At 33.1% G+C, this 70,556-nt stretch overlaps 9 protein-coding genes across 12 annotated transcripts in view; 4 read left to right on the plus strand and 5 right to left on the minus strand.

Moving 5' to 3' along the window:
• Positions 1-3,433: 3,433 nt before the first annotated feature.
• Positions 3,434-5,634, minus strand: LOC115875551 (bax inhibitor 1). The gene is made up of 3 exons (XM_030891043.1): positions 5,173-5,634; positions 4,321-4,951; positions 3,434-3,831 (listed from the first exon to the last, which is right to left on the minus strand). The coding sequence occupies exons 1-3, from the start codon at positions 5,220-5,222 to the stop codon at positions 3,799-3,801; spliced, it is 714 nt and encodes a 237-aa protein (XP_030746903.1). The 5' UTR covers positions 5,223-5,634; the 3' UTR covers positions 3,434-3,798.
• A 1,557-nt stretch (positions 5,635-7,191) lies between these two features.
• On the minus strand, positions 7,192-8,297 carry LOC115875552 (mitochondrial import receptor subunit TOM22 homolog). Of its 3 annotated transcripts, none has more exons than XM_030891046.1 (4): positions 8,157-8,297; positions 7,804-7,955; positions 7,504-7,737; positions 7,192-7,443 (listed from the first exon to the last, which is right to left on the minus strand). In XM_030891046.1, the coding sequence occupies exons 2-4, from the start codon at positions 7,936-7,938 to the stop codon at positions 7,369-7,371; spliced, it is 444 nt and encodes a 147-aa protein (XP_030746906.1). In that variant the 5' UTR covers positions 7,939-7,955; positions 8,157-8,297; the 3' UTR covers positions 7,192-7,368. The 3 variants fall into 3 exon arrangements, with proteins under 3 accessions (XP_030746906.1, XP_030746905.1, XP_030746904.1); XM_030891045.1 differs by having other exon boundaries at positions 7,804-7,958; positions 8,157-8,281; XM_030891044.1 differs by lacking the exon at positions 8,157-8,297 and having other exon boundaries at positions 7,804-8,097.
• Positions 8,298-9,828: 1,531 nt separating this feature from the next.
• On the plus strand, positions 9,829-10,837 carry LOC115875556 (RWD domain-containing protein 4). 2 transcript variants are annotated; one of them, XM_030891051.1, is made up of 5 exons: positions 9,829-9,933; positions 9,993-10,138; positions 10,201-10,310; positions 10,363-10,617; positions 10,678-10,837. In XM_030891051.1, the coding sequence occupies exons 2-5, from the start codon at positions 10,031-10,033 to the stop codon at positions 10,778-10,780; spliced, it is 576 nt and encodes a 191-aa protein (XP_030746911.1). In that variant the 5' UTR covers positions 9,829-9,933; positions 9,993-10,030; the 3' UTR covers positions 10,781-10,837. The 2 variants fall into 2 exon arrangements, with proteins under 2 accessions (XP_030746911.1, XP_030746910.1); XM_030891050.1 differs by having other exon boundaries at positions 9,922-10,138.
• LOC115875555 (probable DNA replication complex GINS protein PSF2) lies at positions 10,768-11,774 on the minus strand. Its single transcript, XM_030891049.1, has 3 exons — positions 11,300-11,774; positions 10,978-11,248; positions 10,768-10,923 (listed from the first exon to the last, which is right to left on the minus strand). Exons 1-3 carry the CDS (start codon positions 11,542-11,544, stop codon positions 10,846-10,848), a joined length of 594 nt encoding a protein of 197 aa, XP_030746909.1. The 5' UTR covers positions 11,545-11,774; the 3' UTR covers positions 10,768-10,845.
• A 1,099-nt stretch (positions 11,775-12,873) lies between these two features.
• Positions 12,874-18,379, plus strand: LOC115875553 (DNA primase small subunit). Its single transcript, XM_030891047.1, is given in 7 exon segments — positions 12,874-13,088; positions 13,142-13,183; positions 13,186-13,521; positions 13,573-13,717; positions 13,776-13,983; positions 17,841-18,046; positions 18,102-18,379. Coding segments are annotated over 7 exon segments (1,251 nt in total). The 5' UTR covers positions 12,874-12,988; the 3' UTR covers positions 18,316-18,379.
• A 4,143-nt stretch (positions 18,380-22,522) lies between these two features.
• LOC115875557 (glyoxalase domain-containing protein 4) lies at positions 22,523-27,232 on the minus strand. The gene is made up of 5 exons (XM_030891052.1): positions 26,965-27,232; positions 26,744-26,896; positions 25,516-25,772; positions 25,304-25,459; positions 22,523-22,940 (listed from the first exon to the last, which is right to left on the minus strand). Exons 2-5 carry the CDS (start codon positions 26,887-26,889, stop codon positions 22,654-22,656), a joined length of 846 nt encoding a protein of 281 aa, XP_030746912.1. The 5' UTR covers positions 26,890-26,896; positions 26,965-27,232; the 3' UTR covers positions 22,523-22,653.
• Positions 27,233-42,245: 15,013 nt separating this feature from the next.
• Positions 42,246-56,291, plus strand: LOC115875558 (sodium- and chloride-dependent GABA transporter ine-like). The gene is made up of 12 exons (XM_030891053.1): positions 42,246-42,396; positions 45,471-45,661; positions 48,561-48,695; positions 48,782-49,004; positions 50,526-50,793; positions 50,863-51,091; positions 53,811-53,923; positions 53,986-54,126; positions 54,233-54,409; positions 54,483-54,683; positions 55,434-55,577; positions 55,951-56,291. Exons 1-12 carry the CDS (start codon positions 42,317-42,319, stop codon positions 56,080-56,082), a joined length of 2,034 nt encoding a protein of 677 aa, XP_030746913.1. The 5' UTR covers positions 42,246-42,316; the 3' UTR covers positions 56,083-56,291.
• Positions 56,292-57,641: 1,350 nt separating this feature from the next.
• On the minus strand, positions 57,642-59,826 carry LOC115875559 (tRNA-splicing ligase RtcB homolog). Its single transcript, XM_030891054.1, has 8 exons — positions 59,508-59,826; positions 59,278-59,447; positions 59,123-59,223; positions 58,878-59,056; positions 58,484-58,819; positions 58,291-58,425; positions 58,073-58,237; positions 57,642-58,015 (listed from the first exon to the last, which is right to left on the minus strand). Exons 1-8 carry the CDS (start codon positions 59,712-59,714, stop codon positions 57,788-57,790), a joined length of 1,521 nt encoding a protein of 506 aa, XP_030746914.1. The 5' UTR covers positions 59,715-59,826; the 3' UTR covers positions 57,642-57,787.
• A 284-nt stretch (positions 59,827-60,110) lies between these two features.
• Positions 60,111-70,556, plus strand: part of LOC115875560 (kinesin heavy chain) — a 22,943-nt gene continuing 12,497 nt past the window's right edge. Inside the window, exons 1-9 of the mRNA XM_030891055.1 lie at positions 60,111-60,442; positions 63,698-63,869; positions 63,939-64,082; positions 64,142-64,285; positions 65,358-65,504; positions 66,852-67,159; positions 68,506-68,759; positions 70,024-70,219; positions 70,278-70,388. Of these exons, the coding sequence (XP_030746915.1) occupies positions 60,296-60,442; positions 63,698-63,869; positions 63,939-64,082; positions 64,142-64,285; positions 65,358-65,504; positions 66,852-67,159; positions 68,506-68,759; positions 70,024-70,219; positions 70,278-70,388 (1,623 nt within the window). The 5' untranslated portion in view covers positions 60,111-60,295. The remainder of the gene's footprint in view (positions 60,443-63,697; positions 63,870-63,938; positions 64,083-64,141; positions 64,286-65,357; positions 65,505-66,851; positions 67,160-68,505; positions 68,760-70,023; positions 70,220-70,277; positions 70,389-70,556) is intronic.

Raw genomic sequence — 70,556 nt, forward strand, 5'->3', positions numbered from 1 at the left:
TTGATTTTCCATAGTGTATTATGTTTTTATTGTTAATAGATTTAAATATAATATTAAAATTGTTGACCAAGCGTTAGCCTACTAGTCCGTCACTAATATTTACACATATTAAATGCCACTTTGTAATAAGGGTAAAGCTATTTCATGTTAGTTTTCTTTTTGATCCGAAATGCATAAATTATTCCATAATTCCCCCTTTTAAAGCACGATGTAGCTCAGCTGACGTGTCCTTAACCTTTCGTAATACACGTACTCTAATATTACTTAGCTACCAAATAAAATCAATTTTTTAGATACCTGGAAATACCTATGTGTAATTTGTATAAATACCTTTTTAGCTAATAATTTAAATGTTTTTACCAAACCAAACAAATTATTAGTACACTGCATGCATATTTGAGTTAAAATATTTAAACTTGTTTATGATATTATACTACAGGGTTTTTTACGAATTTAAAGATCCTATGTAAATTTTCTTTAAACTGCACTCAGTAGAAGAAATATACAAAGACAAAAATGTTGTTTTAATGACTATTTTAAGCTAGATTGTTTTATTTCAAAATTACTTGATGGATATAATGTATTAAAAATGGAATAGCTGTTTGAATATTCTGTTTTTGATTTGGGTATCAGCGTTTTACAATCCCTTACAAGGCGATTAATATCCACACACCACATTTGAAATCTTGCTGTAAACAATTTTTGAAAAAAGTGGACGATATTTTGTAGATGCCAACAAAAATACTTGATTTTTCAAAACTTCTTTTCAAACGTTTTCGAGAAAGTATTTTAAGACGTCTGGCTGCCGATACCCGTTGCGTTCACTACTGCGCATCGGAAGAAGATCCTATATTTTTTATTAATTTAGTCCTATAAATTCTAGTATTGAATATAAATCATAGAGATAAATCGAACATGTCTCCATAGCGCAGTGCGTAGAGTTTCCGACCACGAACCGATGATTCAGAGTTCGAATCCGGGTCAGGTCAAAGACTTTTTAATTTTATTTTTTCATTTATATTCTGATAGTAAAGTATTAAATAATTCTGGTAATTAAAAAAAAACAAATATTTAATACTTTACTATCAGAATATAAACGAAAATAAAGTTAAAAAGTCTGCCCTGACCCGGATTCGAACTCTGAATCATCGGTTTGTGGTCGGAAACTCTACGCACTGCGCTATGGAGACATGTTCGATATACCGTATGATCGAATAAAAGCGGCGTCAACGATGGCTATAAAATGAAGATCGCTGTCATTTTATATGGAAAATGTCATCGATCGTCATTTCCAAGCCAGCTGGACGCCGTTTTTTTTCGATCATACGGTATATTCAATACTAGAATTTAAAGGACTAATAAAAATATCTATAGAATCTTCTTTCAATGCGCAGTAGGGAACGCAACGTTTACCGGCAGCCAGACGGGCCGCATGCTGTTCTAGAGAGCATAGTAAAAGATATCAAAGAGCCAGACGTCTTAAAATACTTGTTTTTGCGACGTTGCTAGCTCTCGTACTATTATTGGTCTGATGGTTTTTCAGGATAGGTATATAGCACAAATTATCTGGATAGCATTTTTGAGCCAAGTTATATTGAGATATATACTATACATATATATATATATATATATATATATATATATATATATACAATACATATAGGGTGATTCACTAATTCACGGCGATGGTACATTAGACGTTTATGAAGAACCGGTGATAGGATTCTTCCGAAAATTTGGATTTTTACATAGACCCCACACCATTTATTTAAAATATTATATGCGATACAGGGTTGCCGGATCATTTTAAAAGTGGTAGTATCTCTGTTATTTTACAAAACACCCAGTATATTATTACATTTTTTGAAACTACGTTATCATAGCTTATCCAGCTTATACCAGAGCCTTACTTATCTCTTATGGTTTTCGAGATAAAAAATAAAATATGTGTGAAATTGACATAAACATAACTTCAATAACAATAATTGGTAAGATCATGAATTGAACAATTATTGAAAATTTAGGTTTTAAGATAACGGAAGTTAACTTAAAACCCGATGATATATTTCAATCTCTCTAAATCAACCGATTGAATTGAACAGGAAGAGCAAAAAAATATTTATTTCCATATTTGTTATAAAATTGCACAAGTCCTTGTTATTATATTATATTAAATTCGACCCTATGTATATTTTTTAAACAATTAAAGGACATCATGTTTATACCGTATGATCGAAAAAAAAATGGCGTCAGCGATGGCTATGAAATGAAGATCGCTGTCATTTTATATGTAAAATTATATAGGAAATGTCATCGATCGTCATTTCCCAGCCAACTGGACGCCGATTTTTTTTCGATCATACGGTGTATCTAAACCTGCCAGTTTTTTTAAGTAGAGCTATTTAACTAATAATTCTATTATTATAGTTTATTCATTTTAAGAATTTCTTTACCCTGACGATTTTAGAAATGTAGTAAGTAATACGGGTAATATACATGATACAAAGAATAAGTACAGTATCAGTTAATAATTATTATATTTAAAATGACTTAGTTAGTATAATAGAAAAATTATGAGATATGAAAGTAGTTTCAAAAAATGTAACAATATACCAGGTGTTATACTATTTAAAATAACAAAGATGCTACCATTTATAATATGAAGCGGCAACACTGCAACGCAAAAATCCAAGTTTTTGAAAAAATGCTATCACCGGTTTTCCATAAACGTCTAATGTACTATGGCCGGGAATCACCCTGTATATTTGTAGTTTGGGTTTACTCTATATAAGCAAGTAACTTTTTAAGGAAAGGCTAAACCTAAGTATATGTAAATCAAAAAGATTGAAAAAACAATATTTATTATCATTTTATACAAATCATTTACTATTTTTTTTCTCGTATATGGCCTCTTGCTTCTCAGCATTTAGCCAGCCTAGTGGCCTACAATTACTATTTTGATCCTTTGAACATTGAACCTATTTTCTTATTGATAAACGACAGCGAAAAAATATATTTTACCTACTATATTATACCTAATTACTTATTACTAATAATACGTTTACAATTATTATTGTGTGTGTAATAAAATATTCAATTAAATTATATATTTTCAATTGAACACTGCATAGTTTTATTAAACATTATCAATAATAAAATGCCTTAACAAGATTAGATAAGAACGTTCCATAGTAAACAAGGTAGAGGGAAAAATAACAAATAACCATATTTATTTGGTAGGTAATGCGCATGTACGTTTAAACTTTTTTTTGTACTTAGTTATTCTATACTCAACAATTCTAGTCTATGTGATAAGATAAAGATGCAATTAGTGAAATACCTAGTTAGCTACAAAAAACCTGCTAATAAAATGCAGACATATTAAAAAACAGGCTTTTATTTAACAATGGATGTTAGAAATAAAACTACTTTTTATAAAATTATAATATATTAGTTTAAATAATTAAACCTTTTACTACTACAAATTAAACAAAAATACCTATACCTATAATTTAAAGATATTAATATACACAAAATTCCAATACATATTCGAAGCATACCTCCGAATTATTTTCTAAACCTTCTCACAACCAAAAAATATATGTGTTTATATATGATATAATAGATTCGTTCATAAAGTCTCTAGACTAAGATTATAAATAAAAACATTCAAAAATAGTAAAATTTAAATTAAATATATTCCAAAATGATATTTTACAAGAATTTAGTAACAAAACGAGTTTTTTTCTGATAATTTAGATTTTCCAGTAAATCTCTCGATGTTCGCGATATTTCTAATTAATTCCTTCTCTTCTTTCTCGATTCCTGTTCCTGAAATAAATAAAAAATATATTTTCAAATACTATGTATGTATATGGTGCTTGTTAGGATTTTTTTCTTAAGAAATTTAAAGGATGTTATAAATAGATTTGTTTAGGAGAAAAAAAAAACTAAATTGGAAAATGTATGTTGCAAGCAGTTATACTTTCTAAATAAAAAAAAATGTGATTTGTAATAATATACAATATATATTAGATTAAAAAAATATTTTTTTTTTCAAATAAATTAAATTTAATTGTTCCAAATCCAAAAAAAACTACTATAGTTGGTTAGACTAGATTAATAAAAAATATGAAAATAAAAAAAAAACAAATTGAGAATATTTGAACTGTGTATTGATTCTAGAATAATTTATAAATTAAAATATTAGTGGTTTCGACTTGCTAATATCAATACACAATTTAATTTCTATAAGCAAAGCATATAGGCATGTAAGTAATTTTATGTACAATCAACTGATATTAACCTATCTCTAATTACCTTCTGGGTCAGTATGATGAGCAGTCTCTTGAAAATGCCAATAAAATCAACAAACAAATCTAAAGAGTGGGCAACAAAGTCCTTACTTCCCATTCTTCTTTTTTCTATAATTGCTTGGGTATCATAAAGTACAAAACCACACATAGCGACAAGTCCAATATAGATTTGTGCGTTCCACAACAGAGTCGAGCCGAATAACAAGTTTGCAAGACTCATAAGCATCAAACTATTCAGAAGTGTAAATAGAATGCCCCCTAAGTACAACCATTTTCCTCTTTCGGAAAGTAAGGAGCATAATGTAAAGGAAACAAACACCACAAAGGTACCAATAAAAGCTGTTACAATAATACTTGGATCAATTAAAATTACATGTTCCAAAAGCGGTCCTGTTCCAACACCTGTTAAAGTAGAAAAGCCTAGCAGGTATCCAACTCTTTTAGTCATTCCTTTGCCATTATCATCAGGAGTTGATATAAGTAAAAAGAAAAATACTAGTGCGCCAATAGCTGATAGAAATCCAGCTTGTAATATGTTTGTGTAGAGATGTAATGAAGCCCCAAGTCCTGCAGCCAATGTTGACATTGCCAAACATGCATAAACATTTTTAAGATGTTGTTTGACTGGAGCTTCCCTGAAATAAAAACAATATTGTTTTATTATCATGTTTTGTAGTGTTAATAATTACGTTATATACGTCACAAATACGTTTCGTTTATAATCACATTTGATAATCACCTTATACATAAATATCAATATTCATGAAACATAGGAAAAGAATAAAAAATTAATCTATAAACACTTATCTCTATATTAAAGAAGTTTAAATATTTACAAAATTTTTGGAGTACTTACAGTCTTGTATTAAACGAGTTCATAAAAGAATTTATTGCAACTGACGCCATAATTTCCCAATTCAACTTTGAAACAAATGTCAGTAATTTCTTTAAACACAAAATAAATTCACGTAACAATTTAACACACAATAGAAGATAACCAATTAAACTATTAAAGAGTATATAAAGTGGCCTTTTTGTAAATCCGAACACGATACGTTAACTTTCTAGGAGAAATATGAAATATATCCTCTTTTTTATTTATCTTCCTCGCACAAAAATAGTACACGTCAGAATTCAGAATAAAACTAGTATATTCTGGAATTAACTCCAGAATAGGTCTATCCTTTTTTAGCTACACTTTGTAAAAAAGGATACATAGGATACATACAAAACTGGAGTGAAATGAGTGTAGTAATTTCTAAAAAAAATTAATCAAAAATTAAGAACTACGCTTCGCGCAGATTGTTTGATCTTGATCAAACGATTTAATAATTTACAAACATCCTATTATTACAATAAACAATGAAAAAATAATCCAAATCAAATCTTGATAAGGTGTGTTTGAAATAGTTTGAAATTTGAAATTCTACGACTCGTAGAATATTTAAGATGGGTAACAAACATCATATATTTATATATGATTTATCGCTTTCTGGTCTGGATGATCTGGCTTAATGGTTTGTGTAAATATACTCTAGCTAGATATCCCAATGAATATGTGGCATATGTGGCCAATGCTGGTAAATAAAGAATTATCTTAGAATTATAGTAGTAGTTGGTAGTAGTAAGTTATTGTTAATCTAAGGTAGTAGTATATTGACTTAATAGCCATAGCTGCCAGGTATGGAGGGCCTCGGTATGGACTGCCAGGGCTATCCGGCCGGTTGGTAGAATTAATTACCTACGGTTATAAAGTAACACCGGTGTTACTACGGTTGAGCGTCTGTGTTCATTATTCAAACTTAGCAATTAGTGAAATAAATTAATGGTTTCAATAGAATTAATAGAATATCCCAGCAATCAGTTGTATCCATAGGGCGCATTCAGTAAACACACCGGTATTAACCGGTAAAGACCTACCGATAACTTTTTATTGAACGATCAAGTTACCGGTACGTAAATAAACCGGAAACAAAATACGGTAGGCTCTCAAGTGATCGGTGAATCAACCGGTGAGTTACCATTGGCATTCAATTTAATTTTCTGCACCGGTGGACTAACCGGTGTGTTTACTGAATGCGCCCAATGCCAATGGTAACTCACCGGTTGTCGTCACCGATCACTTGTGAGCCTACCGAGTACTACCGAGCCTACCGTATTTTATTTCCGGTTTATTACGTACCGGTAACTTCATCGTTCAATGAAAATTTATCGATAGGTTTTTACTGGTTAATACCATAGTTAATACCGGTGTGTTTAGTTATTCTGTGGTGTTTACTGAATGCGCCTATAGAGAAAGCCTGGTGTATGTGTTTTATGGCCTAATATTTAGCTTGTAAAACAATAAACTCACAGAATAAACTTTTGATTTCTACCATCAATGAACAATGTTTTTCAATAGATTTTACACTCTTGCCATGGAACAACAGCACCACAGAACACACTAAAACAGCACAATAGGGTTTCCAAGGAGTTTTCAGACGGTCACCCGTCTATCCACTATATCGCCCTACGTCGCTTAACTTCGGTGGTCTAACGAGAACCGGTTTTTCCTATCAAGGACCAAGGATATATCCAGTCCTTGGGATATATTTCTCCCCAATTTATATCTGTGGTAATTATAAAAATAGAAAAATCTTGTAGGATCTACTCCACCTATTTTTAAATTTAAAGAATGGACTCTGGAATGGGAGTGGGTTTTTATCTTAGATTAAGAATAAAAAGTTTTTATCAGAGATATGGAAGGGATGTTTTTATCCTAGTTTTACATTTTTGCGTAAAATGAAAAGAAAAAGTAGAAAAATGGCAACAGAATAATAAAAATCTAATAAAAGAGCTGCTAATTACTAATATAAAAAAATAGTTACCAGATAAATAATTACTTTAAAAGAAAATTTTATTAATTACAATGGTAACAATTAAATTAATGTAAACCCATGACACAAATAGTTTATAGTGTAAATTTTATAATAACAACAGTTTACACTGGGGTTTTGATAAAAAAAAACACTCAATTCTAAAACTAAACTGCTTTACTCTGACTTCAGGCTTTTTATCTCTGCTGAACAGGAGGAGGCAGTAACGGAGGCACTCCTCCTGAAATTGCACTACTGGGGCCTAACAACATCTAAAAAAAAGTAAGCAAGCAATAAAAATACAACTCAAAAGGTGCATTAGTTTAACTCACTTGTTTCTGTTGAGATCTCTGCATCTCTTCCATATTAGCTCGCTCAACTTCAAAAATAACAGGCGCAAACAATATAATCGAAGTACTAAAAATGATCCAAGCTGCGCTCCTTGAAAAACCGTACGCTTTACAGATGCCTAATTTAGTGTTTACTACCGTTACATGAGTAAGATTTCTCACTGGTTCGGGAAACATTTCTGTTAAACCCCATAATCTTTCTGAGAGGGTCTCGGGCTGCAACATAATAACTTTTCATATTAGAAAATTGCGGTTTCAAAAAGGTTATGTAGATGTAGATACCTCTTCGTCGTCTTCGGACCCTTCGATAGCAGGTTGTTTTTTCGGAGGAGCTTCTCGCGGTGCTGTGCTATCGTCCTGAGGAGGTTCTTTCTCTATATCTGCATCCACCGATTGAGATCCTTCTTGAGACTCCATGCCGCTGTCGTTTTCTTCTGCTGGGGCCATAAGACAACCAGTTAGTAAATAAACGCAATCGTTTGATTAATTTTAAAGATGAAAATTCGTTTTTACATAGAAAAACGAGTAATTCGCCATTAACCCCAAAAAGTTTGGATGCGATAATGCGCAATCGTCGTTGTTCAACTGACATTGAGGCGCAATTTTCAAAAATATATTAGGAACTATAAACTTACTTGTAATAGACTGTCTTCAAAACTAAATTTAGTTTACTGTAAGTTAAAATCAATTAAAATTATAAAAATTAAAGATTCATATTCTGACGTAAACCATAACTCACATAACTGAACTGTCAAACGGGAAATAAAATTAAGTTTGATATGGAATTTTTCACGAATATATCAACCTCCTATAATAAAATCATAGAATAAAATATATCTACAAATAGGTTTATCCCCCCGTGGTTTATCGATTCTAAAATATTCCTTTTTATGGTATACCCTTTTTATAATATTGTGTTTAAATCTTAATCATAAAATCTAATTTAAATCCACCGTACTTTCGGAGAATGTTATAAATCTGATATATTTGATCTGGATAGTATTGCTACAAAATCGTTTTCTTTAAACTCTATATTTCATCACTATTTTCAAGAAAAATTAATAATTTCAATATTTTTAACTAGAAGTTTTTAACCACCAGACAACCAGTAAAAGGTATTTCTTCTGGTATTTCCAGAGGGTATTTCTTAAAGCTCCATACAAGGCTCCATAGAGTCCATATTCTTAAGATAAGATCAGAGATAATAAGATATGGTAATTATGGCATATGGATATATATATATATATATAGCATATATACAGCCATATATGCATATGGCCATCATATGGCTGTATGGCTTGTGGCTTGTGTATGTGTTTTGTGTGTTTTGTGGATCATAGAATAACTAACGGATATCTTTGAATAAGAAGACTAAGGAAGGAGCATAATGCTATCCATGTATTCATGCATGGTGGACGGAAAAGCCACCATAAAAGCTCTCTAGGGTGGGGATCCTTGACAGTTCTGTTTGACGATTCATTTGACACATTTGAATTTGATTTGAAATTTTGTGGATTTGTCAGTCTTTACGGAGCTTATTTTATGTTATTTATTATTTATTCTACTACTGATAGTTGTATAAAGGTAGTAAATCTAGATGGAAATTGTAGCAGAACTTAAATTAACAGTGACACTATCGCGATTTATCGAAAAAGACTCTAAAATAGTTGGTTGTGTAGCGTGCGGTAGATCTCGGCAAAAATTGAGTGAAATAATGGAACAACTTTTCGCTAGGAAGTGACTATATAATATACATACGTGTAGTAAACCGATCATTTATGAAATTCACTTAAATTAACTAAATTATATATTTTTCTTGCATTTTAGCTTTTATTTATTACTTGTCAAAGAATTTAGATACGTTAATTTGACTTACCTGCTTCAGTAGCGTATCGGATGTTTGTGTTAATAAATACTTATTATAACTTATCTATTTTTATTAGAATTATATATTTTTATAACAATTTTAATAACTACCAACATTTATTCACAACGTAAAATAAAACAACAAATTATTGAGTCTACCCCACGTCTACCCTACATCATAGTTTTACATTTTTTAAATAAAATTAGAACGACACTGATAAACCGGAATTTAAGTCGGCCATATTTGAGGCCCATCGCGGTGTACCGGGTGTACCTAAGATTTTTGATATGCTCCTTCCTTAGTCTTCTATTCAAAGACGGATATGGATAAAGTGGCGCAAATTTTTCCATCATAAGATTGATCTTCCTTTTATATCTCTCTATGTATTTGAATTTTATACAGGAAGTCGAAAAGTGGAAACATGATAGGAAGTTGAAAAATATTATTGAAAATACTGAAATTTCAATTGAGTTTTGACTTATCTATGGTTTTGACATTATTTGACATTTGACATTGACAAAATCTTTGTTTTTGTAAAATTAGAGGTTAGCAATAGAGCGAGGAAAAAAAAGTTAATAAAATTTTAAAAGGATTTTCTTCGCAGGGAACAATGATTTAACAAAATAATTATATAATACAGATATGTCGGAGATTGATAGCATACAAGAGGAAGAACGGGAAGTACTGTCATCTATATACGACGGGGACGAATGCTTCAAACAAATATCACCATGTACTTTCCAATACAAGGTACATATTTAAATATTTTTTAATAATAGTTATTTATATAATAACGCAAATTGATTTTTAAGTATGGAGAGAGCGACACCTTAAAGTCTTTTCTTGTGGAGATAAAATGGGGACCTCGGTATCCAGAAGAGTTACCAGAAATAAATATGGAACTATTTTATAATAAGCATATGTAAGTTAAATTCTAATAAACATAAAATTATTCTATAAAAAAATTACCATAGAATAGCACCCTTAAAAGAAAAAATTACCAATCTAGTCGAAAGTGAAGCAGAACAGTTTATTGGTATGTCGATGACATACTCCCTTTTTGAGTTCTTAAAGGAAAAATTTGAGGAACTAATACAGACACAGCCAGAACAAACGGTCGAATTAGATATGAACAAATTGTGCATTTCAGAGGAAGAACCCACTCAAGGTATAAAAAAGGAGAAAAAGGAACAATTAACCAAAGCTCAAAAACGGAGACAATGGAATCGGTTTGTTGGTTAAGGATTAATGAGATCTACTCTATTCTGTGCATTCAAATTTTTTTATAGATTAGATAGCAAAGGAGAAAAACCTCGAGGCTGGAATTGGGTAGACCTAGTAAAACATTTGTCTCAGACAGGATCGAAAGAAGAAACAAATCCTGTTTCATAATTTTTATTTTTATATAACCTAAAAAAATACCATAAATCCAGCTATTTTATTAAGAAAGTTTTTTATTAATTAGTAAAGGAACCAGTTGCATTTGATGGTGTAGTGACGCTACCTTGAGTTCTATTTAAGATTGCTCTCTTGTTCTAAAAATTTGGAAGTTTTAGAGGCTGTATTTTGAAACCTACATAAATATTTACCGATTTTATTCTGTATATTTGTTCCAAGGCGTGTGGCAGGAGCGGTCTAATTGAGTTTATCTCCATTAGGGTTAAATTATCTACTGCAGCGTACATAGCAGATTTTTTAATCATTTGGTCCATAGAAGATCGCAGTTTTGACTTCCTAATGTCCCATATATCTTTGATAATTGTTCTTATTTCGTCGGTTCTTGGAATATCATCTGCTGCACATCCGAGTATAAGTTTTGCCTCTACAATATAGTGCTCGCTAGGCATTTTAATAAAAGACCTTGAAAGGGATTAGTTTACAAACATTTATACACCTATTTTAGTTGAGTACCTATTACTTTTCTCCTCTTCCTTAAGGTTCTCCAATTTTTCTAGATCCATCCAATCGGGTGGAATTATTTTACACTGCTGCTGTTGTTTCAAATGAACGGCCACCCACAAAGGCACTCTTAATGGTATGCTGGCCCTAAAAGGTCCTACATCTCCGCCTATAAAATAGATAGGCGCACTATTAAATGTCGGCACTATTTCGATCATAGATTTTTCTCCTAAAAACTCCACTTCATCAGGGTCCATTACGGTGTTGTAAAATATAAATAGTCAAGAATAACTTTGTGAAAAATATCAGTTTTTTAGCATTGCTTTATTAAATTATTGCTTATTTCCAGAGCTTATTTTCCTTGTTTAAGAAAGGTTTAGGATGATGCCACATGATGCCACAGATGAAGGAACAGCTGGCAACAGCCAAGTCACAAAACACATACACAAGGGGAGCCAAGTTTTGTTTTTGACTCCATAGTTTTTTGACCTTAGATGATTATGGCTATAGATTAAAAAGTAAATTTTGAGTTAACTTTTTGCTGCTAGGGCATTACCACTATTACCAGGGCTAATCTGGACGGGGCCTACTTTGTTCACGCGGAATCCAAACCGCGGTCCTCGGCCAATATCATGGTCATGTTTTACCGACTTGGCGAGTCGTAAATCGACTCTTACTCACGAGATATCGGATCTATATACTCAAAATTTATAACTCAGAACGGTTCTGAAAGGAGCCTATGCGCGATAGCCTGGGTGCCTCCATTTGCTGTCCTCCTTTCACGCAGTTGAGCAGCTCTGAACTGTTCAAGAACGCGATACTCTCACTCCATTCAATTGAGTCATAAAGCTCCAAACTGTTCCGCGCTATATGGAGGCACCAGGCTATCGCGCACCGCTCCTTTCAGAACCGTTCTCGAGTAGCCCCAGGGCGTAAAGCCCGGAACTCGAAGTTCGCGAATGGAGGATAGCACTTTGATAGCACATATGGCGCGGAACAGTTCTGAACTTTATGTAATGAGAGTATCGCGTTTTTGAACAGTTCAGAGCTGCACAACTGCGTGAACGGAGGACAGTAAGTGGTATTTTACACTCTTGCCATAGAACAACAGCACGACAAAGTTTCCAGACGGTCACCCGTCCACCTACCAGTATCGTTTTCCGTCGCTTGGTGACCGTTGGTCAAGGACTGACCGTTGGTGACCTTGGTGAACGCTTGGTGACCTAACGGGAACCCGGGAACCGATGTTTCGACTAGGAGTGTAGAGCAAATAATATAGCTAGCCAGCCCAAGAACCAAGAACAGTTGATTACCGTTCTTAGAGCCAGCCCTATGAGCCAGCCTGCCAATTTTATGTAACAGATTATCATATACATATCAAATAGTTCTCTGAGTTCTCTTTAGTTAATATATATATATATATATATATATATATATATATATATATATATATATATATATATATATATATATATATATATATATATATATATATATATATATATATATATATATATATATATATATATATATATATGCAGATTATATATGGTCAATGGCCAAAATAAATTTCTAAAGAAGAAATGAAACATTAACCACAAAATATTTTTGGCGGTTACTTTGGGGGGTATTGAAAAAGTAATCTCGCAGAAACTAATTATAGCTGCTTATAGTTCTGTTAACTAGAAAAATATTATTATAATGTCTGGTGAGATATCAGAAGAAAAGCTCGCAGATGTCCTACCAACTTACTATAAAAGATTATTCCCGTCTTTACATCTTTATCGCTGGTTAATTTATGGTTTGCATTGGATACAATGTTATTAATCAACATTTATCTGATATTTTTTGTAGGAAATGCTTCCACGTTCTCTAAAAGAGAAATATCCTTTACGCTACTAGGGATGTGTACATACGATTCCAATCGTACGATACACACGATGATTTCCTAAACGATTTATGTAAAAAACTACCAGTAAAAATAGATATTGGATGCGTATACCATACCAAACCAAAAGACAAAACTATGCTAACTAATCTAATTCCTGTTTCGAAAGAGATAGTTTTCGATATAGATATGACCGATTACGATGATATTAGAACATGTTGTTCCGGAGCAAATGTATGTATAAAATGCTGGAAGTGGATGGTAATAGCCAGTAAAATTATTGATACAGCATTAAAGGAGGATTTTGGCTTTAACCACATATTATGGGTATTTTCTGGTAGAAGAGGTAAAAGAAAAAAATACCTGAAAAAAACACATTTTACATTAAGTTTTTTAGGTATTCATGCTTGGATCTCAGATAGTACAGCTAGAAATTATGATGATAACGTCAGATCGAGTATAGTAGAATATTTAAGTGTGGTAAAAGGAGGCTTGGGTACAACAAAAAAAGTACACTTGCCTTACATACATTCTTCATTAAGGTAAATTTGTTAAAAAGCTTATCTAGCATAACTTAAATTAAAAATGTGAATTTTTTAGAAGGGCATTAGCAATAATCGATCAGTATTTTATAGAGGATATTGTAAAAGGTCAGGATATTCTGGGAACACAACAAAGGCTAGACAATTTTTTGGAGGTTATCGATGCAGAAATAAGAACGCCTATTAGGGATAACATGAGGCAGTGTAAAAGTTCAGAGGAACGATGGCAGACATTTGAAAAAACTTTTAAAGAACTTCAGCAAAAAGTAAAGAAATCTTTTTTTAAGTTCTTTGCAATTTACTTTTTTTATACATTGTTATTCACCTCATTCAACAAGGAGTATTGTACCTAAACAATTAGATTTTTACAAATTGTAAATTCTGGTTTTGCTGTAGGACTATTAGAGCTACAATTTAAAATTCTTGGCAAAAGGTACAGAGTGGCCCAAATAAATAATATTATTTGGGACTTATTATTGGGACTGAGATTATTACTACATTTTTAGTTCCTATGCTAAAATAAAGGGTAAATTTGATTAAGGTTTACGGGAAGTAACTCAGTTTTTGAAATATTTATGGTTTATGGTATTGTGAAACTGCAGTAGCAATTTTAATGCTTTATTCCTCTAGGCGTATTTAAGTTTTTAAAACCAAAGATTGTACTGAAGTTTTTCTACTTTCTAAATTTTGTGTTGTAATAATAAAAATAATACTACCATATACAGAGTGTCTGAAAATTTATTTTAAATAATTACTAGCTTTAACTTGTTTAATTTAAATAGAACACCCTTTATATTTTACATGAATCTGATGCATAATTTAATTGTCTAATTGTATTATACCATTTTTTTCCTGTATCTTCAAATTTTTGCAGAAAATGCATTTTCTTATAATTTAGACCTCATTTATCAACAACATTTTAACAAAGAGTACAGATACTAATATTGTCGATATAGTTCGCTTAAAAAATAAAAAATATTTAAAAATATATATAAATATTGAATGAATATGTACAGGGTGTCCCACTAAGAATAGCTCTCGGCTGTATCTCGGAAAGTATTAGCCGTAGCGGCTGCGGAAAAAAATATTTGTAACTAAAGAGGCTATGGGAAATTGCTGGAAATTATTTTCAAGTTTGTAGAACGACCGCTAGGGGGCGCAACTGCAACAAAAAATAAGAAAATGGAGTTTTTACACAATTTTGACTAGATAAGGTGTACTGTAAGTAACAGCTTCATAATCTTCAGTAAATTTTGAATATTTTTTGTCAGATCCATTTTCCCCTATCTACCAAAATAAAGTGGTGGGGGAAGGTTAGATCTGTTTTTATTTGAATATTAATAACTCTGGACTGGATCATCGGAATCCAACAAGCGAGGGCTCGTTTAAAAGAGCGTTTCTTACTCTATATTGTACCATATAAACAATAATAATATGCTTTTGAACGTAGACGCTAGGGGGCGTTGTCTTACAAGTTAACAAACATTGCGCGTTTTTTCAAAAAAAATTAAATGCAATAGTATATGTAATTTTAGCTAATAGTAAAGAGTAGTAAAAGCTTAAAAAGTCAGCGAAAACCGCATCTTGATATCTTCTTTCAAACCGAAGATATTAGCAAAATTATAATAAATACCAGAAAATAATCCCTTAATTACATTATTTTTACAATACAGTATCAGTAGCCCTCTTGATTAGGTCCATTTTAACAAAAAATAAGATAGAAACAGTTGGTTTATTTTAAAATCGACGAAATACCAAATACCGTAATACCAGATGTATTAATATCTAATAATTAAGACATTAATAATAGTGAACAAGAAACGATGATTCAGTGAAGTCATGGTAGGCTTTGGAAAAAAGTTGCTTTTCGCGTAATATTATAAACGTCAAATTGTTATTAGGTCAACATTTTGATAGTCTTAGCAGCGTTTTTTATCTTTTGATTGCTTTTTCAAAATGCCAACAACTTCAACTACTTCAAATAATAAAGGAATTTTGAAAAAGCACCTAAAAGATAAAAAAACGCTGCTAAGACTATCAAAATGTTGATTTAATAACAATTTGACGTTTATACTATTACGCGAAAAGCAACTTTTTTCCAAAGCCTACAATGACTGAATCATCGTTTCTTGTTCACTATTATTAATATCTTAATTATTAGATATTAATACATCTGGTATTATGGTATTCTGGTATTTCGTCGATTTTAAAATAAACTAACTGTTTCTATCTTATTTTTTGTTAGAATGGACCTAATCAAGAGGGCTACTGATACTGTATTGTAAAAATAATGTAATTAAGGGCTTACTTTTTGGTATTTATTATAATAATAAATATCTTCGGTTTGAAAGAAGATATCAAAATGCGGTTTTCGCTGACTTTTTCAGCTTTTACTACTCTTTACTATCAGCTAAAATAACACATACTATCGTATTTAATTTTTTTGAAAGAACGCGCTATGTTTGTTAAATTGTAAGAAAGCGCCCCCTAGCGTCTACGTTCAAAACCTTATTATTATTATTTTTATGGTATAATATAAAGTAAAAAACGCTCTTTTAAATGAGCCCTCGTTTGTTGGATTCTGATCATCCAGTCCGGAGTTATTAACATTTAAATAAAGATAGGTCTAACCTACCCCCACCACTTTATTTTAGCAGATAGGGAAAAATGGTTCTAACAAAAAAAAATCCAAAATTTACTGAAGATTATGAAGCTATTATTTATAGTACCCATTATCTAGGCAAAATGCTGTAAAAAATATATTTTCTTATTTTCCATAGCAGTTGCGCCATCTAGCGGCCGTTTTACAAACTTGAAAATAATTTCAAGCAATTTCTCATAGCCACTAAAGGGGCTATAAATATTTTTTTCCGTAAGCCCTACGGCTAAAGTCCCGTTCTCAGAATGACGTCGTGTCGCCAGCTGTTTGAATTTTGTACAAATCTCATTGGTTCTTTTGAGGTGTCGCTGGCGACAGTCGATGTTCTGAGAACGGGGCGTAATACTTTCCGAGATACAGTCGAGAGCTATTCTTAGAGGTACACACATACTATGAATTTTGTACATATTTAGATCCTTTTTGAAATAAATATTTTTTTATTTATTTATTATTTAAATATTTGTAAAAGAGGACCAATTAATATGATCCCAGTATTTGCACTACATTAATTGACTATTTGCGTTGATAAATAATTGCTTCAAATATTAAAAAAACTAAATTTTGTATGTGTATTAGACAAGGTAGTAAAAAGTAACACAAATATACGTTTTATGTCAGTTTTTGACGAATGCTTATAACAATAGCGACGTTTGCATTCATAACTTATTATAGGTATATTGATTTCTCATTCAAATCCACATTTATTTAGACTAATTTATTAACTAACACAAGTTTGTAATTAATTATGGTGGTATATTTAGTTAGTATACTCTTTTACAAAGATTTAAATAGTTTCCTTTTTGTAAACAAATGGGCTAGCAAAATTATCGTTTTTAGTATCTGGACATTTTGTACTGTTGCTTGTGCTTTTGTAAATTTGTTGATGAGGTCTAAATTATAAGAAAATGCATTTTCTACGAAAACTTGAAGAGATAGGTAAAAATCCTATGTGATACAGTTTGGTAGACAATTAAATTGTGCATCTGATTCAGGTTAAATATACAGGGTGTTACATATAAGTAAGAAGTAATTGCCGTTTAAAGCTAGTAATTAGTTAAAATAAAATTTTAGACATTCTGTATAAGGTAGTAATTTTTTATTATTGCAACACAAAATTTAGAAAATAGGAAAACTTCAGTACAATATTTCGTTTTAAACACTTAAATACGCATAGAGAAATGAAACGCTAAAATTGTTACTGCGTTTTTACAAAATCGTGAATATTTCAAAAACGGTAAGATTTACATAATTGAAATAAACCTTTAATCAAATTTATTTTTATTTCAATTGTAGAAACTAAATTGTAGCTCTAATAGTCCTTCAACGAACCCAAAACATACAATTTGTAAAAATCTAATAATTTGGCTACAATCCTCCCTGTCAAATTAGGTGAGTAACCCTGTAAACATTTTTTTTAATTTATTTCTTTATGTTTATTTTTTTTTGTTTATTTTTGTATTTTAGGGTAGTGTTCCAAAAAACGATTGCAATCTTATTGAAGAATTGAAATTGTTCTATGCTTATCCTCGCCTAGACATAAACGTTTCGAAAGCGATAAATCACTTGTTGAAATCTCCTTTCTGCGTTCATCCCAAAACTGGCAAAATATGCGTTCCGTTTAATGTAAAAAACGTGGATAATTTCGATCCAAATAATGTGCCTACTCTTTTGTAAATATTGTATGATCCAAACTAAAAACTATAAGTCTGAAGTAATATTTTTTAGAAAATTGATCGAGGAAATCGACGCTTACGATGAAAAAACGAAACAACTACAGGAAACGGCTATGGAGATTCAAGAAACTGCCACAAATAAGGTCAAGATAAAGGATTACAAAAAAACAAGCCTTCTAGGACCGATAAATGTGTTCACTGAATTCCTGAGAAATATGCGGAAGAAGGAAGTGGACAAAACGGCTGAAGGTGATCTGAATTTTTAAGGAACTTTTATTATGTTAATTAATTATAATTTTACTTAATTGAATTATATTTTTCATTTAAACATTTTATCTTTTAATTTGGAGATTTTTTGGGGGCAACCCACTGTATTCTCGTCCCCTTCTACATAGGCGGGGCTCTGTAGAAGTGGCCGACTAACCCTTGTGGTGAAGCTGGAGGGAAACCTCCTAAAACACTGAAAATGACTGAAAACATTAACCAAGGGACCAACCCCAAACGTAACTACAGAAGACACTTGCGCGTGACCAGCCTCCACAAGTGCAAGCTACCACCTCCTTTAGTAAAGGCACAAATTACCTATAACAGATGCGAAAGAAAGCGACTGCATCGGAAACCGCTCGGCAAACCCCACACGCCTATTGAGTGGTGTAAATACACCAGTCGTTTAGTCCGGAAACCTATGCTGTGTCGTATTCACTTGCTGGAATGAAATAGTGCGTGGTTATATGTTTCTTTTTAAAAACGGGTGTAGGATTTTTGTTGAACTTTTGAACTGTTATTTCTAAGTTTTGGTAATTTGTATATCTTATTTAAAATGGGATACAAATGTGTTTGTTTATAAGGAAAAAAAAGATATTTATAGTATAAAAAATTAATTTATTTAACAAAATTTAATTAAAAATGTGACAAAATAGTACCTTTCTATTGGTTCTATCGGACTTTTTTCGACTATATAAATCTTTATTTGTAAACTTTAATACATCAAATATTTTCAATCTAATAAATCATTTAATCATTTAATGATGTAAATAAGAGGAAATTTCTCACATGGGTGGTCAAATTCTATAGTTTTCATTATATCAAACAGCCTCTGAGAAATGTTTTCAACTCAAAATGCCTTTAATTATGTTTGACTACATCAATTAAAAGGGTCTTCAAACAGGGACGCGCCAAGTATTTTCGGCGCCGTCGTGCGAAATAAGAGTAGGCGCCTTTCTCCAATACTATATTAAGCCAAAATTTCCAATGACCAGCGGCGCGGCGCTCGACATTGGTGGATAATATATTTTCACCACTGGCGATCATAGATAAAAGTATTACTTAAATTTTATGTTAATTTGTTGATAAGTTCCAAAAAATGGTTTTATTATTTTTTAAAGTCAGTGACGGCAGGCGCCTTTAGGGCTTTGGCGCCGTCGTGCACCGCACGACCTTGCCCATATGGACTGCGCGTCCCTGTCTTCAAATACATCAATGTGATATTTGTCTAAAATTTGCAAAAGAATCCGAATCTCTGGATAACTCGAAATTATTTACCCATTTAAAAGCCTTTGATCATGAAAGTGGAAAAATTTGTTCATTTTATTTACTGGAAATGGAAAAATTATTTATATTAAATTTTGATGAGTTTTGCACTGAAGAAAACATTCAGAGGCTGTTTGATATAATGAAAACTATAGAATTTGACCACCCATGTGAGAATTTCCTCTTTATTTACATCATTAAATTATTTATTAGATTGAAAATATTTTATGCATTAAAGTTTACAAAAATAAAGATTTATATATTAGAAAAAGTCCGATAGAACCAATAGAAAAGTAACTATTTTGTCACATCTTTAATTAAATTTTGTTAAATAAATTAATTTTTTATACTATAAATATCTTTTTTTTCCTAATCTCCTACGAACTGATATAATATGACGAGCAATCTATTAAATTACTGTGAGATTATATGCCTCGATAACATATTGGTGCACATTATATTTTCACCCAAACAAATAATAACCCAAACTATACATTGATGCGGATTGTCTATGAACTCTTTCTGAGGGTGCAGCCACACTATCCTAAAAACGGCGTAATGACCTTGAATAGATTTCCAGTAATTCTATTGGCTGAAACATTCATCTGTCAGAAATTTTATCTGTCAAATTCATCTGTCAAAAATTTCAGCCAATAGAATTACTGGAAATCGATTCAAGGTCGTTACGCCGTTTTTAGGATAGTGTGGCTGCACCCTGAAGGTCACAGAAACCTGAACGCGTAATTCGGTGTTCTTTCGCATCTGTTGTAGTTAATTTGTAGTAAAGGTTAGTGATGGGAAAAACCGATTAACTTCAATAATCCAATACTCGAGTTTCAAGCGATTTCAATAATCGAGTACTCGAGTATCAAGCGATTTCAATAACCTAGCGATTTTTGATAATCGATTAATCGATTTTAAATTCAATAATCTGAGCGAACGAAATTTCGCTCGTATTTAAAAATACGTTTTTTCGCTCGTCGCTTGCTGTACTCGAAACGCCAAGCAGTAAGTTGCGTGCGCAGCGCACATATTATTTCGGTGATGAATGACAAGTAGCAAGCGACGAGCAATTCGCTTTATTTAGTTTAGTATAAAGCATTGTGGATGTAGGTCATAACATTTTGTCACTCAAATACGCAACGGATACGTCGTATAAATTTGCTACCTGCAATGTATGTAGAAAATTCGCTCGGCTTTGTATCGAGTATATCACATTAAAATCGGATTTCAATTTATTTCATTCTAGCACAGATTCTAGGATCGCTTGCGTTCATCGCTCGTCACTTGCATCGGTTGTTCATAATCGAGCGATGTCGGTTACTTCAATAATCGAGTACTCCAGCGAATTTTCGCTCGAGTTATTTCATCCCTACTCATAGTAAAGGTCGGCAGCCTATCTCTATACCATAGAGTGTATGTATGGAGAAATATCTCTATGGGACTTTATTTGAAAAAGTGGTCACAAAAATGGGAATAATAAAGGTTAATTCTCACTATTCACTATACCTTCCTTTTCTATAATATAAAAAATCCGTTCCGTATTTTTTATTCTATTGACGCTATACCATGATACAAGGAGGGTTAGATAAGATATATTACGCATGTAGTGGGCGGAGCTTAACAGAAAATTACTATGCGGGTGACGTCATGCGCGCGGAGACCCGCAGTGGGATTCTAGCAAGAAATTTCCTGTCTAGCCTATGCTATTTGTATACGATTGATGAGTCATTAGACAGGAAATATGTTTACAGAATCGCTAGCCCGGTTTGCCACCGCCAGTGATCTTCTGAGAGAAGATATTGCGCATGTAGTTGGCGGAGCTTAACAGAAAATTACTACCCGAGTGACGCCATGCGCGCGGAGAGCAGATTTGCGACCGCCAAGGATCTTATATAACCCTTATTGTATCATGACGCTATACGTAAGCTTCCGTTCCGTATCAGTTCCATATTTTTTATTGTACAATTTATATCATTACGTAAGTTTTATTCGAAAAAGTTGTATCTTTTGAAAAAGGTAATAGATTTAATTAAGAGGTGAAAGAATAAATAAATATCAGCAAAATGTTAACAGAGCGGCTACAAATCCAAGAACTTGACAACGCTGTTTCCGATACGCTTCAGTCCGTCCGCCAAAAAAACGTATGGAGTTTGGTAATTAATCGGGAAAGGACGGGGTTATCGAGTCAGTTTAGGTGTGGCGTTGGATTTATGGATACAAAAGGCCAGTGTAACACCTACCTATGTAACATAGGTTGTAGAGGGTTGGAACTATAGCAGTATATTTAAGGATGTTTTTTTGTTTTTAATAGTTTTTTGGGAATGACTACGGAATACGGATTGAGTTATAATCCGAACACGAAGAATTATTGGACGGAGGTGAAGAACGTAGCGTAAATTTCATTCATTTTATAATTAACGAGTTTTAACATTTAAGATCTAAAGATAATCGTCAAGAAACTTATAATCACTATGACTTTCTGACCTACCCTGATTCCCCGGTAGCTATTGTCCCAATCTCTACATCTCTGGAATTTTACAAATTTGGAAGTCTTCTAGGACAGGTATTATTACAGTGCGTCTGTCCGTTCTGTAGCTACGGGGTATCCGTGAGAGGGGAAACGATATTCTCTCGATGTTTTTCGTAAAAAATTAGAGGACGCTTCTCATCAATAAAAATTCGACAAATGTGCAAGTAGCCAATAAAATGAGTGGGCGGAGCGATTTGCGGTGTCGTACTCGTCAAGTCGATGTATAAAATATATTGCTGTTTATTTAAATGTTTTTTGTCCGCATTCCTTTCATAAACACAGATCCAGCAGACGCACTTTACTAGTAGGGTATTAAAATGTTCTTTGCTAGTATTACTTATTAGTATTCACTGAATCCCTGAGAAATATGGAGGAAAAAGATAGCGGACAAAACAGACGAAAATGATCCATTTTTAAGTAACTTTTATTATGTTAATTTATTAAATTAATTTAAATAAATTATAACAATTTTATTTTTTAATTTGAAGTTTTCTTGCGTGTGGTGATTGGTCTAGTCTATATGTCTATGCCAATGTTAAAATTACGACCTATCTTTCTTGATTTGCATATCTAAAACGCGTTCGCTTTCGTAGTCGGGCTGGGACAGTTCCCTGAAAGGTTCGTCATCGACGAAACAGATTTCGTGACCGTCGGGATCAGCCAGGATGATCACCCGGACGTCCGCTTTGCCCGGAGTGGGTAGAGTAATGAGGGGCGTAAGAACCGTTTGCTTTCTTTCCTCGATAAGTTTGGCAAGGTTCTCCTGTTCGCTGTGCGGAATGGAGAATGCTATGCGGCCGTAGGCCTGTCTCCTATCCACTGGTTCGGCTAGAAAGAAAATGCGATAAAAAAAATGGTAAACAGAAAACATTAATTAATATTATTTTTAAATATATAACAAATTTGCAATGAGTACAGATACTAATATTGTCGATACACAACAGTAAGTATGTCACCGGATTGTCTTTAAAAGAGAGGAAATACTTTTTTATTATAGACATTTTGAGAAAAATGGCATTCTTTATAAAAATGTTCGCCTGATCTAAAATGGTTAATCCCGTTTATACTTTTACAAATTTCTATACCATTTTAGAGAAAATTGAAAAAAACAAAAATGTTAAATTTTCCTAAAAAAACTAAAAGTCCTAAAGATCCAAACGCGTTTCTATGGTAATACAATTTCATTTTCATGCTTTGATAGATTGTTACCTATTGGTAGAATTTTTACTAACGTCTGCTAACGTCATTAAGGAAGCACAAAATTTATTTAGTTCAATGCTACGGACATAGGCTACGGAAAGGGTGGCAATAGTTATCGGAAAATGTGATACCGTATGATCATTCATTTCATAGCCTTCCTTGACGCTATTTTTATTCGATCATACAGTACTTTAACAGCAGCAAAAAATATGTCAATAACAAAAAAAAATCCTATTGTAAAGAAAATCCGGGGACATATGTATATGTACAATAGTTCGCTTATTTCATTAAAAAAAATTAAAAAGAAACTCTTTAAATATTTGTAAAAGAGGACCAATTAATATTATCCCAATATCTGAACTACATTAATAAATAATTATTGGGCGCGTTCAGGGACGGTCAGCGGCTGAGTGGCTGAGTAAGCGGTTTCCCTAAACGGTCTCTTTTTGCATGCAAAAACAGTCAGCCGCTGAGCAAAATACTCAATGGTCGATCAGCCGCTGTGTTCCCTGAACGCGCACATTGACTGTTTGCTTTGATTAATATAATTGCTCCAAATACTAAAAAAAGTGAATTTTGTATGTGTATTAGATAGACAGTGTGGTAAAAAGTAACACCTTATACATTTTATTTAATTTGTTGGCGAATGCTTATTTATAACAACTGAGACGTTCACATACATAACTTATATTGATTTCTGATTCAAATCCACATTTTCTTTTTTTTTTCTTTTTGTAAACAAATAGCCTAGCTATATTATCGTGTTTAGCACCTGTACATTTATTACTCATTAAACAAAATTGAAGATGTAAATATTCCATGGGTATATTGATAAATGAGGTTCTAAATTATAAGAAAATGTATTTTCTACAAAAATTTGAAGAGATAGGTAAAAATAGTACAATACAATTTGGTAGATTATTGTGCATCTGATTCACGTAAAATATACCGGGTGCCTCTCAAAAGTAGCTCACCCCTATAACTTTTTTATTTTTTCAGATAAAACAATGAGATTTGGTATGCTAGTAAATGACATGAATTAGGATTGATTGACATATTCAATTGTTTTCGGTCACTTCCGGTGTCATCGGAAATGACTACAACTTTAGATTTTTAACTAGCACCCTTGGTATTTTTTATTTTATTCAATAGAAAATGACACTCTCAATAGAATGACACATCATATGTCAACTTTTGACATTTTCTCATATGGTTTATTTGAAATTATAACATGCGGTTCACAACGATAATTTGACTCGAAATACCAAGTGTGTGGTATCAAATTATTCGTAAAAAATGCTTTTTCCATATATGCTAATGAGCTCGTTCCATTTGAAAAAAATGAGATATGATTAAAAATGCGATTTGGGCATCTTTTAACCGGCCAGAACAAGACACTAAAAACATTCGACGATCAAATTTATTTTTCCAAGGGTCCTTGATTAAAAATTAGTGTTTTTAACACAGCCATAGCACTCTACATTGAAATTTAAAATACAATTTGTTTTTGAGCGAATATGTCAAAAGTTGACATATGATATGTCATTAGATTCAGAGTGTCATTTTCTATCGAATAGAGTAGAAATATACGGAGGGTGCCATTTAAAAATCAAAAGTACTCATTTCAGGTGAAACAGGAAGTGACTGAAAACAATTGAATACGTCAATCAATCCTAATTTATTACTATACTAACATACCAAATCTCCTTTTTTCATCTGAAAAAATAAATAAGTTATAGGGGTGAGCCGCTTTTGAGATGCACCCGGTATAGGGTGTTATATTTAAATTAAAAAAAAATTAATAAAAATTAAAGCTAGAAACTAAAAATGTAATATACAGGGTATTATTTATTTTAAATGAATTTTTAAATACAAAATTTTAAATTGTAGCTTTAGTAGTCCTCCAACGATCCCATCGCTCACAATTTCTAAAAATCTAATCGTGTCGAATGAGGTGAATAACCCTGTATAAAATCGCAAAAAATACTTACTAATTTCCTTTAATTCAAGTTTAGCCTCGTTCTCTTTAAACCCCACTACTGCTGTCTTGTCCGTTTTATCAAATATCGTTAATCCGAGGATACCGTTCCAGTAATTTAGCGATTTCGTCAGGCTGGACGAGGCTAACGTAACTTTTAAAACTGGATCTGTAATGTTAATATTTAGTAAATCTTTTTTTATTTCAAAAAAAGGTTGAAAATACCTCTATTAGTCGGTTGAGGCTGGTTGACAACGTGAAACTTGTAACCACCGGGCGCTTCCAAAACATTCCCTTCCAAAATGGGCCAGGCTTCCGCTTTTGCCCTTTGTAAAGCTTCCGCGCTTTGGATCGTTATTCCGAGGAAATCGTTGCCCCGGTCGTACGACTTGACCCCGTAATTGTAAGTTAGTTCCACGACGAAGTGGTTATCTTCCGGGCCGTACCCCACCATAGTTTTACTCCAGCGGCCATCGTAAGCGCTGTAAAACAACGGGTAAACTTTTTTTAGTTGAAATCATTTATAAAAAACAACAAAACATCCAGTATATTGGGTGGTACATCGGCGTTGGAAACTAGAAACAGCAATTTTCCCAACTTCCTACTTTTTTTTAGAGGCCATAATACATGTAATAATGTATCGTGATAGGAATAAAAACCCTAGTTTAAAAAAAATTGTTTTATTAATTTAAAACTTAAATTTAACATTATTGAACATTATAACATGCATAAATAATTATTGTTATGACAACTCGAAAATTAAAATAAAATCGTACCATCCTTAATATTTTTAATTTGGGATTTAGACGTCGCGTTGTCATGATTAATTTCCCAACTCAATTATACATTGGGGGGGAGCATCATTGGGGGGGGGGGCATAGAAAATATTGAAACCAACGCAATCAAATTGGTATTAAAATTAAGAAAAAAAGAGAATCACAACTGAAAAGGTTTAAACCAAAGAAAAAAAAATAACAACAAGGGTTTAAACCAACATTTCAGAAATATTAATGAAAATATAGAGAATCATGAATGGAAATATTGAAACTAACGGAATCAAATTGGTATTAAAATTAAGAAAAAAAGAAAATCACAACTGAAAAGGTTTAAACCAAAGAAAAAAAAAACAACAAAAGTTTAAACTTTAAACCAACATAGTGACAAAACAACCGCCGGCGGTATTGTCAGTGTATTAAAAGAAATACCGCCTTCCGGCGGTATGATATTCCTATATCAGTAAATGGGCTGGTAAAAAATTGAATTTGTCGTACTAGAGAATTAGAAATTAAATTGTAGCATGATTGTATCATTATAAAAAAACGCAAATCATTTTTATCAATAGCTCGACAAAAATCTTATCAGAAAATACTTTAAAAAATTAAGGAATGCGATTAGAAAATATATAGTTTTGCTTAGTCATGATGAAAGTAAATTAAAAAAAAATGTTTTTTACCCGTTGCACTGTGCCTCGCAGCCCTCTTTGAACTCTTCATGTCTGAGGACTTTCATCCCCAAGACTTTTCTGTAGAAATCCATGGTAGTTTTTCTGTCGGGCACTTTGAAAACATAATGCAAAGCCCTTCCCGCAAAAGTCGTCATGATTTTACTAGAATAATATTCCAAAAATTACCTATATTCAATAAATTTACTAATATAATAAACTAATTTCCTTACTTTTTGTAATAGTAAAACGAACTAGAAAAAAACCGTCACGTAAGCGTATTGTTAGAAACTCTCTGACTTAATAAACCGGATTTGTACACAAACATAGCTTAAATCAATCAAGAAGGTATTCGAGATTTCAAGGTTATAAAACTAATTGTAATAATAGATAATATTTATAAGGATTTTACGCTTACGACTAGCTAAAAGTCGATCAGATAAATAATCTTAAAAAAAAATTATTTCGAAAATATTTGACGGCTTATCATCTCGATTAGCGTATTTTTAAAAGTAATAAAATGTGTAGGCTAGGCAAGTATGTTGGGTTGCCTAACTATCACTATTAAAATAAGATTAAAATCCAGATTAAAACCAATGACTTAAGAATACAAGGATACGTACCGCCCATATACGGGCTGCAGCAGAATTTGTGACGTTAGACGCCATTTTTTTGGAAGTAACAAATGAATCATCAGCGGCAATTTTAGCGATGTTTAATAGTTTGTGTGTAGTGAATTTTGAATAAACTTTAGTACAATGGTAATTAGTTGTTCAGCTTTCAAGTGTAAAAGACGCAGAGATAAGAAATAGTCAGTTTCATAGGTAAATAAACAGTCCACTTCGCCTTTTTGACATTTTTTTATTGAATTCGATAATTATTTTTCTGATATTATAATTACTTGATATTTGCTATAGGTCGATACTAGTTTTGTACCTTTTGTTAACAATCGGTTAACATTTTAATACGTTTTTTCGTAATTAATTACTATGATACCACCGCACACACCATAGGCGTAGTCAAAACATTTATAAAAAAAATATAAATATCTCTTCAAGCAGCTAAAAAGGACTAATAAAACTCGAGACCAAACTGTTCCCATACCTCCAAACAGTGCCGTGCCACATATTTTTCTTAACTTAGCTGTTTGAAGAGATATTTATATTTTTAATAAATGTTTTGACTACGCCTATGGTGTATGCTGCCTATTTAGGTATTACCATACCATGTAATTACAAAAAAAATTGTGTGTGCACTATGTGCGCATATTTTGAAGTGAACCTTTTTACCAACAGCTATTAAATTGAAGGAATTGAAGAACATATTTGAATAAGTGTAGTTTGAAATGTTGAAAAAGTAATAAGTTAAAAATTAATAAATAATTTGATTCACTTTCAAAATTTTGTGAAATTTGTAAAATGTATTAAAATATCAATTTTTTGATAATTATGTGAACTGCTCACAAATACACGTCGCGTCACTACGTATTTCTAACGCTTCTTCCTACGTGGCGACAAAAGCGAGCGGGCGACACGTACGCGACATATTTGAATCGCCTTCGATGCCGCTTCAGTCCGTATATCGCTTCGTCTTACGCTTCGTCCTACGTGGGAGACAAAAGCGCGCGATTCGGGCGGTGCGAGCGACGCGTATTTATCAAACAACGTTTTCTTACGAAGCTGTACTAGGTAGGAGAGTCGCGCGACTGAAGCGGCATCGAAGGCAATTCAAATATGTCGTGCGCGTCGAGCTCATAGCCCGCTGTAGTCATACGCGTCGCCCGCTCGCTTTTCCCGCCCACGTAGGACGAAGCGTATGGGTTTTGTGGTCGCGCGCCTCTCCTACCTAGGACAGCTTCGTAAGAAAACGTTTGTTTGATAAATACGCGTCGCTCGCACCGCCCGAATCGCCCGCTTTTGTCTTCCACGTAGGACGAAGCGTAACAGCGCTTTGAGATGGAGCGCAGCGTCCGCGACGGACCGTCCGCGACTTCGAGCAAGTACCATGAGTTTATATGAACAATTTCACAGGGGTCGCGTATGCTCCGTCCGGATGAGTTCGTCCACGGTTATCTTGAAAAAACATCCGCGCGGACGGTCTGCTCCATCTGAAAGCGCTATAAGCCGTAGGCTGTTAGTAGATGCAAGTAGATGGCTTTGAATTTTTACTCCCAGCGCGCAGATCGTTACCACTTTTCGTCTCGCTGGCTCGAATAATTCATTTCAAAAACGTATTAAAATATTAACAAAAGATACAAAACTGGTTTCGACGTATAGAAAATATCAAGTACATATAATATCAGAAAAATGATTAGCAAATTCAATAAGAAAACACTAAAAAGGAGGAGTGGACTGTTTATTTACCTATGAAACGCAACTCTTGGATCTTTCCTATCGTTGCGGTTTGAAAGCTGAACAAACCACCATTGTAATAAATCACTACAGAAAACTAACTATTAAAAATTGCTAAAATTGTCGCTGGTTACACATCCGTCCCTCCAAAAAAATGGCGTCTAACAACACAAATTACGTGTCCTATATAAGTTGTATTCTTGAGTCATTGATTAAAATGTTAATTATCCTTAGGAATATTTTATGAATAAACTACAATGAATTTAATCACATTTCGTGTGCGTTTTTACCATACGAATATACCCAATTAATCTACTCATTTTATTTATGTTCGATTTGTATATAGATAAACGAACAGAAGACAAATTCAGAAGTCATTGCAAAATTGGAGTTTTTTTTTATCATTTCTGTACGGAAGATAGAAGACGGTATATAAAATCGAATTAATCCAGAAAAGAACGCCCGATATAAAGTAGTGGGATGGTTAAATAACGAGCGAATAAATTACCAATTAAAAATGAAAGATTAGTCGTACGTCGTGGTTCGCAAAGCCCGAGTTGCGCGCGTCGTGGCAAACCTTACGTAAACACGAAAAAAAAAATGGAATGAAAGGTGTCGATTGACTGAAATGACGATGATATAAAGTGAAAATGATTATTTCAACAGAAAAACGACAAGTTAGTTAACAAAAAAAGTACATGTGACATGTGATAATTTTAAGTTACTTAAAAAGCATGCAGCGTCGACCATATGACAACAAGGGCACACGGCCTCAAATCATGTGTTTTATAGCGATAGATACAAGTTTATCAAGTTCGAAATTTTTGCCTCATTGATCTATTTGAATAGATTAAAACAGGCGAAAGGATAAATTTCAATCCCGTTAAGTTTTAATTAAACAAAACTATATAACCTATATTATCAGAACGCTGATAATAAAATTAGATTATATTTAATTTAAAAAAAAATCTCGCAAAATGAACTTTGTTGCACTTTGCTAGTATACATTACAGACAATTAACGAGAAAAAAATATAATTAATCAAGTAACGTGTGATATTTCTAGATTAGGTTAATTAAACAGAAACAAAAATTTAATCTCCTATAAATATGTGTTTGAAATAAAAGTTATTTACTTTGACAACCTGTGGATTATATGTTCATGTGAAATGCTAAGATGTTTCTGGAAGAGACGAATAAACCAATGGACATAGAATAAATAAAAAAGTAACAAAGGCGCACTGGACGAAACCGTTTATTTAAAACTATAATAAACAAATTGCGCGACCACCAATTTTCTTATTAAGTTCGCGTTAAAATATGTCTTCTACTGGATCGGTGCCAACAATTTCCAGCTTGCAGTTCAATGCGACCAACCGGAAAATGGAGAAAACCGGCAGCGTGCTGTCCAAAAGAATTGCGGAAGTGGAAACGGTACCAGAAGAAGAATCTTCTAGTAGTGGTAAGTTAAATACCTATGTACTTAACACCATTATATTATTTTTCTATTCCATATACATACCGGGTGTTTCTCAGAATCATATAACTATAACTTTTTATAGATTTGATACGTTAGTTTATGACATAAATCGGGATTGATTGGCGCATTCAACTATTTTCGGTCGCTTCCTGTTTCACCGGAAATGACTACATGTTTTGATTTTTAAATGGCACACTCCGTATTTTTTTACTTTATTCGATAGAAGATGACACTTTGAATATAATGACATATCATATGTCAACTTTTGACATTCTCGCTTAAAAAATCGTATTTTAAATTTCATCATCAGAGTGTGTTAAAAACACTATTTTTTAATCAAGGATCCTCGGAAAAATAAATTTGATCTTCGAATATTTTTCGTGTCTTGTCCTGTCCGGTTAAAAGATGCCCAAATCTTATTGGTATTTAATCATAACTCATTTTTTTTAGATGAAGCGCGGGTGACTCATTTGCATATTTGGAAAAGCATTTTTCAACGAAAAATTTGGTATTTCGAGTCAAGTTGTTACATTAATTTATGGCCATGGTACTCTAAATCGAAATTTAAAATGATATTTTAAATTTGAATTCAACCATACCAACAGGTATGGTAGGCTATTAAGATCGGCAAAAAAAAAGTTTTTTTAATTTCACTCAAAATGAGTTATTTGGTCATAAATGACCTAAATACAAAATATTTTCATGGTGTCTGTCCGTCTGTAACACGATAACTCAAAAACCGCTAAACCGATTTTAACCAAATTTGGCACAAAAATACTGTGGCACCCGAGAATCTGGCCATTAGTTTTTGGTGGGTGTGGGGGGTTGTTAAAATTTAAAAAAAAACGTAGCTCCAAAATTACAGTAGCTATAGCGAAACGCGGTTTTCAATTTAAGATTAGGAGTAATATTTGCAACAAAATTTGTAATAACATCAAAATCAGTGAAAGTCGCAGTTTTTGAGATAAAAAAATATGAAATATTATTTAAAAAATTATAACTCAGAAACAAAACAGCTAGCAAAACGCAGTTTTCACTTTTATGTACGGAAATATATTTTAAACAAAACTTAAGATAATATCAAAGTGTGTCGAAGCCGTAGTTTCTGAGATAAAGCCAAAAAACAAAAAAAAAGGAAATCCGTGTGGAGAACTTCAAAATCCCATCGGACGCGACCCCAGGTGGCGGATAGGGGAAATAACCGCGGACCAAAATTGGAAAAATTCCTTTACTTTGAAACTAAAAGAACTGCCTACCAACTGCAGGATAAATCTGTACCTGATAGTTAAAATAAACACAATTTGGCACCTGTTTCTCCTGTTGGCTTTTGGCTTTGTACTTTTTTAAACTTTGAAGATTTTACAAATTATTATAATAGGTGTTTTATTTATTTGTATAGTTACAGAATTAAGACCCCTATAATGTTTAAACTAGCCTATCAATAAAGACCTTGACATACATTGATCTGGACAAACTTGAAAATTATTAATAAAGCATATTTGTAATATATTATCTTACTATAATAAGAATAACTTAATATGCAATGCATGAAACCGAAAAAAATCTACGAAGTACGAGGGAACATCAATAAGTATCTACGTTAGTGAATCACTAAAATATGGTTTAATTTATCATAAAAAAAAGTTAATTTAGCTTAACCTAAAATCTAAGAAGTACGAGGGAACATCAATAAGTATCTACGTTAGTGAATCACTAAAATATGGTTTAATTTATCATAAAAAAAGTTAATTTAGCTTAACCTAAAATCTAAGAAGTACGAGGGAACATCAATAAGTATCCACGTTAGTGAATCACTAAAATATGGTTTAATTTATCATAAAAAAAGTTAATTTAGCTTAACCTAAAATCTAAGAAGTACGAGGGAACATCAATAAGTATCCACGTAAGTGAATCACTAAAATATGGTTTAATTTATCATAAAAAAAGTTAATTTAGCTTAACCGCCCGAACCAAGAGGAGACAACCTTACCAAAAACCTAAATCCTATCATGGCGGGACCAGGTCAAAATGCGTGGCTAGATAGAAGACTACCCTTTAATGGTCTCAACCCTGGTGCACCAGGGGGCAACCCATTGTATTATCCTCTTCCCTACTTACTTACTACCTTAAAAGTGGACCGACTAACCCTTGCGGTGTATGACCAGCTTTGCCAGGAATCCAATGTAAGGACATCGAGTTGACGAGTCATCAACTCGAGGGAGGAAGGCCATGGTCAGGTATCCACACAATAGGAATTGACCTCAAATCCAAGGAAGCAATAGAGAAAGAGAGATATATTTTCTATTATAGACCCGGAACTCAAAGAGGTGCAGAAAATGGAGATCCTCCAGCCTCTACCTGGAGTACCTGAGCCGGAGACAAGCTCGACTGTTAAGAGCACGGAGGGCTAAACCCCAACCACGGAAGGGTGTATACCATCGTAGGAGGTAGATGTCCACTCATCGGATGATGAACAGTTGTTGTCAGAGGAGGATGAGAAATACCCTATCCTCCCTACAACAGGAAGATCCCCATGTATGATGAGTTATAGACTGGATGATCAGCTATAACTCAAGTAAGGAGGGGGGGGGGGATACACTGGGTAATAAATACTGGTGTTTATTACTCGACCCTTGAATACCGGATGCGTCTCAAAAGTGGCTCACCCCTATAACTTTTTTATTTTTTCATATTACAGACCGAGATTTCGTATGTTAGTATATTACATAAATTGGGATTGATTGACGTATTCAATTGTTTTCAGTCACTTCCTGTTTCACCGGAAATGACCATAACTTTTGATTTTTAAATGGCACCCTCGGTATTCTGTTACTTTACAAATAATTAATTTGATAGAAACTGACACTCTGAATATAATGACATATCATATGTCAACTTTTGACATTTTCGAATATGGTTTATTTGAAATTGTAACATTCTGTTGATAACGATAATTTGACTCGAAATACCAAGTGTATGGTACCAAATTATTCGTAAAAAATGCTTTTTCCAAATTTACTAATGAGCCGCCCTTCTCCCATTGGAAAAAATTGAGACATGATTAAAAATACGATTTGAGCATCTTTTAACCGGCCAGGACAAGACAAGAAAAACATTAGTCGATAAAATCAATTTTTCCAAAGCTACTTGATTAAAAATTTGTATTTTTAACAGAGCCATGGCAATCTAGATTGAAATTTAAAATACGATTTTTTTATAAGCGAAAATGTCGAAAGTTAACATGTGATATATGATTCTACTCCGAGTGTCATTTTCTATCGAATATAGTAGAGTAATATACCCTGTATCATTATAAATGTATAACGACCATAAAGATAATTTACATAGAGGAAAGGAACCAAATATGGAATACCATTTAGTTTGTGACTTAAGACTTAAAATTTCAAAAAAAAAGTTTTTTTGAAAATGATTTGTGATTTAAATCTTCATTCCGATATTCCATATGATCAAAAAAAACGGCGTCCAGTTGGCTTGGAAATGACGATCGATGACATTTCCCATATAATTTTACATATAAAATGACAGCGATCTTCATTTCATAGCCATCGCTGACGCCGTTTTTATTCGATCATACGGTAGAAAAATATCTTTTTAGAAAAGACTTCAGACACTTCGGAAACTTCGGCAGCACATTCTGCAGATAAAAATAAGTAAGAGTTCGTATAAATGTATGTCCTAAAATGCTTACTTTTAGAGGTACAGGGTGTAGAAGTTTCATTTTTATTTCGATTTTTTCTAAATAATTTCTGAAGTAACGTCAATATTTGGATTAAAATTGGTGACTGGGAGTTTTTTGACATGAGAAATTTGGGGGTTTTCGTGTCAATATGACTCCTATTAGTAGAGGGCGCCACCCACATGAGTTTTAACTGTTTTGAAGCGTAATAAAAAGCGTAATTTTTGTCCGTACCTGTATAAAACTACCAAGTGAAAAAATATACATCTCTGTGACTTTTTACGTAAAAAATATCTCTTTGTAAAAATCGCTACGATCAACCATTCTTAAGATATTTAGTATGGAAATAGACAATACATGTCATTATTGACGAAAAATAAACACGTTGAGTAGATAGTTATTTCACTGAAATAATAAATTTGGAAATTTTTATTTTTTTAAATTAATCATACATTTTTCTGCAAAAAATGATGATAAAACAGTTTCTGTTGAACTTTTGACACAAAAAAAATCAAATTTATGATTTCAGTCTAATAACTATTTAGTCAACATGTTAATTTATGTCAGTGATGACAGGTATTGATAATTTCGATTCCACATATCTCGAAAACCATTACTCGAAGCGATTTTTACCAAGAGATCTTTTTCACGTAAAAAACGTCGTAAATATATATTTTTTTATTCAGTAGTTTTATACAGGTACAGACGAAAAGTTATTACTCTTCAAACCAGTTTAAAAATATGTAGGTGGCGCCCTCTACTATTAAGAGTCATACAGAGATCAAAATCAAATTTCACATGTCAAAAAACTCCCAGACATCAATTTTCATCCAAATATTGACCTTACTTCAGAAATTATTTGAAAAAATCGAAATAAAAATGAAACTTCTACACCCTCTATCTTCGAAACTAAACATTTTAGGACATACATTTATACGAACTTTTTTACATATTTTTATCTGCAGAATATGCTGCCGAAGTTTCAGGAATATAGTTTGGACCACCCTGTATAATTACTTACAGGGTATTACTTTTAATCTTTTTTATTATTTGCAACGTTTGAAATTGTTTAAAAAATTATTTGTTTGAAAAAAATAAAACGTTTGAAAAAAAATTGTTCTATACAGAGTAAAATTACTTTTTTGTGCCTCACCTGTAATATTGTCAAACGTACAGCTTCACCACAAAAAGTATCTTATTTAATCCTAATAAAACAGTATACTATTGTTTAGAAACGGCAACATTATTTAGAACTCGCCGATATTTGAAATGATAGTTTAGGCACCGAATATTAAAAGGTTTATTATTAATCATTTTGAGCTTAAAAGAAAGAGCTTATCAAACTTTTAAATTAGCGGTTTACAATCGGTGGTTACCAATCAACAGCTTACCGCCCCCCCCCGTCCTTTTTTCATAGCCCCATAGATAAGAAAAGATCACGTATCAAGAAACACTGGCTTTGAGTACCTTAAACACTCCCACCGAGGCCACAAAGCCCGTTTGAATGAAAAGGCAAAACCTGCATGTGAATATAATGATGACCACTGTCTTTTGCGATCAGGCGTATTTGTTTCCGAGAAATGGCGATATTCTATATTAGGAATACTATTCCATATTTTGGTTTTACTTTCCTCTCATAGTGTTCATCAAACTTTAACTGCAAGACAAAATTTTGCATTATGGTTACTTAAAAATAAAAATTTTTAGGTTTTGAAGTTTTCGTTTAGTGGAATGTTAATTTTTTCTAATGTTTATAGCTGTTCAGTCTAGAAGGGCCCCCAGTAGTGTGGATTCTGGTTACGGATTCAGCGCCAAACCTTTCTCTGAAGCCGGTTCTGTGCGATCGTGGGCCTCAGTCGGAATGGGGTCCACCGATGGAAAGAAAATGATAGTACGCAGGGTGCCCACTTCTCCAGTGGAGCTGTTCAACATCGTAAATCCACCCACGTAAGTCGACAAAACGATCTGCACTAAATTTAAGTATTTTTTTTAAATGTTACAAATTCCTAAAATTCAATACAGATTATACAGGGTCCGGCAAAAGTTCGTCGGGTATATGTGTAGCTCCTATAGTAAAAAACTTCGGAATTTTGTATAAGTGTACAGGGTGGCTCGAATTCGACGCTTATCATTGGGATTTCGGAAACTGTAAGAGATACAGGATCGGTTAAATGGAGGCAAAGTTGCGCAATTTGATGCTCAATAAAATGCCCTATTGAATTTTGAAAAATTCCGAATACTTTCGAAAAAAAAAAACGGAATTTTCAATTTTGTCTTCTATTGTTTCCTGGCTTTATTTGTTAAGATAACTTAAAATGAAAAAACACATTTTCATGGCCACTTTTTCTGCTCTATAACTCTGTGTGATATTTTAAATACGGACCTGATTTTTTTTTCAATTTAATTAATTCCTTTCATCACTCTTAAAACACTATATATAGTCACTTTGATATTTGCCGACGTTTCGTACAGAAAATTCCATCACCTGAATATTTTATGCAAAAAAATAAAAATGCAATATTATTGAGCATCAAATTGTGCAACTTTGTCTCCATTTAATCGATCCTGTATCTCTTACGGTTTCCGAAATCCCAATGATGAGTGTCGAATTCGAGCCATCCTGTACAGTTCATACCAAATAAACTTTTAGTCACGTGATTAAGCTTGCACCGGCACAGCGTTGTCCACTTTTACATATTTTTGTTTTAATCAAAATATTTTAGGAAACAAAATTTAATTAATTATAAATATATAAACAGTTATTATTTACATCAATAAAACTCACCCTTCTTAACAGCACAGTTCAAAATATTCTGATAAAGTTGCGATGAGTTTTTACGGTTATTTAGTTATTTTGTACACTTCGTACTAAAGAGGTTCTAAAAAGAACAATGTTCGACTGCAAGGTCTGCTAGTAAACATTTTTAAGCTTAAAGTATCAACACTATTTATTTAAACCAAAAACTCAAAACACAAAACTAAAGTGTCGAAACCAATGACTAAAGAATATAAGGACATGTAACGCCCCTATACGGGCTGCAGCAGAATTTGTGACCTTAGACGCCTTTTCTTTTGGTGGCAAAATGGTGGCAAACAATGAGCCATCAGCTGGTCACCAACAACAATTTTAGCAATTTTTAATAGTTTGTGTGTAGTGAACTTTGTATAAACTTTATTACAATGCTGATTAGTTGTTCAGCTTTCAAATGTAAAAGCAGCAGTGACAAGAAAGAGCCAGGAGTTACGTTTCATAGGTAAATAAACAGTCCGCTTCACCTTTTTAGCATTTTCTTAAGTTTTCTTATTGAATTCGATAATTATTTTTCTAATATTATATGTACTTGATGTGTGCTATACGTTTATACTAGTTTTGTACCTTTTGTTAACATTTTAATACGTTTTTTTCGTAATTAATTAGTATGATGCCACCACCTACACCATAGGCGTAGTCAAAACATTTATCAAAAATATAAATATCCCTTCAACTAGATCAGTTAAGAAAAAAATATGGTCACGGCACTGTTTGGTGCCATGGTAACAACTTGCTCTCGGGTGTTATTTGTTCTTGAATTCTTTAGTCATTGGTCGAAACGAATGACAATGTCAGGAAGTAAATAAATGAATGTGGCAACTTGACAATTTTTTATAGCAGAGCTACCACCTCTACCCCAGAGGGAAATTTAAATTCCAGTTAGTCAGCCCGGCGGCGAATATGTATATGGTCGGCAACAATTTAAAAAAATCGCGCCTTCGTTTACATAACTAAAAGTTTAATTGGTATAGTTTTTATTTCAGGACATTTCTTGTATTTTTAATATTTTTTTTAAAGACTAATTTAATTTATTATTAATAATATTTTAGGATCAGAAAGGAAACCAAAAATGCAATAATATACAGGGTATTCCGTTTAAAAAAAGTCATCCCGATCCACTCACACTTTTTTGATCCCACTCTGTTGAAGTTAAAATATTTTCCTGAAATACGTCCTGGTACATACTTTAAGTCTGCACAAAATTCCATAGTTTTTTTATGTTAGGAGCTTCAGATGCCCGACGCATTAAGGCCGGACCCTGTATAAATAATGTCTTTTGTATCTCTAATAATAAATAGCTGGCCAATAGTTAAATGCATAAAATGGATAAGATAATAAATACTTATAAATAAATCTCGTACAAAAAATGCAACTGCGGATAACTATTTTACGATAAAATTGTTTGTATATTTTTCCCCAATTATTCCTTAATTAAGTCAACAAAGGCGCGTTTTTGGTCGAGTGATTCAGATTAAAGTGCTTATGAAAATACGTGTTAATGAACTAGCTGTAGCGCCTATAAATGGGAGTAGAAAAAAACAATAAAAATATTTCTAGAGGGAAAAATACCGGCAACGAACAATTTACAAGGAATATTATGGAATTCGAGAAACAATAGACTTGCATCCTTGGTCCTTGGCTTGTATTTATGTCGCACACAACTTTAAATATGTTGCTGCGTTGACTCTGATTTACAATTTGTTCACGAGATTAAATAAAAGGATGAAGGGCATTTCATAACTTGTCATACGATGTGTCGTTCATTTAGATTATATCGTGATTTTTACGAAATCCTGTAATTGGCGATTTTTGAAGTGAAACTGACGCGTAAAAAACTATTTTTTACGCCTAAAAGAATAATTTTTTAATTTAAAACTTTTTCAACATTTCAAACTACACTTTTTTAAACATGTCCTTTAAATTCTTCAGTTTAATAGCTGTTAGTAAGAAGTTTCACTTCAAATATGTGCAAATAGTGCACACATAATTTTTTCATTAAAATTCTTTGTAAAATCCTGCTACTTAAACTTTGTATTCTAATATTGATCAAATGCACAAAAAATTACATTATGAACATTATTCTATTTAACTACCCCAACGGTGGAAGGGTGTATATCCTCCGAGGAAAGTGATGACCACTCTTCGAAGGAAGAATATCTGTTGTCAGAGAAGGATGGGAAATACTTTTTATACCGCCAAAGCGAATACTCCTCGGAAAAGGGGAGGGTAAAGGAACCAAGAAACAGCGCATCTCCACCAAAGAGCCAAGAGAGGGAGCGAGAACCTTTCACCCCTGCTCCAGCAAGGAGAGAAAAAGCCAGGAAAAAAGGCCGTCCAACATCGGGAGGTAAGCAGGGACTTATCACCAGCTTTGCCAGAACTCCAATATAAGGAATGGGAGGAGAGCCATGGGCCATGGTTAGGTCCTCACAATACGAATTGATCTCAAATCCAAGGAGGCAATAGAGAAAGAGGGATATATCCTCTATTGATACGGGACAACACCGGTATTAGGTCTAAGGAGAGACCAAGTTAACAGAGTAAATGGAGACAAATCCTCCAGCCTCAACCTCAAGGGTACCTCAGTACCTTTATGGAAAAACATATACAAAAGATGATTTTGTACAGGTTTAATCTTATCATACCCCCTTTCAAGGACAATATACAGGGTGGTCTGAATTGTATTCGGGAAACTTCGGCAGCCTTAAAGCCGGAGTCTCATGCATCCGAAATCCGATGGTACGACATCCGAAATTTGAAGTTATCCTGTGAAATAAAAAAAGCCTGTCACATACATCCGAAAGTTCGTTCCGAAATTTGACAGTTTTGGCATTTAGACCTGTCATTTCCTATCAACAGTATCAACATTATTACATGTATTATTGGGGAAACACTTATAAAAATAACTTCCTCGCCAAATCTCCCGAAATTGCCCCCTTCCCACTAAACTTGTTTATAAAAACCAATGTTTTCAAAAAAAGTGAGGTTAAAAAACACACGATATCGTACAAAAGTTAAACAAAATTTAACTTTATACGACGTCGGACGATTAGTTAAAAATATCGGATAAAAATTGGTGTCAAAATATTTCGACAAATAGGAGCACCGTCGGATCGTCGTGTCATCGGATTTCGGATGCATGAGACTCCGGCTTTAAGCTTGATTTTCATGCATCCGTTATACGTTGGTACGTTGTACGTTGGTCCGACGGTGCTCTGATTGGTCATAGCGTTTTCGCGCCACTTTTCATCCGTAAATATTTTACTTCAGCCCGTCAACGGACCCGTTCATACGATAACGGACGTTTTGACACTTTTTTGACAAATTTAATCTAACGATAATAAAAATATGAGTAAAATAGCAAAATCGTTATGGAAACGAAAATATAAAATAACACCAACGTATATCCGATAAACGGAGGCATAAAAATGCAATAAATTTAAAAACTGCGTTATTTTCTAACCAATCAAAGTCTTTAAATTCTACCAATAAAATTAATATCGTATCAACGTATCGTCGGACAACGGATGCATGAAAATCAAGCTTTATTCTGCAGATTAAAAGTAAGTAAAAAAGTTCTTATAAATTTATGTCCTAAAAATGCTTTGTTTCCGAGATACATGATGTAGAAGTTTTATTTTTTTGTTTTTGTCTCATGTGAAACATGGAGTGACGCTATAAAAGTGACGCCCCCTTGCAGAAGGCGTCACCTCCATGTTTTTGAACTGATTCCCTTAGTAATAATGTTCCGTCAGTACCTGTATGAAAAAAACTACTGAGTAAAAAATATACATTTCCGTAATTTTTTACGTAAAAAATGTCTCCTGGTAAAAATCGCTACGGGAAACCGTTTTCAAGACATATAGAATTGAAATAGTCAATACATATCATTAATGACGAAAAATAAACATGTCGATTAAATAGTTATCGGAAACTTTTTATTTTTTTAAGCTAATAATGATTTTTTCTAGAAAAAATACCATAAAAGAGTTTCTGTTGAATCTTTGGCACCAAAACATTTCAAATTTATTATTTCAGTCTAACTATTTAGTCAACATGTTTAATTTATGTCATTTATGACGTATTGATAATTTTGATTGCAAATATCTAGAGAACTATTACTCTAGTGATTTTAACCAAGAGAGCTTTTTTACGTAAAAAATATAAAATTGTGTATTTTTTCACTCAGTAGTGCAATACATGTACGGACAAAAAGTTATTACTCTTCAAAACAGCTAAAAAATATGTAGGTGGCGCCTCCTACAAGTAGGAGTCATAATATAAATGAAAATCGAATTTCTTATGTCAAAAAACAACCAGACACCAATTTTCATCCAAATATCGGCGTTAGCTCAGAAATAAAAATTAAACTTCTACACCCTGTATCTCCGAAACGAAGCATCTTAGGACATACATTTATAGAAACTTCTTTACTTATTTTTATCTGCAGAATATACTGCCGAAGTTTTCCAAATACAATTCGGACCACCCTGTATATTATGGATAAACACTACTTACTACTGCTATACAATAATGTATTTTGATCCAGACCAGACATTTTTCAAGTTTCTAAATATTACAGAATTTTATTACATCTATAGATAAAAATTTAAGCACGGAAATGCTGTAAATTGAAATAAACAAAGTAAATAAAACATAAAATTATTTCTATCCACCCATCTCTGACTAACGGGAAAGAAAAAATTCTCCAAAATATTGTTCGGTTTTTGCTTTATTTAAATAAGATGTCGTGTCGGTATTCGCTAGCTAATAAATTATTTTTAACCGAAAAACGGTGTACAAATATTTAACAATAAACATTGTTTAAACAATCGCACGTCACTCGTCACCGTGTTTGGTTACGATTAAACAAAATGTGACAAATTATAACCGGTTAGCGTTTAACGATGTTGTATCGAACCATCGCAAAAGAACTAATATGATAACAAGGCGATGCGAAAGAAATTCCATTATTTAATATCGAAATAGTTTTCGGTTTAAAAAAATATATTTCAGCAGCGATATATATCTCGTCTCCCGTAAATTAACACTCTGCTGCTAATTTATTATACCTCCCTCGAAGATTATCAGAAAACAGACAAATTACTGTTTGTTCGACAAATCAGCACGGAGGCTCTAAAAAATGTTGTAATGAGGGTATAAAAATATGGTTTGCATGTTAAACGAATTTAGTTTCACGTTGACTGTTCGAAAGCAAAAGAAACAGTAGTGCGTCTCGAAAAACAATGTCTATAAAGTACGAGTATATAGTTCCGAAAAGAATATCTACGGTGACTGCATCGCCAGAACCGTCCTACAGACAAAGGTACGACTTAGATGAAGAGTTGTTTAAAAAATAACGTTTCTGTAACTTTTAGTAATAAAAGAAAGTAAAAAAGTTTGAGATTGAACAGTTATTGTTAAATATTTTTGTTTAGGTCCTTATTTATACCTACTTGTACAAGGTGTCCCATTTTCGTGTGCCTTATAGAGTTTCTCGTTTATATCTGTACTACTTTTTTATGAAACTAAAGATGCTACACACATATATTTGATATCAATTAAACTTTTAGTTACGTAATCGAGGGCGCGATTTTTAAATTCATTGTTGCCAACCATGGAAATATTCGGCGCCGTGCTGACTAACTGGAATTTAAATTTCGCGCTAGGAATTCAAGTGGTAGCTCTGCTGTAAAAATGTCAAGCCGCATTTATTTATTTCCTGACATTATCATTCGTTTTGACACTTTTGTGGTTTTGTATTACAAGTTTTTGGTTTAAATAAATAGTGTTGTGATACTTTAAGCTTAAAAATGTTTACTAGCAGACCTTGCATCGAACATTGTTCTTTTTAGAACCTCTTTTAGTTAGAAGTGGTACAAGATAGCTTATTAGCCGTAAAAAACTCATCGCAACTTTATTAGAATATTTTGAACGAGAAAGAGAGGTAGTAATGGTCCTTTATGTCCCTTAAGTGCTGTTAAGAAGGTTAGTTTTGTTGATGTAAATAATAATTGTTTATATATTTATAATTAATTTATGTTTCTTTTTTAAAATATTTTGATTAAAAGAAAATATATAAAAGTGGGCAACGCTGTGCCGGTCAAGCTTAGTCACGTGACTAAAAGTTTATTTGGTATGAACTGTATTTGTTCTGGCCCCTTGGTTTCTGAAATACAGGGCGAATTTTAAAATGTTGCATTTTTCAACTCCCCTCTTTTCTCGGTTACTATAACTCATCGAAAAGATTAAAAATTGAGTCTCATATAGTTTTTCACGTAGCACTCAGTGGCGTAACTAGATGTTCGCTGGAAGCTGTCATTCTTGAAATAAGACCAATGTTTTTGTAAATGTCGAAAAAAATCTTCAATTTCGTCCTGTATTTGGACAGATCTGTGTGTAGTTGGTTAGGTTTGTTTGATAAACAAATAGCACAGTAATGTGGAAACCGGATCTTTGTAGCTTTACTCATAAAACGAGAAACACTGCAAAACACACAAAAATGGGACACCCTGTACAAATACAGTTCCTAGTTTAAACAGAAAAATTTAAAAAATGGAAAACTACAGTGGAAATAATAAACATATTTAATTTTATAGTTCAAACATTACTGTACATTAATGTATATAAACACGAGAAATTAAATTAAACATTTTATCTGGTAATATGTAGAATTCTAAACAATTGTAGGTAAATTTAAGAAACCCTATCTAAATAATTAATGCTATGTGAAACAAAAGGTAAAAAATAAATAAAAGTATATTTACATTAATGTAATAAGTACGTAACAGCAAAAATATTCTATTTTTACTGAGAGCACGTGAAAATCATATTGCGCGACTTTTTTCCGTACAAAATAGCTTCCAATTACCTAATTTGCTTAACGGACTTTTAATTCGTTTCGCAAAGTACCTTCGACACAGGAACAACATCCACAATTACAGGAAGTAATTGTTATTGTTTTTACCAACGTTATTTCATATTTATACACCAATGAATTAATTGCAAACGCCTGTTAATAAGGCAAAACGACATTCTGAAGTTTTTTAGAGTTCCGTACCTCAAAAAGAAAAAACGGAAACTTTATAGGATCACTTTGTTGTCTGTTCGTCTGTCTGTCTGTTAAGATCCTTTATCTCGGGAACGCGTGAAGGTATCGGCTTGAAATTAAAACCATATACTCAGGTCTACAGTCCTTTGAGGCTGTGAAAAAATCAAACTTCTAAGTTAACGTTAAAAAAAGATACGGCCGTTTATGCCGCAAAAAAACGCATATTTCGACACTCTCACGGGAATCAAAATTTAGAGGGTATTTTGCCATTTTCCGTAGTCTACTATGAAGTTTAGCCGTAAAAGTAATACCGTCTTATACAGGGTGTCTCAGGCTGAGCGTGCATTAGAAATTTCTAGAGAACTACAATATCTAGATAAGAGATTTTTTGCACATTACTGTTTCACGAGATCTATCGATTAAAAATATTTTCAATATGGCGGCACTTCCGGAAATACCGGAAGTTGACAGCAACTTTTGTATTTTAAATGGGTACCCTCATTTTTTATTGCCGCACGCGCCGCATTATTCGCTATTTTGTTTCTTTTTGCCCCTACTACACCCGTATTTGCCAATCGAATTTCTCATCAGTCGCTTCCGGAGTCCTGTCTGCGGTGATGAACGTGTTTTTTTTAATATTTCTCGACAATAAATGACAACGAACAAGAAATAATTATGAGCTCCTTGCTAATAGAAGAAGAAGAAATCACGAGAAAGAATCGAAAGTTATAGGTTCACAGTATTGGCAAAAATCCACATTATTTCCATATTTAATTGAGGATGAACTAAAAATTTTTCAATATATCAATATGAGCCATGGAAAATTTGCGAACTTTCTTAGCATATTGAATTTCTAATCTCCTCTTCGGCTGCTACGTAGAGTGGAACGAATTGCGGGTGACGTCAGCAGCACTAGTCGCATTTACCGAAAATCATTCTGGCCCAACAATGCTGGCCGCATTTTCGTCGATGCGATTCGTGCGGCTCTGGCTAGTGTGCGCACCTTTATTGAAAGTAACACAAACAATATTTTTCTTCGGTTGAGGCGGCGCGTGCGGCTCTGGTCAGTGTGCGCGTACCTTTATAGTTCTCTAGAAACTTCTAATGCACGCTGAGCGTGGGACACCCTGTATACTACAAATATAGAGAAAAACTGAAAACTATACATTTATAATTCAATCATAAAAAATATACAGTATGTCCCGGATTGTTTTTACAAAAGGAAAAACAGACACACACTTTTTTATTATTGACATTTTGATAATGACAATATTGACAACATTGATAATAATGACAACATTTGACATTAAGATAATGATAAATATTTTATAAGTGATTTCCGGTTGTAGTCCTCCCGAAGAATACGTTTATGATGACGAAAGTGACGATGGAACCGATGACGACGAGGACAGTGTGTACATTAAACCGAGACGTCAACACTGGTCCAACAAATTGCAGTTTGTGTTGGCCTGTGTGGGATACAGTGTCGGATTGGGTTCGATATGGAGGTTTCCCTACCTGTGTTATAAAAGTGGAGGAGGTAAGTCTAAAAGAAGCCCTACACGCAACGATATGATCTGCATGCCAAATCGCACAGTTCGGATTGTATAAAAGATAATTTTGTCAGTCTACAGGGTGGTCCGAATTGTATTTGGGAAACGGCAGTATATTCTGCAGATAAAAATAAGTAAAACATTTCGTATAATTTTATGTCCTAAAATACTTCGTTTTGGAGATACAGGGTGTAGAAGTTTCATTTTTATTTCGTTTTTTCCAAATAATTTCTGAACAAACACTGATATTTGGATGGAAATCATGGGTAATTGGCCCAGCAGTACCCCCAAGTACTGCTGGGCACCCCTCTGGAATTATGACTCTTGGCTACGTATTAATTTTTATTTGCTTGTGATGTAGTAAAATTGACTTTTCTAGTTTTGTTTAGTTAATATTATTTAGTTGTGTTAAAAAAATGTGTTAATTTTTATTTTTTAGAAAATTTGTAGGTATTTAAGTAATTTACGGGAACACGGTTTGATAACCAAGTTTATGAAATTTCTTGATAGAGAAATTCATGTAAACGTTTTATTAAAAAAATGTGCTTTTTAAAATTATTTTTCATTTAAAAAAAAAACAAAAGCCTTAGGCCCCCCCTGGACTCAACCACAGGCCCCCCCAGGCCCACCCCAGGATAAATTGCTAGTTACGCTAATGATGTCAGTATGACTCCTACTTGTAGGGGGCGCCACCCACATATTTTTTAGCTGTTTTGAAGAGTAATAACTTTTCGTTCGTACCTGTATTACACTATACCGGGTGCGTCTCAAAAGTGGCTCACCCCCTATAACTTTTTTATTTTTTCAGATTACAGAACGTGTTTTCTGTCACTTCCTGTGACAATGACTACAATTTTTGATTTTTAAATGGCACCATCGGTATTTTTTTACTTTATTTGATAGAAGCTAACATTTTGAATAGAATGACATATCATATGTCAACTTTTGACATTCTAGCTTAATACAAAATAGTATTTTAAATTTCAATCTAGAGTACCACGGCTATGTTAAAAGCACTAATTGTTAATCAAGAAGCCTTGAAAAGATAAATTTGATCGTCTAATGTTTTTAGTGTCTTGTCTTGGCCGGTTAAAAGATGCCCAAATCGTATTTTTAATCATATCTCATTTTTTTCAAAAGGAACGAGGGTGACTCATTAGCTTATTTGGAAAAAGCATTTTTTTACGAATAATTTGATACCACACACTTGGTATTTCGACTCAAAATGTCGTTATGAACCACCTGTTACAATTTTAAATAAACCATATTCGAAAATGGCAAAATTTGACATATGTCATTCTATTCAGAGTGTCATTTTCTATCGAATAAAGTAAAAAAATACCGATGGTGCTATTTAAAATTCAAAAGTTTAATCAAATTTATCATTTCAGTCAAATAACTCACTCTAGTCAGGTTTTATTTTTTCTCAATAATGACATCTATTAACTATTTCCTTACCAAATATCTTTACCAAGAGACATTTTTTTACGTAAAATATTACGGAAATGTATATTTTTCCACTCAGTAGTTTTATACATGTACGGACGAAAAGTTATTGCTCTTCAAATCAGTTAAAAAGTTTGAATAAGAAGACTAAGGAAGGAGCATATCAAAAATCTTAGGTACACCGCGATGGGCCTCAAATATGGCCGACTTAAATTCCGGTTTATCAGTGCCGTTCTAATTTTATTTAAAAAATGTAAAACTATGATGTAGGGTACACGTGGGGTAGACTCAATAATTTGTTATTTTATTTTACGTTGTGAATAAATGTTGGTAGTTATTAAAATTGTTATAAAATATATAATTCTAATAAAAATAGATAAGTTATAATAAGTATTTATTAACACAAACATCCGATACGCTACTGAAGCAGGTAAGTCAAATTAACGTATCAAAATTCTTTGACATCTGATCTTTGACAAGTAGAAAATAAAAGCTAAAATGCAAGAAAATATATAATTTAGTTAATTTAAGTGAATTTCATAAATGATCGGTTTACTACACGTATGTATATTATATAGTCACTTACTAGCGAAAAGTTGTTCCATTATTTCACTCAATTTTTGCCGAGATCTCCCGCACGCTACCAACCAACTATTTTAGAGTCTTTTTCGATAAATCGCGATAATGTCACTGTTAATTTAAGTTCTGCCACAATTTCCACCACTATTTACTACCTTTATACAACTATCAGTAGTAGAATAAATAATAAATAACATAAAATAAGCTCCGTAAAGACTGACAAATCCACAAAATTTAAAATCAAATTCAAATGTGTCAAATGAATCGTCAAACAGAACTGTCAAGGATCCCCACCCTAGAGAGCTTTTTCTGCCCACCATGCATGAATACATGGATAGCATTATGCTCCTTCCTTAGTCTTCTTATTCAAAGGTTAAAAATCATGCAGGTGGCGCCCCCTAGTAGTAGGAATCATATTGACATCAAAATCAAATTTCTTATGTCAAAAACACCCAGAGACCAATTTTCATCAGAAATTATTTGAAAAAAAAACGAATTAAAAATGAAACTTCTACACCCTGTACCTCTGAAACAAAGCCATTTTAGGAATCCGAACTATCATACTTCTTATTTTTATCGGTAGAATATGTTGGCGAAGTTTCTCAGAATACAATTCGGACCACCCTGTATAGTCTAGTACAGTTGCCGCCAAATCTATGGTCTGTGCAGTTAAACATATTCAGCATGTTGAAAGATCGCGTCTTTATCGAAACTGCCACTACACGCTGGGTTCTGAGCTAAATTGAAGTACTGTACTGGACTGTACAGTTTAAATCTCTTAGACTTAGAAATCGTTACGTGTAGGGCCCTTTTAAATCTAGGAAAATATTTAAGAGTTAAACATAAACTTTCTTATCCCAGCTGTGTTTTTAATTCCATACGCAATTATTATGGTGTTTATCGGAGGACCAATGTTGTATATGGAACTGGCAGTGGGGCAGTTTACCGGCCGAGGGCCTATAGGAGCCCTGGGACATCTTTGTCCCTTATTTAAAGGTATATTTTGCCTGCACGTATTGAGATTCATCTAAAGAGATTTTTTTCTCTAAATCGTTCACGAGCGTAATTACTTTTTATTATAGGTACTGGTTTAGGTAGCGTAGTTATATCCTTTCTAATGTCGACGTATTACAGCGTGATTATAGCGTACGGGGTGTACTATTTCTTCACGTCGTTCCGCTCGAAACAGCCCTGGGACGATTGCTCGCACCGCTGGAACACGCCCTACTGCTGGGTGCCGTCCAAATCGGCAGAAAACGTCACCAAACCCATCTACAGCCAGAGCCCAGCCGAAGAATTTTACGAGTACGTCTTTATATACTCAGATGCAAAAAAACGCAAAGAAATTTTTTGTAACCAATATAATTATATTTTTTTTACTTTTAACTATATTTTAATGATTTTTTAGTAAACTGTATACAAGGTGTTTTTAACATGTGCCATCTCTCGTGGGGAGATTCCTCACGTAAAAATAAGATTTATTTTTCATATCAACATAGGTCCGATTCTACTTTATTTCGTAGCTATAGGGTGTTAAAATCTTAATATATTTCGATTTATTATAATTTTCTTCCAAGTACTTTTAGCGTTTCGAATGAAATATTGGGGATAAAAGATAAACAAGGATAAAAGTTACTATAAATGCGACATATTTTAAAGCTAAAAAAGGGTCGACATCTTCACCAGAGACGTGCATATGGGTTATCACTGGAATATTTTTTTAAAAAAGGCATGTACGCCACTGATTTGTTTTTCTCTTGTTAGCGAAGTAGTGTAAGGAATTTAATGCCGATTAAAAGTTATCTCTTGATATTTTGTCGATTTTGGCCTCCTTCATGAGATAAACGGAATTTTATTAATTTGCGTTGATCCAAGTCTAATAGCAACCTTAAAAAAATAATATCATTAACTTGCGAAAGTACTCATCGATTCCTCATCAAAAAAATATGAAAAAAAGTTCCTATAAACATATAAACTATAAAAAAAGATGTTCCTATAAACTATAAAAAAAGATGTTAAAACTTTTTAAAATTAGTTTTTTTGTTATCTTAAATACCATTATTTTATTATTTGAAATTGTTGTAGGTTGGACTAATAGTAATAATAGCTAATAGTAATAATATTTAATAATAAATTAGGTAAAATATATATTTTATTAATTTTATTTTAATTTTAATTTTAATAATAATTGTGATTAATAAAATTGCGTTTATCTCATCAAGGAGGCTGAAATCGACAAAATATCAAGAGACAACTTTTAATCGGCATTAAACTGCTTACACTATTTCGCTAACAAGAGAAAAAAATGTCAGTGGCGTACATTCTTTTTATAGAAGAATATTCCAGTGATAACACATATGTACGTGTTCCTGATGAATTTATCAACACTAACCTAACCTAACAGAAATACTACCTGGAAGAATACTATAACAAATCGAAAGATTATTAAGATTTAACACCCTGTAGCAACGAAACAAAGCAGAATCGGACCTATGTTGATATGAAAAATAAACTTTATTTTTACGTGAAGAATCTCCCCACGAGATATGGCACATGGTTTTTGAAACACCCTGTATATCTGGAGGCACGGTAGTGCCCCCGCCAAGTCGAGCACAGCCGTACCATCCTTTTCTCGAAGGTATTAGCGGCACTTTTGACCACCTTGTAACTTCGTTGTGGATAAAGCAAGAATATTAATACAGTTTACTAATAAAATCAGGAAAATTGGACTATATATGAATAAAAAAATAACACATAACGCGTTTTTTGGCATCTCAGTGTACAAACCTGGCTATAGAATTTTTAATTGAATCATATCTTTTCCAGTCGCAAGGTGCTGCAAATAGGGAAAGGCATCGAGGATTTCGATATCCTGAGATGGGAGCTGGTGGCCTGTTTGATCTGCGCCTGGGTTCTCATCTACTTCGCCATTTGGAAGAGCATCAAATCTTCGGCTAAAGTGCGCTACTTCACCGCCACGTTTCCCTTCGTCATTATAATCGTGCTGCTGATCAAGTCGCTGACGCTGGAGGGCGCAGACACAGGGATGAGATACTTTTTCAAACCAAAATTCGAACTACTCTTAGATGCAAAGGTATCTGTTAAAACGTTGATTATTTTTAAGGAAATACTCAATTTAAAATAACATTGATTGATGTTTTAGGTGTGGGTAAACGCAGCTAGTCAAACGTTCAATTCCATGGGCTGTGCCTTTGGTTCCATGATCTCTTTCGCCAGCTACAACAAGTACAATAACAGCATTCTGCACGACACTATAGCTGTTTGGTTGGTGAACGGCATAACTAGCTTATTAGTGGGTATATTCGCCTTTGCTACCATCGGGAATATTGCCACCGAGCAAGGAACTTCCATCGAGGACGTCATAGACGACGGTAAGACAAAGAATATTCTGTAACTTCTAAAAATTGTCTAAGTTACTGATATCGATAAAGTTTTCTAATATTTTAAATATGGCTAGTATCGATTCTATATTTTCCTTCTATCTGTTTGGATGTAAGTTAACACTTATCAGATGTTTTAACATATCTTTTTATCTCATATTGTTAAATAGGTTATACATTGAACCTTAACTGGAAATACTCTTATCTGTATCTGAGTATTTTATGATTTTAAATAAATATAACATTACTAAGAATGTAATTATCTAAGTAATAAATATGAACGATATTTAAAAGTAAATAAATGATGTATAAGCATCATTTTTATTCTGGATGCTAATAAAATTTAAACCCTTCTGAAAAACTGTGTGAAATATAGTAAAAGTAAAAACAAACTGTATAATTATTTAAATTATAAATAAAAATATCTTCTAATATACAGTATGTACCCGGATTGTTTTAACAAGAGAAAAAACTTTTTAGTTATTAACATTTTCAGAAAAATGCATTCTAAACATAAATTTTTGCTTGTTCTAAAATCAGGGCCGTTCCTGGCGAGCGTGCAGTGCGTGCACGCACGTAGGCGCAACATTTTGGGGGTGTCAAATCGAAGTGTCAATCAGTACTTTGTAACAAAAAACCGATACGCTTTCTTGTTAATAAACAAATACTTACATACATCATAGGATAAAGTTTGCTTAGCGTCTTTTTTTGCGTTGGCCGCACCGAATAAACAAGTCTAGGGCAATCTGTCGGCAACACATTGATCTCATCTCTTTATTTTTCATTTTATGGAAAGCACTGTTCATTAAAATGCTGTATCCTATGTTATAGAGCTTGTTTCTCTCTACATTTCCTGTCTCACCATATACCGTTTGTGTCGGGGAAGGGATAACAGTTTCATAGTTGTCGATTTTCGACAGAAATCAGTGCATGTATATTATTTCGTATATTTTTCATTTTATTGATTTTATGGAAAGCACTGTTCATTAAAATGTTGTATCCTATGTTATAGGGCTTGTTTCTCTCTACAATTTTCTGTCTCACAATATACCGTTTGTGTCGGGGAAGGGATCATAGTTTCATAGTTGTCGATTTTCGAAAGAAATCAGTACATGTATATTATTTCGTATATTTTTCATTTTATTGATTTTATGGAAAGCACTGTTCATTAAAATGTTGTATCCTATGTTATAGGGCTTGTTTCTCTCTACAATTTCCTGTCTCACAATATACCGTTTGTGTCGGGGAAGGGATCATAGTTTCATAGTTGTCGATTTTCGAAAGAAATAAGTACATGTATATTATTTCGTATATTTTTCATTTTATTGATTTTATGGAAAGCACTGTTCATTAAAATGTTGTATCCTATATTATAGGGCTTGTTTCTCTCTACAATTTCCTGTCTCACAATATACCGTTTGTGTCGGGGAAGGGATCATAGTTTCATAGTTGTCGATTTTCGACAGAAATGAGTACATGTATATTTTTTCGTATATTTTTCATTTTATTGATTTTATGGAAAGCACTGTTCATTACAATGTTGTATCCTATGTTATAGGGCTTGTTTCGCTCTACAATTTCCTGTCCCATAATGTACCGTTTGTACCGGGGACGGGATCATAGTTTCATAGTTGTCGATTTTCGAAAGAAATCAGTGCATGTATATTATTTCGTATATTTTTCATTTTATTGATTTTATGGAAAGCACTGTTCATTGAAATGTTGTATCCTATGTTATAGGGCTTGTTTCTCTCTACAATTTCCTGTCTCACAATGTACCGTTTGTGTCCGGGAAGGGTTCATAATTTCATAGTTATCGATTTTCGAGAGAAATCAGTACATGCATATTATTTCCGATTTTTAGTTTATTGTTTTTATGTATTTCATATAAAATGGGTCAGTTTTTTTTCGTTAGGGTAATATTTTTGTTACTAAATATTTTTGTGGTTTTGTTTTCTTTATTTAATAAATGTTTTTATACTTTAATTAGAATAGTTTTTTTACATTTCCAATTACATATTGCTCGTTTGTCGCAGAATATAAATTCTTTAATTTTTTGAGATTAAGATTAAAATATATAATTGATTTAAATATAAAAAGGGCGCACCAAAGAATGCTGCACGTAGGCGCCAGATACCCCAGAAACGGGCCTGTCTAAAATGGTTAATCCCGTTTATGCTTCCAAATCTCCATCCATACCGTTAAAGAGAAAATTAAATAAAAAACATAAAAATATAGTTAAATTTTTCCTAAATGTCCTAAAAATCATGTTAATGAAGCACAACATTTATTTACTTAGTTCATTGCTACGGAAAGGGTTTATAAAAAAAATAGTTATCGGAAAATGTGATACTTTAACAACAGCAAAATATATGACGTTAATCAAAATTAATAATAATCATCTATCAAAGACGCTTACTGATTATCTATCAAAGATGTAACTACAAAAACGTCTAATAGAAACGCGTTTTGATTTTTTTAGGGTTTTTATTGGACGGAAAATTTAACTATATTTTTATATCTTTTTTTAATTTTCTCTAAAAAAGTATGGAAATTTAGAAAAAAATAAACAAGATTGCCCATTTTAGAACATACAAAATTTTTTTTATGAAGAATGCATTTTTCCCAAAATGTCAAAAAAAGTATTTCCTCTTGTAAAGACAATCCGGGGACATACTGTATAATATAATTGTTTTAACCTCTTTTACAGGTCCTGGCCTTATTTTTGTTGTTTACCCTCAAACGATGGCCAAGATGCCCTCGTCCCAACTGTGGGCCGTCTTTTTCTTCTTCATGCTGATCTGTCTCGCCCTCAACAGCCAAGTAATAACGAAAATATTGCTCTCCAAAGCATTTTTAGACGATATCATTCAGTTCTTTTGCAGTTTGCCATCGTCGAAGTGGTGGTCACCTCCATCCAGGACGGCTTTCCCGGCTGGATCAAGAAACACCTCATGTGTCACGAAGTGCTGGTCCTCGTCATCTGCGTCATTTCGTTCCTTTGCGGCATTCCCAACGTAACTCAAGTGCGTTCAGGTTTTTAAGTAATAAAGTCTAGTTTAAATATTATTTCTTACTTAAATTACTACTCATTTTTTGGAGTGATATGGTAGACAACGAAGTGTTTTTTAGGGAGGAATTTATTTCTTTCAATTGATCGATCACTACGCAGCTTCCATATCCATAATGTATTTGGCCTTTTTCGAAGTGATTGCAGTGGCGTGGTTCTACGGTGCCTTCAGGCTGTGTAAAAATGTGAAAACTATGACGGGTCGCCATCCAGGATGGTTTATTAAGATATGTTGGCTGGTAAGATATTATGTCACATGTTCTGATGGTTTTGACAATAAAAGCTTTTCAAACCCCCAAAAAAATATTCTAGGTCGTAACTCCACTGATGATATTCGCCTTGTGGGTGTTCCTTATTTTGGACTATGAGCCCCCGACTTACAACAATGGCGCCTACCATTATCCGCCATGGGCCATAGCGCTGGGCTGGATCATCTGCTCACTTTCCATAGTGTGTATTCCAGTTTATATGGTCGTGGTATTTTTGCGTACGCCTGGCGAAAATTTATTACAGGTAAACAAAACACGTTTTTTGTAAATACAGGGTATTTCAAATAACATGTGCCATCTCTCACGGGGAGATTCCTCACGTAATAAAACTGCGTGTGCCCTATCTGCGCATATTTGAAGTGAAACTTCTTCTTAGTTCCATCTGTCTGTCTGTCTGTCTGAAGACTTCATTCTGGTACCTCTATCCACGTGCTTAGTTTGAGTCCAATCGACCCATAATTAAGAAAAATCCTGATGATTTCGTCCATTTAGCGGCATCGGTTCGAAACGTCGAGGGCGTCATCCTGTAGCCCGTCCCCAATTATGCCGAAATCGTCTCACATTTTTCTTCAGTATCAAATCGTTAGTCACACCCTGATGAGGATGTAAACAAAACGTCATATCCAACTTTGCAGGGTGGGATCGTGTGCACCGTCCCTCACATAGTCTACCCACAAAATTTGATCGCGATCGGACATCAAATTTTGACGTTTCTTACGTCAAAACTAACTGTCACAGTGACACGTGTCGTACACGGTTAAGTTGGCCTTGGTCCAATCCATCGATATACCAAACTTTATGTAAATTGGACGATTTTGTTATTTAATTGAAGAATCAGAATCGCACCTATGCTGATATGAAAAATAAATCTTATTTTTATGTGAGAAATTTCCTCACGAGAGATGGCACATGTTTTTTGAAACACCCTGTTTATTGTAAATAATACATTATTGCAAAGTGCATCAAAACAATTTGTAATTTGTTATTATTGTAGAAACTGAAAAATTCCATTAAATCCGATTTAATGGATAAATGTCCGAAATGCGACGAACCCGATTGTGACTGTGTCTTGAAAGAGGAAGAGTCCAGTCCAATGTTGGTCATGCAAGCCCATCCAGAGATAACTGGTGACATACAGGTAGGGACCAAGATAGTGTTAATATAAATACTAATCAACAGCTTCATGTCGATTTTATGGGCAAGGATTGAATGTAGCCACCCTATGATTGAAAAAAAAAGGCGTCCAGCTGGCTTGGAAATGAACTTCGATGAAATTCCCCATATAATTTTATATATAAAATGAAAGCGATCTTCATTTCATAGCCATCGCTGATGCCTTTTTTTTTATCATATTGTACCGTCTGATTGAAAAGAAACGGCGTCCAGTTGGCTTGGAAATGAACATCGTTGACAATTTCGATGTAATTTTACATATAAAATGACAGCGATGTTCATTTCATAGCCATCGCATAAAAATGCTTGAAATTAGACAAAACAAATTTTGATTTTAGGCTGGAATGCCATTGTTTACGACAATGTCCAACGCGAGAAGCCCAGAAGGCGACAGAAAGAACAGCAACATCAGCCAGTACGAAAATGTGAATCACAACAACGTGACGAATGGAACGGACAATCATAAATAAATTCAGAAGAAGCAAAAAAACTCGAAAACGAATCTTTTATAGTAAAGTACCAGTTTACTATTATTATTGGTGTGATATGAAAAGTTAAAAATCTCTTGACTTGGCAAGGACACTCTCCAACACAATTTTAATAAGCATAACTTTAACATAAGACAAATAATTATTTTGATATTAGGAATAAAGTGACGCGCTGCCCAGTTAGAATAGTAGCCAAAGGACTTTCTGTACATTCCCTCTATTCTAGATTATAGATAAATAATTTATCTAGAAATTAGGATTGAAAAACATTCCATTGATATTAAAAAGAAGTCACATGGTGGTTCGTATTGTATTGGGAAACTTCGGCAGCATATTCTGCAGATAAAAATAAGTAAAAAAGTCCGTATAAATCTATGTCGTAAAATGCTTAGTTTCGGAGATACAGGGTGTATTCACTTTTTTTTCGATTTTATCCAAATAATTTCTGAACTATCGTCTATATTCGGATGGAAATTGATGTCTTGGAGTTTTTTGACATGAGCAATTTGATTTTGATGTCAGTATAACTCCTACTTATAGAGGGCGCCACCTACATATTTTTTAACAGGTTTGAAGAGTAATAACTTTTCGTCCGTAACTGTATAAACTTACTGAGTAAAAAATACATTTACGACGTTTTTTACTTAAAAAAGGTCTCTTGATAAAAATCGCTACGAGTAACGGTTCGCGAGATATTTTGAATCGAAATTATCAATACCTGTCATTATGGACATAAATTAATCATGTTGCGTAAATGATGACTGATGACTGAAATAATAAATAAATCATAAATTTCAAATATTTTTGTGGCAAAAATTCAACAGAAACTGTTTTATCATAATTTTTTCAAAGAAAAAATTTATGATTAATTTAAAAAAATACAAAAGTTCTCAAATAAATAATTTCAGTCAAATAACTATCTACTCAACACGTTTATTTTTTGTCAATAATGACATGTATCGACTATTTCCATTCTAAATATCTTGAGAACAGTTGCTCGTAGCAATTTTTACCAAGAGACATTTTTCATGTAAAAAATGACGGAAATGTATATATTTTTACTCAGTAGTTTTATACAGGTACGAACGAGAGAAAAGTTATTACTCTTCAAAACAGTTAAAACACATTACAAATAAAATCACTCAGGCACCATTTTTTGTCCAAATATCGTCTATTGTTCAGAAAATGGTTATTGGAAAAAATCGAAATAAAAATGTAATTTCTACACCCTGTATCTCTGAAACGAAGCATTTTAGGAAATACATTTATACAAACTTTTTTATTTATTTTTATCTGCAGAATATGCTGTCGAAGTTTCCCGAATACAATTCGGACCCCTTGTATAATATGAAATAAATTATTCCTATTTAAATCACTTTATCATGATTTTATAGGTTAATCCAAGCAGATCAGTATTAATTGTTATGAAGTAAATATTTTATTGTGTGTGTTTTTAATTTATATGGCTCTGGCTGGAGACCTCCATAAATTCACCTAAATGTAATTTTTAAGAAAAAAATTGTTGAAATAAAAAACTGTTGCAAAACATCGTACTTTCATTTAATTGAATGAAATTAACGACCATTCAAACAATTAACATGTAAATTAGCAAGCATGTCAATTAAAAAAATATAAATGTATATAAATTAATGAGTGAAGCCTGGTGTGAGTGAGATTAACAAAATGACTAGCCTTTAATAACTGCGATCGGTCTTAATTTAATGGCCTTCTTGGATATACCGGCCGCGTGACAAGTATTTACCACATCCGTTACGTTTTTATATGATTCGGGCGCTTCTTCCATGACCAGCTTGGGCGAAGCAACCCTGATGGATATTCCCATGTCCTCCAGTCGCCTTAAAACCTCGGTATATTCAATATTTCTGCGTGACTTGGCTCGAGACAATGCACGACCCTAAAATGATTTTTCCTTAAACAAAAAAATCTAAATAAAAAAAAATAGATAACAAACCGCGCCATGGCACGTAGACCCAAATGTTTCAAGCATTCCTTGCTCAGTGCCTGTCATAACATAGCTACAAGTTCCCATAGTACCACCTATTAACACTGGCTGGCCAGTTAGCTGGTAATCTACTGGAATTAGTGGATGATGTGGTGGAAATGCTCTTGTAGAACCCTAAAAAATATTAAATTTATTTATGACAATACAGAAATTTCTTAATATACTACCTTTCTATGTACTAAAAGTGTTTTTTGTTTGCCATCCACAATATGTTCTTCTACTTTGGCTATGTTATGAGAAACGTCATAGATAACATGCATGTCCAAATCGTCTGGCGTAACTCGGAATTGCTTGGCAAATGCCTGTAAATTTAAAATTAATCTCACAGTGGCTCTATTTTAAAAAACTTATAACATTCACCTGTCTACTTAAAAATGTCATAGAACTTCGATTGACCCAGGCAAAATTAGCGGCTGCGGCCATCGATTTCAGATAATCTTGGCCTTCAACTGAGTTTATTCTGGCGCAGGCCAATTGTCTGTCGTTAGTTTCGATATTATCTCTTTTCATTGCTTTTTCCATCTGAACCAGAGCATCAGTTGCGACCTGGTGACCAAATCCTCGGCTACCTGAGTGAATCATAACACATACTTGGCCAACCTCTTCGATACCCATTTTGCAAGCAGCCCACTTGTCATAAATCTCATCTACTACTTGAATTTCTGCATAATGATTACCAGCTCCTAAAGTTCCCAACTAGAAGTAAACACGGTTTAAAATTAAAAATATGAGTAGATAGGAATTTATAAATTACCTGTGGTAGTCCCCTTTTCTTGGCCCTCATACTAACTTTAGATGGATCTGCATTTAACATTCTGCCATATTCCTCACAATGTTCCTTATCTTCTGCCCAAATATAGCCCTCCCTCAACGACCAGTCCATCCCCATTTCCAAAGCTTCTTCAAGATCTTTGGAATTCATTGGAATAATTCCTTAGATATTTAAAAAAAAAATAAAGTATTAGATTTTTAAAGAGTAATTCAGTAATGTTTACAAACCTTTTGAGCCTACACCAACAGGAATGTGGTCAAACAAACTTTGTGCAAGTTGTTCTTTAACAGGTAGAACATCCTGTTCAAACAGATTCGTTCTTAATAATCTAAAAATCAATATGCTTAGTTTTAATATTATAATGAAATTATATTGCTTTCACCTAACGCCACAATTTATATCAAAACCTACGCCTCCTGGAGAAACTACTGAATTTGGATCACCCATATCGAAAGCAGCCATATTTCCTATGGCAAAACCATATCCAGAATGGATATCAGGTAAACCAACAGATCTACCAACAATTCCTGGAAGAGCTGCAACATTTGCAATCTGTAAAGTAATTTTTCTCATTATAGGTAGTTATGAAATGTAAACCATCTTATAAATGACCTGTTTTACACCTGGTAGGAAACCTCCAACCATACCTGGTCTGCAAGCGTTTCTTAATTCGTCTAACATAAGTTTTTCCAGTGTTTGATTAACATAAAAGACTCCTTCAACGTTCATGTTAGGTTGAAAACCTTTCTTTATTTTCCAGCAATATGAATTTATTTTCTCTAGATACTCTAGTTCTTGATTATAGTTACGTACCACCATTTTTCCAAGATAATCCTTTAATTAGTCAGTAATAAATAATAGCTATAAACATAAACAAAATAAACATTTAAAATCGGCAATCGGCAGACAGAAGCTTCTTTTTCTAGGTTGGAATATGATATTAATCTTTTAATTTCTATGGCCAAAGCAGTACACCTCCAATATTTTATATATGATTGTATTCTTCTTTTTACCGGCCTTATGCATTACATCCAGATTTTATATATGACAGTTTCGTCTCTGGACAAATTTGCCAGATAGGATAGCTATGACGTACGACGTACTGTAACAGGCAAAGAAGATATTTTCGGGCCGTATAGTCCTGGTAACTGAAGGCCGTTAAACCGGAAAGGAAGAAGAAAATTTTTGAAGTCACAGAGATTCCCAGTAGATGGCGCCAAGGAAATTAGTCAATGCAGTCACTTTTTCGATTTTTTGTCCGTCAGCCACAAAATGGCTGGCTGTTCGATCTAAAGAAATGCTCTTGTGTTCCTCGATATCTTAATTTTTTATACAAATGTGTATTTAAATAGTGCTTTAATATAGTTTAGATTAATTTTATACAACCGTGCGAAGGAATCATGTCCGCGGAACGGGAAATTCCGGCCGAGGACAGTATAAAAGTGGTGTGTCGGTTTAGGCCTTTGAACGATTCTGAAGAAAAAGCTGGCTCCAAATTTGTCGTTAAGTTTCCTTCGGGAGGAGAGGACAACTGTATCTCCATCGGGGTAAGTTATCATTCTATCAATTCCTTCTTTCAAATTGAACTCTTGTTTTTGATTCTCGTAATCTGTACGTGTTTTTTTCGAGACATACCCATTGAGATGTAGATAGGTGCTTAAGGTCAAGGCATATTAAACCGTGTGACTCACGGTTTTGTTGTGTAAAAAGTGTTTTTTCGTCTTACCACCGATTTGTGTTCTAGTAAACATTAGTTTTAAGTATCGATGTTTTGCTCCTTTGTAGGGACTCCCAAAATTCTGATTATTAATTGAGTTTACGTCATTACGCGAGAGTTGAGCGGTCTCGCACCGTCGATCATTTGCCTACCACATTATTCTTTCAAGCATTGTATGATGTTTTCTTTTGCCGATTTTCTTTTCGATTTAATTAAAGTTTCAGAAACATGCGTAAAATTGCCATTGTTTTGATCTTTCTATCGATTTCCTTTACTTTGACGTAATGACGTTGCGACAATCCTTTGCCAAGATTCGATTCACAATTAAATTCGGAAGGAGATGCCATTTGAAAATAGATTTGATTTTTGGAAAATATACTCACATTAACATGCAAATTACCGAAATGTCTTGACACAATATAACAGAAATGCACTTTTTTTGTGTCTAGAAGTGCATTATTAGAATAGTTATTCCAATAAATGTGTTATTCTAAGCTACATCTATAATTGTTTAAGCTAAGGGTACCTATATCTAAGGAGGACGAATATTAGCTAAATACATTTTTTGCCATAATTTAGAAATGTAGAAAAGAAATTTAAAGCGTTGTTTATTTTTACATGGATTACGTTCACCTATATTTTATCTCATGATGTCATCATTTTAAACAGCTTAATATTTTAAATAGCATAAAGATCTGATGGAAAAAAGCAAATAGTAAAGGAATATTTTTTCGCTATTAACGGTAAAGAGCAATGTTATTGCATAAATAGGCAAAAGAACTAATAATTTATGTAAATTCTCTAGTTTATACTGGTGGTGCATGGTCTTTGGAGACTTAGATTAAAAATAAAGTTGGAAAGAGGAAATCCCATGCAAATTTTTAACTGTCCAGATATTGGTTCCCCTGTTAATTTTACAGCGAAGTTGTAAATAGGTTTTTTAAAGGTCTGTGTATGCTAAATACACGTGCCACATTTGAACAATCTGGAACAAGCCGATTTTAAGTGATTTACAAAAAACTGCATCTATTTTTAAATTAAAACTGAACAGTTAACAATGCAAAACCAGGCAAATGCCAACGTACCTTAAGTTGTCATCCCATTATTATTTTTTGAAAGTCAAATTGTATTTTCCAAACGTTAGGCTTTTGCCTCATTGGAACCAGTTTTAAATAGTGTAGACAGTACAACAAACTTCAAATTACATTTGACAGTGATAAAATCGTAGGTTGACAACTTAAGGTTGGTTTTGCATTGTTACCTGTTTATATATTTACCAGTTTCAATTTAATTACCAGTTTATATTTTTTTTAATTACCAGTTTATATATTTACCAGTTTCAATTAAATTTAAATAAATAGATGCAGTTTTTTTAAATTACTTAAAATCGGCTCTTCCAAAATTGTTCAAATTTGGCATGTGTATTCAGCATACGCAGACCTTTAAAACCTATTTACGACTTCGTTGTAGATTTAACAGAGGATCCAATATTTGGACAGTTCAAAATTTGTACGGGATTTCTTATGTTTCCAACAACGATATTTACCTAAAACTATGTATTATAGTTTGCTATATGCGTATAAAAAGGCTATATGTCGTTTTTTTCAAAAATATTTTGCTAGCTAGTGATTATCAGTGCCTAATCTACCTAAACAGAGAAATTTGTACTATCTAGAATCTTACTATGTTTTGGGTATTTTTAGAATTAGAATTTAAGGAATTTTTCAAACCGAAAGAATTGTCTTATTTTTATTTAATTTTATTTTTCATTATTTTGGGAATCAAAAATCCGTTAGTATTTATAATTCTTTTTGTATTCTTTCTTCGCAATGTTCGGTCGTCAAATGTGAAGGAAGTGAACGCCGCACAGAGGAGGTGATTCATGCAGATTTACACGACCACACTTTAATTTTTAATGGTTTATGTTAATTGCTGGCAGTTTTCGCATGGTGCAACTTTAGTAGGTACCTAGTAATCTATATAAGGTCTATATCTATACCTAATAAGCCGCGTTATGGAGTTAACGTGTCGAAAAAAGCGAAATATGTTATTTTTGTTATGTACTTTGAGTGCAGGAAAAAAATTGTATGGTCTTGTGAAATATGCTTAAAATTTAAACCCATACTGTCAATCATAAAATCATTCATAAAATAATAAATATAAACTGTCAATATCAGAATATTCAGAATGTGGAATCTTCAAATATACAGGGTGGTCCGGGAAACTTCGGCAGGATATTCTGCAGACAAAAATAAGTGAAATAGATTATGGAAATAGTCAATACATGTCATTATTGACAAAAAATAAAAACGTTGAGTAGATAGTTATTTGACTGAAATAATAAATTTTGGCCTAAATCTATACCATGTATCTCCGAAACGAAGCATTTTAGGACAGGACATACATTTATACGAACTTTTTTACTTATTTTATCTGCAGAATATACTGCTGAAGTTTCCCTAATACAATTCGGACCACCCTGTAAAAAAGTCGTTTTATTGGTTTAATAAAAAATAATAATTTGTTTAATAGTAAATGATTCTTTTTTATGCTGGTCAACATTATTCTTAATTTAAGGGTCAATATACATACGTATGTCGAATCTCTAAATCACGACCATCCCAAAACTCTCTAAGGTGACCTAATTGTACCACATCTTTTTGAAAGCCGAAAGGAGGTGTCTCGATCGTGATCATACGCGCTTTTCTACACGTTTCACAGACGCACTCGGAAGGTTATTAAATATCAAACAATATCAAGAGAGAAATGTAAAACTTATTAATCATTACCTTACTATAATAACTATATTGTCTTAAAATATAAGGGTGGAATCCAGAATGATTGTGTAATTTGAAACCGTAGAACTATTATTAATGAAACTAAAAAGATTTTTTCTCAATATTTTGACCGCAAAAACATTTTGGCACACATTTTTTCGCTCCAAAACTGGGTCACTGTCTTTTTATAACTAGTTTAAAAATTCTTAGATTTTTTTTTAATAAATGAATCCTGTTTACATTAAAGTGATTCTCTCTGATTATCCCTCTAGGGACTTGAAATAATAATACCTATTGCTTTTTTGTAGGGTAAAGTGTATCTCTTCGATAAAGTATTTAAGCCGAACGCCACTCAAGAAAAAGTATACAATGAAGCTGCTAAAAGCATCGTTTCCGATGTCCTGGCCGGTTACAACGGAACCATTTTTGCCTATGGGCAAACTTCCTCCGGAAAAACGCACACCATGGAGGGTGTCATAGGTACAATGCCGTTTTCCACAATTTTTTTTTGACTATAATTAAAATTTAACTTGTAATAATTGCTTTCAGGCGATCCTCACAAACAAGGCATCATTCCCCGTATAGTAAATGACATTTTTAACCATATTTACGCGATGGAGGAAAACCTAGAATTTCACATTAAAGTATCTTATTATGAAATCTACATGGACAAAATAAGAGATCTCTTAGACGGTGAGATATACTGACTAATATTTTCTAGAAATTTTTTGTTACGATTTGTTCTTTTTCAGTTTCGAAAGTTAATCTCAGCGTCCACGAAGATAAAAACCGGGTGCCCTACGTGAAAGGGGCCACGGAAAGATTCGTTTCTAGTCCCGAAGAAGTATTTGAATCCATAGAAGAGGGCAAATCTAATAGGCACATAGCAGTAACAAGTATGTTTTCTGACTTTAATTTACACTCACATGCAAAAAAACGCAACGGAAAAAAAAAATTTCGACAAATTTAAAGTGTTATATTTCTTATATTTTTATGATTTTTTTTAGTAAACTGTATATAAATATATCAACTTTAATTCGTAAACTCATTTTTTTATAATTTTAGTATTTGGCTTATTATACAGGGTTAATCAAAGGATTCTTATTTTACCTTAACTTTAAAACACTCTGTGCAGTAATTTCGTGAGCATATTTCCCTAAAACATTATTTTTCGCTCGGAACCGACTATGTCTCCTGAGCATTTTGTTTTTTAGATCATCTCGATACATGCCTTGGTTAATTTTTAAGAGCGAAATGAACTTGCCACCAACAATTTGCAATTTTTTCAATTATCATTTCTTTTTTATGTTATTTTTCAATATGGCTTTTGGTGCTTATTGTGGACTATATACTTCTATTAACTGCCCAGCTTGTACAACGTTGGGGAAATGCTTGGCAGGAGAGTTAGAGGTCCCGAAGCGATACCCGCTTCATATAACAGGCAGTTATAGTTGGGAGGCAATATACAGAGTGTCCCAGAAATAAGTATTTTAACTGATAGTATAGTTCAACCCCAGAAAAACGCCAATGAGGTTTTTTTCGCGAAAAATAAATCTTCAAAATTCGAAATTTTTTGGATTTTTTTTATGTAGTTTTTAGTTAAAAAACATAGTTTCTTCATAATATGGCAATATAGGTATTAGATTAAATTTACAAGAAAGAAAATCCAGAAAAGAAAGAGAGATTTTAGAAATTTTCAAAGTAAAATAACTCCGTTATTTTTGACTTATTTGAAAAATGATAAAGAGAAAATATTTTTCTTTTATCGAGATCTACCACCCCTTAAAATACTTGCACTTATTTCTGGAACACCCTGTATAAGGAAGCAATACAAAGTATTAGGGTATTTTTTAGAAGTTTTTTTTTCTCTGTTTGGATACTTGAGTATTACAGACTTTTTCTTTAATATCCTGTATAAAAAAATTTCATTGCTTTATTTTTGAAAAAAAATGATTATTTTTTCGATAGATATGAATGAACATTCGTCCAGATCCCATTCGGTATTTTTGATCAACGTGAAGCAAGAAAACCTGGAGAACCAGAAAAAATTGTCTGGCAAACTGTATTTGGTGGATTTAGCTGGTTCAGAAAAAGTGTCAAAGACAGGAGCAGAAGGTAAAGCTAAGAATCGACCTATACGGGGTGGTCCGAATTGTATTCGGGAAACTTCGGTAGCATAATCTGCTGATAAAAATAAGTATAAAAATTTGTATTAATTTATGTCAGGGTTGGCATGCTATATATCAATGAGATATATATCGGATATATATCATTGATATATATCATGATATTTATTAAAAATAAAACTCAACAATCAGAAAGAAAAAAAAACAAAAAAGATAAAACTGATTGGATCTGGGACAATTCAAATGTACCAAAAACTTTGCCAGAAACAGTATCAATTGATTCTGACTCTGACGAATCTGACGATGATTTCCCATTAATAAAATTAATAAATCAAATATAAATTTGTTTGTTGTTAGTTTTAGAATATCTCTTTATTTTTTTTTAATTTCCGTTTATTTTTTAGAATTTCCGTTTATTTCTTAGAATTCCTGATTATTTTTTAGAATTTCCGTTTATTTTTTAGAATTTCTGTTTATTTTTTAGAATTTCTGTTTATTTTTTAGAATTTCTGTTTATTTTTTAGAATTCCTGCTATTTTTTAGAAGTTCTGTTTATTTTTTTAGAATTTCTGTATATTTTTATATATTTTTGTTTTAATGTTGTTCCTATTATGTGCAAAGCAACAATAATTAAGTTGAAATAAAAATATTTACTTGAGCTCTTGATTTTACTTGATACTAAACGCAGTTTTACATAAAAAAATAAAAACAATAGAGTTCCCAAATTTATCATTTTAGTCAAATTTTTTGTAAATGAGGACATGTATTGATAATTTCTATTCCAAATATCTTGAGAACGGTTGTTTTTAGCGAAGTTTATAAGAACATTTTTACTTGTTTTTATCGGCAGAATATGTTACCGAAGTTTTCCGAATGCTATTCGGACCGACCACCCTGTAGAAAGAGCATCGGTAATCGTTTTTTTTTCAAACGTCACGAAAGTATTATTTTTTGCGACGTGATTGACAATATAAAAAAGTAATTTTAACGCCTAGGCATAAAAGTAAAGCAATTTTACGCCTAAGCATAAAAGTACGAAAATATATTATCCTTATTTTATTAAACTAACATAATGTGTCAAAGTCAACGAGCTTAACCATATTTTCTCGATATATAATTACATACAAGGTATGACATTTAAATCTTTATATTATTTGGAACTTTTGAAATTGTTTAAAAACTTATTTGTGGCGTTTGAAAAAAAAATAGCATGTTCTATTCAGAGTAAAAATGAATTTTTGTGCCTCGGTTGTAATGTCAAACTTACAGTCTCGCCACGAAAAGTATCATCTTTACTCCTAATCCTAATATAATAATATACTATTTCTTTGATCAGGTACCGTTTTGGACGAGGCTAAGAACATCAACAAATCGCTGTCGGCCCTGGGCAACGTGATCAGCGCCCTCGCCGACGGCAACAAGACCCACATCCCCTACAGAGACTCGAAACTTACGCGTATCCTGCAGGAATCGCTGGGAGGCAACGCCCGCACCACCATAGTGATCTGCTGTTCGCCGGCCAGCTTCAACGAGTCCGAGACCAAGTCCACTCTGGAGTTCGGCAAACGGGCCAAGACCGTCAAGAATGTGGTCACCGTGAACGAAGAACTGACGGCGGAGGAGTGGAAACGCCGCTACGAGAAGGTAATTATTTGTTAGAAGAGAGTATAGTAGTAATATTAATACACTCAAATATTGTGTTCTAGTGGGTATATTTTGATGATATTTTAAGCAATTTTGCTCTTTCCAAATCAAAAATGAAAGTTCCCATCATAGATAAAGGAAATAAATTTAGATTGGAAGGCCCGTCAAAATATATAATTGTTTTGGATCGCGACCGTTGTACGCAATCTGGCGCTGCTATAGCGGTTGCTAAGAACAACCGCCAAACAATAACAGAAATCATTTTCTCTCGTCAAAGTCAGAATCTTTAAAAATTATAAAATCTTTCAAAATTTAAACCGCCCTCCTTGAAAAAATACTGAAAAGTGTGTAAAGCGTCCATTCTCAAAGTAATTATTGCTAAATTGTGAGTTTAATTTAAATTTTACTTACTGAAACCTGTGATACTTTTGAAAAAGTGGCATTAAAAACTAAAAAAACTGTGTTGTGAACTGTGAACTGCAAAAACCATCGTGGATCGGGGTATAACGTCGGTTTCAAATATTTCATAGGTATTTCACATACATGTCTTTATATAAAATAAAGTTTCTTGTGTATGCAACACATTTTTTTTATTTATAAAATTAAAAAAAAATAATAAATTTGAATAAATAATATTTGACGACATAATTCCGGAAAAAAGCCGAACCGATCCGAAATTATCAAAAGCTTTGGATCGCGACCGTTGCAAGAATAGCGCCAAATAGTGTTTACATTGTCTTTATTGGCTTTCCAATCTAAATTTGTTTCATTTATCTATGGTTCCCATCTGTCATTAAGGAACATACTGAATGTGTAAATGAACGGACTGTAAGTAGAAAATTAAACAGAACAAATCTTACGTCAAGAAGGCCTGCTTCGGGACCACAACCTACTAGGTCTGTGAACAAGGACCAAAAGCAAAGTCATGGTTTTAATGTTAGTCAAAAAATGTTAGTGCCTTCTTCAAAAGCGAATATTTCCAACAAAAATAAAGCTATTGGGATAAACCAAAAAACAAACTATCGAGAAAGGATGCACCCACATGATAAAATTATTTTTAAATTGCACGCTGGCTTATATTCCACAGGGGGTTTCAAACTTTCCCCAAAGTATCAACGTTTTGTATACCCTCTTATAAATACACCTGGGAACTTTCAGTTTTAATTTAGAAAGAGATAATAAAAAGTCAAATAATTCAGCTACATATTGCTTAAAATATCATCCAAATCGGCCCACTAGAACAAAATGTATTAAACTTTAAAATACAATCAAATTATATTTATCATTTGTGACTTATATCACTTTGAGTGATCGATTATATTAATAAATCTCTTTGAATTTCTAAGGAAAAGGAAAAGGTGGCTCGGCTCAAGGGCAAGGTGGAGGTGCTGGAGCAGGAGCTGAGCAGGTGGAGGGCTGGCGAGACGGTCAAGGCGGAGGAGCAGGTCAACCTGAACGACATCAACGAGGCCATCACTCCGGTGTCGGGCATGGAAGAGAGCGTGGTGGAACAACCTACGGGACCCATGCCAGCCACGCCGGCTCTCATGATCGGATCCACCTTGGGATTGGAGGAAAGACAGAAGTTGGAGCTGGAAAGGTAAATTACTCATAGATAAATAATTAAAAAAAAGTTTGTCTACAGCTCAAGTTCCCTAAAATTACTACCAGTTCACATTGTAAATCTACACACGCAAATCTAAAGCAACTAAAGTGTTTGAAGCTATCTATGCTATTTTAACTTTTGAAGCTTTTATTGTGATTTGTGTTCATTAAAAGACAAGCAAAAGAAGTTGCAGGTCTGCATTTTCCATCAAGATTTTGATGAGTAAGCTGGTAGAAATAATTTAATAGAAAATAAAATGTTTTTGTAATTCTCTATACGTTTATGAGTTTACATGTGTGTGTGAGTTAGTTAAAAATATATACACGTAATAGAAACAATTATGAATCGACAATCAAACGTTATTTAAAAAATTACGTGGTAGACATAAAAAAGTAATATTTTACACATTCTTGTACGCACAGCAGTTTAAACATATTTTTCTTAGTTATTAGTTTTTTACAAACTGTACAGAGATACTGGGTGTTTCCTTTTATTTTGTAAGAGCGCCTAGAGCAAGGATTTCTCTTTCTAGTCGCTCCTCTTCAGCTGTTGTTTCGCATACGGTGTCTTTAAAAATTCGCTCCAAGTCTTAGTTTTCTTGGTAATTTTTGGTTGAGTAACCTTTTTTCGATCATTGTATTTTAATAGTGTGGGCTAGATGTTTTTGAAGGCATTTGTATAGCTTTGGTGTATAATATATGCATTTATGGTGCTGACGTCAACCATATGGAAAAAATTGTTACTGGCAATCAATACAATTTTTTTAATGTGTATTTATGGTAAATTAGTACATACCTAGTAGCCGGCCGTAGCGCAAGCAGTGGTTTGTCGATCTGCGGTGCGAGAGGTACTGGGTTCGATCCCCAACCAGTACGGTCGCTTTATTTATTTAAATAAATAAAATAAAAAATTTTGATTTATCTAAATAGAGTGACCAGCCAGCCGCCATCTCAAGGAAGGCGGCAATGGCAAACCACCTTGAGTAATTTGCCTTGTACAGCCTCTCAAATAGTACCGTTCCGATTCGGCGATAAACAGTAGGCCCTGTGTACTTATACTTGTAATCCTGTGAAACACTGATGACACATTCACAAGTATGTCCATGCGAGAGGTAGTCGACGCTCTGTATAGAGTATGACACTGTAAGAAGTACAAACGCTTTGTATTATTTTGTTTCTAGTCGCAAAAGACGCATTTTTAAACGCTTTAGTTGCTTTCTCTGTTCCCGTAGACTAATGTTTGTTGATAACTTTTCTAGGGAACGATTGTACCAGCAATTGGACGAGAAAGACGAAGAAATCAACCAACAGAGCCAGTACGTGGAAAAGCTGAAGGAACAGATGCTGGAACAGGACGAGCTCATTGCCGGTACGCGCCGGGACTACGAGGCTCTCCAGAGCGAGATGAACAGGATCCAGCAGGAGAACGAAAGCGCCAAAGAGGAAGTTAAAGAGGTAAAGACTAAAAGGATAACATTAAATTGCAAATCAATATGAGCACTGATGATTACAGGTATTGCAAGCTTTAGAAGAGTTGGCGGTTAACTACGACCAGAAATCGCAAGAAGTGGACGCTAAGAACAAGGAAATGGAGTCTTTGTCTGAGGAATTGATGGTTAAACAGGTACGGGCTAATTTTGAACGATAAAAAAAAACATCATGGCGTTAATTGGAGTAAAATATTAATATACGGTTCTACACACTTTATCTACCTTGGTCTATATTTTAATGCATGCAACAGAGATAAATATAAATGATCAGTTGACAGACAGAGAGACAAAATAAAAAGGGG

The sequence above is a fragment of the Sitophilus oryzae genome, unplaced genomic scaffold (assembly GCF_002938485.1).
Source record: "Sitophilus oryzae breed Bouriz unplaced genomic scaffold, Soryzae_2.0 scaffold_1389_pilon_pilon, whole genome shotgun sequence".
Classification (NCBI taxonomy): Eukaryota; Metazoa; Arthropoda; class Insecta; order Coleoptera; family Curculionidae; genus Sitophilus; species Sitophilus oryzae.

Bases quoted from the DNA above. Each gene is read 5' to 3' on its own strand.
- LOC115875551 (XM_030891043.1), bottom strand. From the start codon at position 5,222: ATGGCGTCAGTTGCAATAAATTCTTTTATGAACTCGTTTAATACAAGA. The intron at 4,952-5,172 runs GTAAGTACTCCA...TTTTTATTTCAG, and splicing joins AACTCGTTTAATACAAGACT to GGAAGCTCCAGTCAAACAAC. The intron at 3,832-4,320 runs GTAATTAGAGAT...TATTTATTTCAG, and splicing joins TCATCATACTGACCCAGAAG to GAACAGGAATCGAGAAAGAA.
- LOC115875556 (XM_030891051.1), top strand. From the start codon at position 10,031: ATGTCGGAGATTGATAGCATACAAGAGGAAGAACGGGAAGTACTGTCA. The intron at 10,311-10,362 runs GTAAGTTAAATT...AAATTACCATAG, and splicing joins CTATTTTATAATAAGCATAT to AATAGCACCCTTAAAAGAAA. The intron at 10,618-10,677 runs GTTTGTTGGTTA...ATTTTTTTATAG, and splicing joins AAACGGAGACAATGGAATCG to ATTAGATAGCAAAGGAGAAA.
- LOC115875552 (XM_030891044.1), bottom strand. From the start codon at position 7,968: ATGGCCCCAGCAGAAGAAAACGACAGCGGCATGGAGTCTCAAGAAGGA. The intron at 7,738-7,803 runs GTATCTACATCT...ATTATGTTGCAG, and splicing joins GGTCCGAAGACGACGAAGAG to CCCGAGACCCTCTCAGAAAG. The intron at 7,444-7,503 runs GTGAGTTAAACT...ACTTTTTTTTAG, and splicing joins AGAGATCTCAACAGAAACAA to ATGTTGTTAGGCCCCAGTAG.
- LOC115875559 (XM_030891054.1), bottom strand. From the start codon at position 59,714: ATGGTGGTACGTAACTATAATCAAGAACTAGAGTATCTAGAGAAAATA. The intron at 59,224-59,277 runs GTGAAAGCAATA...ATTGATTTTTAG, and splicing joins GATATAAATTGTGGCGTTAG to ATTATTAAGAACGAATCTGT. The intron at 58,820-58,877 runs GTAATTTATAAA...GTTTACTTCTAG, and splicing joins AGAAAAGGGGACTACCACAG to TTGGGAACTTTAGGAGCTGG.
- LOC115875555 (XM_030891049.1), bottom strand. From the start codon at position 11,544: ATGGACCCTGATGAAGTGGAGTTTTTAGGAGAAAAATCTATGATCGAA. The intron at 11,249-11,299 runs GTACTCAACTAA...ATCCCTTTCAAG, and splicing joins GAAGAGGAGAAAAGTAATAG to GTCTTTTATTAAAATGCCTA. The intron at 10,924-10,977 runs GTAAATATTTAT...CCAAATTTTTAG, and splicing joins AAATATACAGAATAAAATCG to AACAAGAGAGCAATCTTAAA.
- LOC115875557 (XM_030891052.1), bottom strand. From the start codon at position 26,889: ATGACGACTTTTGCGGGAAGGGCTTTGCATTATGTTTTCAAAGTGCCC. The intron at 25,460-25,515 runs GTATTTTCAACC...TTAACATTACAG, and splicing joins GCCTCAACCGACTAATAGAG to ATCCAGTTTTAAAAGTTACG. The intron at 22,941-25,303 runs GTAAGTATTTTT...TTTTCTTTCTAG, and splicing joins ACTTGAATTAAAGGAAATTA to CCGAACCAGTGGATAGGAGA.
- LOC115875558 (XM_030891053.1), top strand. From the start codon at position 42,317: ATGTCTATAAAGTACGAGTATATAGTTCCGAAAAGAATATCTACGGTG. The intron at 45,662-48,560 runs GTAAGTCTAAAA...TTCTTATCCCAG, and splicing joins GTGTTATAAAAGTGGAGGAG to CTGTGTTTTTAATTCCATAC. The intron at 51,092-53,810 runs GTAAGACAAAGA...CCTCTTTTACAG, and splicing joins CGAGGACGTCATAGACGACG to GTCCTGGCCTTATTTTTGTT.